Consider the following 72,089-nt stretch of genomic DNA (forward strand, 5'->3'; position numbering starts at 1 on the left):
CGGGCAGAAGATACAAAAACGTGAAAGCACATGCAATCAGGCTCAAGGACAACTTCTACCCCCTGTTATTAGGCTGTAACATAATACAGGGGTTCCCAACATGGGGTATATGGACCCTTGCTTAATAGTATTGGCCCCTGGCATAGTGTTACAAGCTGAACCCTTAACCTCACAATCTACCTGTTCTGACCTTTCACTTTTCTGTCTGCCTGCACTGCACTTTCTCTGTAACTGTAACACTTTATTCTGCATTCTCTTATTGTTTTACTGACTTATCTTAATCATATTTATGACCTGATGCGGGCAATATTCCAGACCACAACGTGCGAAGTTCCTCACGCAACCAATCAGCGACGAGATTTCCACCCTACATCACAACTGAGTTTCTGTAACGACGGCCAATCAGCTGATTGAAACGTATTGAGAGGCCAAGCATCTGGAGGACACATCACTGTCAACAGTGCACTGACGATGTCTCCTCGGACAGTAGCAAAGTAAATTGTCAAGATCGGAGAACAGCACAACCCAACCATCAACCACCTGAGCTACACATTTTCCGAATTAACACACACTCCAGCCTCTTTCCTCTTCTTACCTGCCTATCACCTCCCCTGGGTCCCCTCCTTCCCCTTCTCCTATGCTCCACTCTTGACTATTGAATACTCTCCTTTGCACAAGGACCTGAATGAAGAGAGCTTTAAAGGGGAGAGTTTATTTATTAGTAAAACTAAACTCAAAACTCACACACCTCTCCTATCAGATCCCTTCCTCTCCAGCCCTTTACCTTTCCCACCCACCTGGCTTCACCTATCTCCCTCTGACTATCCACCTTCCTCTCCCCCACCTTTCTATTCTGGTGTCGTCCCCCCCACCCCCACCCTCTTCATTCTCAGTCCTGATGAAGGGTCTCAGCCCAAAACGTCAACTGTTCACTCTTTTCCACAGATGCTGCCTGACCTGCTGAGTTCCTCCAGCATTTCCTGTGAGTTGCTTTGGATTTCCAGCATCGACAGGCTTTCTCATACCATTGTACTATGTCTCCCAGCCTTTGTTATGTCATGGACCAATACCATTCAGCAAGGGATCCGTGGACCCCAGGTTGGGAACGCGAGCTCTAGAGACCATTGTGTATGAAAATGCCATTGGATCAGCAGTTTCTGAGATACTCAAACCACCCCATCTGGCACCAGCAGTCATTCCACTTGAATTACATTTCTTCCCCTTTCTGATATTTGGTCTGAAGAACAACTGAACCTCTTGACCGTGTCGGCATGCTTTTTTTCCCATCAAGTTTCTGCCACATGATTGGCTGATTAGATATTTGCATTAACAAGCGGGTGTACCGGTGTATCTAATAATGTGTCACTGGGCGAATGTTCACAACTGTCTTCTACAACGGTAGCCCATCCACTTCAAGGTTCGACATGTTTCGCATTCAGAGATGTTCTTCCACACACTTTCTATGCCCGCTAATATTTAGGGTTTCCACCCTAGGGGAGAAAGATGGCTCTGTACCCTATATAAACCTGTATCAGGTCTCTCTTCAGTCCCTCAACACTCCAGAGGGAGTAACCCTTGCTGGGATTTGATCTGAGTTTCTACAGTGGCAAATCTCATTGCAAATTTATATGCTGGGGGCAAATTAATTAAGAGGCGAGGTTTCATAATACCAGACTGCTCAGCGTCCGCCTCCATACCACATTGTTAAAGTGGAAAAGCTCATTGTCAGTGGGTTGCCGTGGCAACCAGAGGCCTTGCTGTTGCCACAGAGACCCTCGCTGAGCACCGGATTAGAAGGCCCCGTGCTGTGTACTTTTGTTCAGAAGAAGCAAGCTGCTGAAGGCTCCTGTGCGCTCGGGAAGGGGCTTACAATCACAGTCTTAAATAAGCCCCCTCGCAAATTCAGTGAGCCCTTGTGGCAGAGACAGCGAACCCTGAGCTTGTCCCAGCTCTCTCACCCTGGTTCAAAATCCGACCAACCACTATCCAGGCATCCCAGCGGGACACCAGGTGATGTTTGCTGTAGCCCCCGTCCCTCCCACTGGAACACTAGTTCCCACAATCCCTTTAAACTTCCTTGACCCACTAGAAAATCCAAACAACAAAAAGCCAACACATGCTGGAGTAACTTCCAGTAGTCTGGACAATCTCCCAGTCTGGCACCAACAGCACCTCACACATTCCGTGGTTCAGTCTAGTATCAGAGAACGTATACAATGTACAACCTGAAATTCGTACTCTTCACAGAGATCCAATCAAACAGAAATTAAACAAAGAATGAATGACAGAAAACGTCAGAACCCCAAAGCCCCCCCTCCACCTCCCACTCACAATCAGCAAAAGCATCAACCCTCCTCCCCACTTGCTCTAGCACAAACAACTACCCCCCACCACCACCCATCACAATGCAACAGCAAAGGCCCCAAAGAGACCATGAGCTAAAGTCCATCAGAAAAAGCTACTGTCCATCCCAACAGTTCGACGACCCACAGGCTCGCTCTCTCTCTCTCTCTCTTGCGAGGGAGAGAAAGAGAGTTGTCTGTCCTGTCAAAATGAGAGGGGAGACCATCAGCTCGCTGTTTCAGTCTTAGAATCTGCTGCATGGCTTCTCCGAGTTCCCCAACTCGAGGACCAACAGGCTTCCACTCATCATCAAGAGAGAGGGAAATCACTTGAGTGCAGGGGCTTTCCAACACTCGCCATCTCGATGCTTCAATCTCCTGCGACTCTTCAGTCGGTGATACCTGCGAGGAATCGTATCGTCCACAGGGCCACACCCCGAAGTCTCTTTGTAAAGCGGTCTCGTGGTGCCTTCTGTCTAAACTTGCTAAGTAGACTCAGGGAATCCATGTTACTTGTATGATTCAGGTGGATGTCTGATTAGCGCTAATTGCGGAGAGAATGTTACTTGTTGTGCTGTTGTTTGGCCAAGCCACCTGTATTCTTTGGAATAAATGAATAAACCCTCATTGCCATCTCTACATCAGAGTCTGTCTTTCTCCGGACTTGGGTTCCACTTGTGGGAAGGGTTAAGACGATCTTGGAGCAGATTAGAATTTTGGCACGTTTGTGGGCCTGATAGCCTGTTCTGTTCTACTTTCTATGTTCACAGATAGCGAGGATGCAGAAAAGATTCACGAGGTTGTTTCCAGGTCTGGAGGGCATGGGGTTACAAGGAGAGACTGGATAGATTGCAGGCACAAAGCATCGTCCCAACCTGAAATATCGACCATACATCTCCCTCCACAGATGCTGCCCGGCCCACTGAGGCAATTTGTTTCTCTCTGGTACATGGACAGTCTGAAACTGTTCTCCCTGGAGTGAGAGAATCCGTGGGGTGACTGTATGGAGCTTCATAAAATCACAAGGGGCATAGATAATACTGTCAGTCACAGTGATTTTCCCAGGGTAGGAGACTCTAAAGCTAGAGGTTTAAGGGGAGAGAGAAAACAGTTAAAGGGAATTAAAAGAGAAATTTAATTAAAAGAGAAAGGAAATTAAGAGGCCACACTCAGGTTGGAGGTGCAACACCTTATATTCCGTCTGGGTAGCCTCCAACCTGATGGCATGAATGTTGATTTCTCTAACTACTGGTAGTAGCACTCCTTCTCCCCCCACTTCACCATTCCCCATTCCTGTTTCCCTCCCTCACCTTATCTGATTACTTGCCCATCATCTCTCTCTGGGAGCTCCTTCCCCTTTCCTTTCTTCCATGTTCTTCTGCCCTTTCCAATCAGATTCCCCTTTCCAACCCTCTATCTCTTTCACCAATCAACTTCCCAGTTCTTCACTCCCTCCTGCTCTCCCAGTTTCACCTATCACCCACCACCTTGCACTTCCTCCCCTCCCGCCACATTCTTACTCTGACATCTTTCTCTCTCTTTCCCGTCCTGATGAAGGGTCTTGGCACAAAATGTCCTGTGGGCCAACATTGTGGGCCGAAGGGCCTGTAATATGCTGTGGGTTTCTATGATCTATGTCCATTTCCCTTCTCAGCCCCAGTCTCCAACCTTCAACCCGTATCCCATCATACCCTGACTGATCAAGAATCGATCAGCCTCTGTCTTCAATATACACGACTTGGCCTCCACAGGCACCTGTGGCAACAAATTCCAGATTAATTCCTCTCTAACTTTAGCAATTCTTCCTCATCTTTGTTCTTAAAGAACATCCCTCCATTCTGAGGCTGTGTCCTTTGCTCTCAGACCTCCCTACCATAAGAAACATTCTCTCCAAATCCACCCTGTCAAGGCCTTTCAACATTCAATAGGTTTCATGGAGACTCACCTCACTCATTCTTCTGAATTCCAGTGAGTAGAGACTCAGAGACATCAAGCTCGCTTCATAAATAACGTATAATTTATGTAATTCCAGGCTACAGTCACTCATGTTTGTCATGTTTACAATGCACAATCTGGCTGCTGCAAACGAGGTAGTTTTCTTGCCATCTATACCCTGGGAATGTTTGCTTCTGTCGTAGGCAACAGAGACAAAGTGTATCCTCGGTAGTGGTTAAGAAATTGTACAAGCTTCAATAAGTTGGCTCCTCAGTCTTCAAAACTCCCGCAGACACTAACTTCAAAGTTCAAAGTAAACTTTATCATCAAAGTACACACATGTCACCACATACAACCCTGAGATTCATTTTCCTGTGGGCATACTCAGCAAATCTATAGAATAGTAACTAACAGGATCAATGAAAGATCAACCAGATTGCAGAAGACAACAAACTGTGCAAATGTAAATATAAATAAATAGCAATAAATAATGTGAAAATGAGATAATGAGATAAAGAGTTCTTAAAGTGAGATAATTGGCTGTGGGAACATCTCAATGGATGGGCAAGTTATCCTCTTTGCTCAAGAGCACTTTATTGTTACCCGTCTTTATCTATGAAATGGGCGACTCCTCTCTGTCCCTTGTTGGTGAGAGCGAGACTGTGGCATGTTGCTTTATCAATTTGTTTATGTCAGTGATGATAAACCTGATTCTGACTCTGCAGAGAGTGTTGCGGACAGCCCAGCGCATCTGTAGATGTGAACTTCCCACTATAAAGACAGATGTCTAAAAAGGGCCCGAAGGATCGTTGGGGCCCAAGTGACCCCAAGCACAATCTGTTCCAGCTGCTACCATCTGGGAAGCGGTACCGCAGCCAGGACAGCTTCTTCCATCAGGCCATCAGACTGATTAACTCATGCTGACAAACTGTATTTCTATGTTATATTGACGGTCCTGGTGTACATAATATTTATTATAAATGATTAAAATTGCACATTGCACAATTAGACGGAGATGCAATGTAAATTTTTACTCACGTATATGAAGGCTGTACGTAATAAAGTCAATTCAATTCAATTCAACCTCCTGAAAATGTGTGTGTGTGTGTGTGTGTGTCTGTGTGTCTGTGTGTGTGTGTGTGTGTCTGTGTCTGTGTCTGTGTGTAAGGTGTGTGTGAGTGTGTGTATGTGTGTGTGTGTGTGTGTGTGTGTGTGTGTGTATGTGTGTGTCTGTGTGTCTGTGTCTGTGTATAAGGTGTGTGTGAGTGTGTGTATGTGTGTGTGTCTGTGTCTGTGTGTATCTGAAAGAGGTGTGTGTGTGTCTGTGTGTGAGTGTGTGTCTATGTCTGAGTGTGTGTGTGTGTCTGTGTGTGTGTGTGTGTGTGTGTATCTGAGTGTAAGGTGTGTGTGTGAGTGTGTCTGTGTCTGTGTGTATCTGAGTGTAAGGTGTGTGTGTGTGTGTGTGTGTGTGTGTGTGTGTGTGTGTGTGTGTGTGTCTGTGTGTATCTGAGTGTAAGGTGTGTGTCTGTGTGAGTGTGCGTGTGTGTGTGTATCTGAGTGTAAGGTGTGTGTGTGTGTGTCTGTGTGTGTGTGTGTGTGTGTATCTGAGTGTAAGGTGTGTGTGTGTGTGTGTCTGTGTCTGTGTATATCTGAGTGTAAGGTGTGTGTGTGTGTGTCTGTGTCTGTGTGTATCTGAGTGTAAGATGTGTGTGTGAGTGTGTGTGTGTCTGTCTGAATGTATCTGACTGTGAGCGTGTGAGTGTTTGGGTGAGTGGGAGTGTGTGTGTCTGTGTTGGTGTATCTTTTAGCATTTGACAGGCCTCTGGGTTTCGTATCATTTGCCTGAGGTGGAGGGAGGAGTGGATGGGGTGGGGGTTAAAGGAGAATGTCTGGGATGGGACGGGTCCTTGATTATGTTGGCTGATTTCCTGAGGCAGTGAGAAGTGTAGACGGAGTCCTTGGAGAGGGGGCCTGTGCGAGTGTGACTGAAGCCTGAAGCGTATGATGTGTGTGAGATATGAGTGTGAGTGTGTGAGGCAAGAGGTGTGTGTGGTGTGAGTTTGTGAATTGTATGAGGTATGAGTGCATGAGTGTGAGAGTGTGTGTGAAATGTGAGTGTGTGGTGTGAGTGTGTGAGTGTAAGTGAGGTGTGTGTGTGTGTGAGAGAGAGTGTGAGTCACCTGAACCTGTTTCACAGGAATCTGACATTTAAAATACAGGCTTGGGGTGTACAGCATAGCCGCGGGTCAGAACACAAACAACACCAACTTCAGATTCAGAATCAGAGAGGAAAAAGTAGTGAGGTGGTGTTCATGTGTTCAATGTCCTTTCAGGAATCGGATGGCAGAGGGGAAGAAGCTGTTCCGGAATCACTGAGTGTGTGTCTTCAGGCTCCTGTACCTCCTCCCTGATGGTAGCAATGAGAAGAGGGCATGTCCTGGGTGATGGGGGTCCTTAATAATGGACGGCTCCTTTTGGAGACATTGCTCCTTGAAGTGCCCATGGTGGAGCTGACTGAGTTTACAACTCTCTGCAGCTTACTGTGATCCTGTACAGTAGACCACCATGACCCCCCCCCCATACCAGACGGTGACGCAGTCAGTTAGAACGCTCTCAGAGTACATCCGTTCATCCTTGCTTACATTGATCGATTGAGATACAGTGCGGAATAGGCAACAACCCGTTTATTTAACCTGAGCCTAATCACAGGATAATTTACATTGACCAATTAAAGTACCAAGCAGTAGATCTTTGGACTGCGGGAGGAAACCACAGGGAAAGGGCATAAACAGACAACAGTGGGAATTGAAAGCGGGTCGCTGGTACTGTAAAGTGTCGTGCTAACCATGACACCACTGTGCAAGTCTCCTCAATCTCCTAATGCACGACAACCACTGCTGTGCCTTCCTCACTTTGCCACCAAGTCCTCCAAGATCATCTTCCGATCGAGGGTCCGAACCGTGGAGCAGGACGAGACGTGCTCACGATTCTTCTTCCAAAAGGTGCACAGGGGGAGCTCTGTGATCCACAACCTTAAGGAAGGGGACGGCTCAGTCGCATCCTCGCAGACAGACATACTGAGGATCTGCAGGTCCTTCTATGCCGGTCTGTACGGAGAAAAGGCCACAGACTCCACAGCCTCCCGCAGCTTCCTGTCGTCTATCACGCAGGTCTTAGACGACAGCAAGCGGGAGAGTCTAGAGCAGCCACTGACCCTGAACGAGCTGACTGGCTCCATCCATTCCTTTGAGTCGGGTAAGACTCCCGGAAGCGACGGCTTACCGGTCGAGTTGTATTCGGCTCTGTGGAACCGGATGGGCCCCGACCTGCTGGAAGTGTACAACGCTACGCTCCTGGCAGGCAGCATGTCAGAATCCATGAGGAAGGGCATCATCACCCTCACCTACAAGCAGAAGGGGGAGAGGGAAGACATTAGAAATTGGAGGCCCATCTCACTCCTGAATGTGGACTGCAAGATCCTGTCCAAGGCTATCGCCAACAGGGTCAAGTCTGCACTGGAGCAGGTGATCCACCCAGACCAAACCTATTCTGTACCGGGCAGGAAGATCTCAGACAGCCTCGCGCTGCTGAGGGACACCATCGCCTACGTGCAGGACAGGGGGGTGGACGCCTGCCTGGTCAGCTTGGACCAGGAGAAAGCCTTCAACAGGATATCGCACACGTACATGGCGGATGGACTCTCCAAAATGGGATTTGGGGAGGGAATCCGGAATTGGATCAAACTGCTCTACATGGACATCTGTAGCGCAGTCCAGGTCAGCTGGTGGGAAACAGACAGCTTCCCCATCAGGTCTGGAGTCAGGCAGGGCTGCCCTCTCTCCCCTGTCTTGTTCGTGTGCTGCATAGAACCCTTTGCCGAAGCCATCAGGAGGGATGAGGGCATAAGAGGGGTGACACTGCCAGGCAGTGGAGGGATCCAAGTGAAAACCTCCCTGTACATGGACGACGTCACTGTCTTCTGCTCCGATCCGAGGTCAGTTCACAGGCTGATCAGCATCTGCGAACAGTTCAAGCAGGTGTCGGGGGCCAGGGTCAACCGCACGAAGAGCGAAGCCATGCTCTTCGGCAACTGGCCCAACCGATCCAGCGTCCCCTTCACCATCAGGGCTGATCACGTGAAGGAGTTGGGGATTTGGTTCGGAGGGGCCGAGGCGTGCAACAAGAACTGGCAGGAGCGGACTGCGAAGGTCAAACAGAAACTGGGGCTGTGGGGAGGGCGCTCCCTATCGATAACGGGCAAGAACCTGGTCATCAGGTGTGAGGTGCTCTCAGGGCTGCTGTACTTGGCACAGGTGTGGCCAGCCCCCCGCTCCTTCAACTTGGAAATCACCCGAGCTGTCTTCAGATTCGTCTGGAGATCCAAGATGGAGCGGGTCAGATGGACCACCATGCACAAGTCCCTGGACAACGGGGGCAAAAACGTCCCCAATGTCGCCCTCACCCTGATGGCCAGCTTCGTGTGTGGCTGCATCAGGTTGTGTGTGGATCCCAGGTATGTGGGCACCAACTACCACTACGTGCCCGGGTTCTACCTGTCGCCCTGGCTACGAAGGATGGGTCTGGCCCCTTTACTGCACAACATCCCTGTCAGCTGATTGTTGCCGCCATACCTGTCCTTCATAGAGAAGTTCTTTCAGGTCAACGCCTTTGATCACAGGGCCATCAGGCAGTGGTCAGCACGTAAGGTCCTGCAGGCACTGCAGGAGAAGGACATGATGGACACAGTGGGGTGGTTCCCTGAGCAGACCGTCCAGTTCATCTGGCAAAATGCCTCATCGCCAGACCTCAACAACAGGCACCAAGACCTCGCCTGGCTGGTGGTGAGAGGGGCCTTCCCAGTCCGATCTCTTCTGTACGCCCGGAACGTCGTCTCCACACCCCTCTGCCCACGGAAGGACTGTAGTGAGGGGGAGTCGGTGACCCACCTCTTTGCACATTGTGGGTTTGCGGAGGAGGTGTGGAGGAGGATGGAAGGGTCCTCCCCAGCAGCTGCGTAACAGAGGACTCTCTGATCTACGGGCTGTTTCCGGGGACGCACACGGAGACCAACACCCGGTGCTGCTGGCAGATCATCAACTCGGTTAAAGACGCTCTTTGGTCAGCCCGAAACTTGATGGTCTACCAGCACACGGAGATGTCCGTGAGGGAATGCTGCCGACTGGCACGTTCTCGGCTGCAGGAGTACGTGCTGAGGGACGCACTCAAACTCGGTGCAGCCACCGCAAGGGCCCGGTGGGGAGGACCACAGTTTAGGGTCCTTCTCTGGTGGGAGTTGAGGGGTAAGGGGGTGGGGTGTATGCCCCTCAACAAGGGGATGTAAATATGGAATAACAGAGTGCCAATTGGGTGGGTAAAAGTGTGGAAATGTAAAGACAGCAATGGAAACAATTGTAAAGGATTGAGAGTCATTGAATGGTTTATTGTATATAATTTTATTTCTGAATAAAGTATATTTTGTTTTTAAAAAAACTGCATCGGTATGTTGGGCCCAGGATAGACCTTCAGGGGTGTTGACTCCCAGGAACTTTGAACTGCTCTCCCTTGTCTTACCCTTTCTGAAGTCCACAATCGGTCTTACTGACGTTGAGTGCAAGATCACTGTTGTGACACCACTGAAACAGCCGGTCCATCTCACTCCTGAAACCCTGACAAACTTCTATAGATGTGTGGTGGAAAGTGTATTGACTGGCTGCATCACAGCCCGGTCTGGAAACACCAAAGCCTTTGAACAGAAAATCCTACAAAGAGTAGTGGATACGGCTCAGTCGATCAGGGGTAAAGCCTGCCCCACCACCGAGCACATCTACATGAAACCCTGTCGCAGCAAAGCATCATCCATCATCTGGGACCCCCACCACCCAGGCCGTGCTCTCTTCTCACTGCTGCCATCAGGAAGGAAGGTACAGGAGCCTCAGGGCTCTCACCACCAGGTTCAGAAACAGTTATTACCCCTCTTGAACCAGAGGGCATAACTTCACTCACCCCATCACTGAACTGTTCCCACACCTATGGACTCGCTTTCAAAGATTCTTCATCTCATGTTCTCGATATTTATTGCTTACTTATTTATTACTGTTATTTCTTTTTTACCTTTTGCATTGGCACAGTTTGTTGTCTTTTGCACACTGATTGTCTGTCCTGTTGGGCAGTGTATTGCAAACTCCCCAAGGGAAAAATTTTCCCTTCGGTTCCCTCCAAACATCGAACATAGAACAGTACAGCTCAGTACTGGCTCTTTGACCCACAATGTTGTGACAGCCATTTAATCTACACCATGATCAACCTAACCCTTCCCTCCCACATAACCCCCCAATTTTTGTTCATCCATGTGACTCTCTAAGAGCCTCTGAAATGCCCCTAATGTACCTGTCTCTACCACTCACTCCTCACTGTATATAGAAAACTACCTGATATACCCTCTGTCTATAGAAACCTACCTCTGATATACCCTCTGTCTATAGAAACCTACCTGATATACCCTCTGTCTATAGAAACCTCCCTGATATACCCTCTGTCTATAGAAATGTGCCTCTGATATACCCTCTGTCTATAGAAACGTGCCTCTAATATACCCTCTGTCTATAGAAACCTACCTGATATACCCTCTGTCTATAGAAACCCACCTGATATACCCTCTGTCTATAGAAACGTGCCTCTAATATACCCTCTGTCTATAGAAACCTACCTGATATACCCTCTGTCTATAGAAACCCACCTGATATACCCTCTGTCTATAGAAACCCACCTGATATACCCTCAGCACTTCCCTCCAATCACCTTAAAAACACGTCCTCTCATGTTATCAGATTCAGAATCCAGTGAATATCACCGACTTGCATCGAGAAATTTGTTGTTTGGCGGCGACAGTACAATGCCACACGTAATAATTTCAGACTTGTGAACTACAGTAAATATATACATTAATAGTTAAATTAAGTAAGTTGTGCAAAAATAGAAATAATAAAGTAGTGAGGGAGTGTTCATGGGTTCAATGTCCATTCAGAAATCAGATGGCAGAGGGGAAGAAGCTGTTCCTGAATCACTGAGTGTGTGTCTTCATGTTCCTGTACCTCCTCCTTGATGGTAGCTGTTGGGTTCTTTATATTAATACATACTGTGGGTTTCTAATAATGAACCATATTCTGGGAGAAATAGAACTTTGATTTAACAACAACAACCATACGTGTCTTACAGTGCCATGCTTCCAGATCTTGCTATCATTTCTGCGCATGCTCAGAACTCTCTCCAATCACGTTCTCACACATGACATCACCACATCTTCCTTTCCTTAAAAAGAAAAACAATTAGCAACATTGACCATAGCAAATGCATAATTTAACATGTCTCTATGAGTCTCTCTGTGGGTTTATGAACACGAGTAGACCTTCTCAGTGGTTCACACAGTTCTTGTGTTTCGTTGGTATTGTCCGGTCAGAATCAGTTAATTGAAACTGAAGTTGGCTCTTTCTTGAGCTCTTTGCGATTTCTTCTTCACACTGCTCCTCCTTCTGTTTGGACCATGTACAATCTGCATTGTACATCTTCAAGTACTGTAGCTTTCTTAATTCCTTCCACTTCCATTTGTAATGAAATACAAATCTTCTTTTCTTCATCTAATTCATTCATTAACTGTGTAATCTCTTTTTTAAGCTGAGACTTCATCATTTCAATAAAACTTCTCAATTCCTTCACCTGTGCTTTCACTTCTTCAATTGGATCCTGATTCCTGTCACTCTTTGGCTTCAGATCAGTGTTGTACTGTACCGGCAAGTTTGGCCTCTGTCCTCCTGCAGAGGTGAGATTGCGATGGAATGCATGGCCCATTGATGCACGTGCGTTACTTCCAGGGGGCAAAATTGCAACTCCTGGTTTTGGTGACAATGCTTTGTCAGATGCTGGTAACAAAGGGATGGGTCTGGGAGCTTTCTTTATGACTTCTAACCGTTCCATTCTGTCAAGCTCTGTTTTCAGTTGATGAAGTAATGCAAAAGGTACTTCTCTACATGGATGTACTATGGGTGGCCCTGTGTTGTCAATTTTAATCATGTGCTCTCCTGGAAGACAACCAAGCCCTTTGAACGAGTCCTCATACTCTTTCATCAAGTCACTGTATTCTGACTCTGTGTCACTGTCCAGGACTAAGAGTCTTTTCACCGAATTCAATCTCTCACAGGCAGATAAACCCAATATTTACTGTACATTCCCTGGCACCACCACAAATGAAAGTGTGTGCACAATATTTTTGTGTGATACTTTTGCCACACATGTTCCTTTAACTGGAATGTCTGCACCAGAATACCCGGTCACTTTTATATTTGTCTGATGTAACTTTGCTCTTGGCTTTAATGCATTAAACTCAGATTCTGCAAGAACATTTACTTGTGCTCCAGTATCCAGTTTAAACAGAATATTGTTTTGGCTCTTTTGCAATGGAATAGTCCAGTCATTCTTATTTTGTTTTCACAAAGCATGTCTATGTAAAACTCCTCACGTTCATTTTCAAGCACTGCATTTACTTATTTTATTTTCTTTCTACTTCTGCAACAGTGTGAAAAATGATTACTCTTACCGCAGTCGTTGCACATTTTCCCACACGCTGGACATTGTTTTGGCCGATGCTGCTGCCCACAGTGATCACATAGTTTTTCTCTCTCAGATGACGTCTTGCTCTCTGCCCGTTTTGTTGTCACTTTATTATTTTGTCTAATATGTTGTCGCTTTCTCACAGCGTCTACGTTGCAGTTCTCAATGAACAGTTCTTTAGCCTGTGACGTCACAGTTTCCAAACCTTTGCAGAGCGTCAAAGCTTTTTCCAAGTCTAAGTCTTGTTCTCTTAACAGTCTTTCTCTCAGACCATCATCCAGAATGCCACAAACAATTCTGTCTTTAATGAGAGAGTCTGTCAGTTCTCCAGACTCACCTGTTTTACTGTGGTGTCTCAATTCAATAACATATTGATCAATAGTTTCACTAGCTCTCTGCTTGCATGTAAAAAATTTGTACCGCATATATGTCACATTATGCTTCGGTATACAGAATGCTTCAAATTTGTCCATTATCGATTTTAGATTTAAATTATCTGCATTTTCAAAAGTAGGATGGTTATATACCTCAACTGCGTCATCACCTATTATATGGAGTAGAAGCGCAGCTTTCATTTTCTCTGGTTTTTGATCCGCATCAATCGCCGATAAATAAATTTCCAAAAGTTGCTTAAATTTTCTTCAGTTCTCAGCTACGTTCCCAGACAATTGAAGTGTCGGTGAAGGTTGCAGCCCTTCCATTTGTAAAACTGTTAGCAACACCAAAACAGTTCGAACTCTTTTCAGTTATCTTCGATTCTCCTGTGTTAGGTAACATATTATTCTCCCAGACCGCCTTCTGATGCCATGTTGTGTTCTTTATATTAATACGTACTGTGGGTTTCTACTAACGAACCATATTCTGGGAGAAATAGAACTTTGATTTAACAACAACAACCATACGTGTCTTACAGTGCCATGATTCCAGATCTTTCTATCATTTCTGCGCATGCTCAGAACTCTCTCCAATCACGTTCTCACACATGACATCACCACAGTAGGAATGAGAACTTAGTCACCCTGGGGAGAAGGTGCTGGTTGCCTATCTATTCCTCTAGCCGTTTTGTACACATCTATTACGTCACCTCTCATCCTCTTTTGATCCAACGAGAAACACTCGCTCAACCTTGCCTAATAAGATGTATTCTCTTATCAAAACAACGTCATGACGAACCTCCTCTCCAGCCTCTCAAAGCCTACCACGTCCTTCCTTTAATGAGGTGACCAGAACTAAACACAAATTTTCCACCTTGCACCTCAAATCCTCTCTCTCCCATCCTTGATACTCCTGGCCTTGGAAAGGAGGATGATTTCACTCCAGTCTATTTCTCTGCACCCTCACCAGATCAATCTCACCACACTACGCCCCCCAACCCAGAGAAAACAACCCCACCCATAGAAAACAGTTCCAGCCTCCTCGGTCTCTCCTTATAATTGTAAGACTGCCGTCCCACAGAAGGCTCTCTGCAGGTCAGGGTCTGCCATGGCTATTACACCCTAGATGTCTACATAATACCCAGACCGGGGCAGTACAATATGGAGAGCAAGCTGTTGCCCACAAAGCACGCTTCCTCCCTCCTCACAGCTGATGAACCCAGAGGAACGGCAGAGACCAATACTGTCTGGCACCAGCAGCATCGCAAGACTCACTAGTCAGCGTTGAACTCAACATGAGACTGCTTTGGGACCCCAGCTCTGGGTTTACTCCTGAATGCCTCCCCATGGGTGGGTACGGTCACAAGGCAGTAATGGTTTGAGATCAGGCCTTTTGGGCAGATGCGGTTCGTCAGCCATGGTTGGAGGGAACCTCCAATCTCAGTGCTACAATGTCCTGGTGAATCTCCTCAGAGGTGGCTGTGGCTTGGGCAGTGTTCATTAATGCAACGGGGGCATTCTGCAGTTGAATCTGACTCAGTGTGTGAATGACTAGGAATGGCTGAAGCTGAGAATGGAGCCAAATCAGGACACTTCCATCTGGAGGGAGAAGTGAGCCATGGTGTTGGTGAACAATGGAGATATCACTATGGAAGGCACTGGGCTACAGGGAGGCTGCTTTCTTCTATAAGTCTGTAAGTTTGTTGAGGGCTGTTTGTTAAATCATCCAGTAGATCTAATTGCTTCATTCTTTAGTGACCACATTGAGGATGTGACAGAGGATATTCTTTCTCTCTCTCTCTCTCTCCCCCCACCCCCCCTCTCCCTCTCCCTCTCTCTCTCTCTATCCGTCCTCCCTCCAGATGCCTGGCCTTTTCAATCAGCTGACTGGAATCCGATGAGCCAGCTGAACGGCCGAGCGTTCGGGGGACACACCGCAATCAACAGCGCACTGACAATGCCTCCTCACATGGCGACAAAACGTTTGTCAGTAGTTTGCCAAGGTCAGGGAACGGCTCAAGTGTACACTTCTTACTGTCATTTACAGTTTTTATTATGTATTGCAACGTACTGCTGCCGCAGAGACGACAAACTTCACCGCATTTGCCGGTGATATTAAACCTGATTCTGATTTGGAAATTTAGACCCACCCTCGGCAACAGCGAAGAATTGACTTCAGTGGACTTAAAGAAAGAGAAATTGGGAAATCGCAATGTCCGTATTGGTACGGAGAGCACCAAGTGGTCAACGCCACACACGCAGAAAGCCGGAGTCGGGTCAGGCGGCACCAATGGTCGGTAGACATTCTGGCCCATAATTCTTCATCAGAGCTGGTCTTGACCCAAAACATCAACCGTTTGCCAGGGGTGATTGATAAGTCCGTGGCCTACGATAGAAGGAGATGTTATTAACTTCAAAACTTTCTGCATAATCACTCAGAGTTGACCTGCATGTGCATGTAACGAGAGCTGCATAACTCATCTCCTTCTACCTTGGGCCACGAACGTATCCATCACCCCTCGTATTTCCCTGTACAGATGCTGCCCGACCTGGTGAATTCCTTCATCATTGAATAGAATTTAACTTAATTGTCATTGCTCAAGACAATAAGATTGTGGTACTTCTCCAGTCTGTGCAAAAACAGATGCTTACAATACATGTGGTAGAGCTAATTTTTTAAAAATCCCATATTTACAGGCAACAAGTGACTTTATAGTCCATAACACTCGAAGGCCATTGGCAAGCCGGGGTGTAACATTATTCAGCTGCACCATGGCCCTCGGAAGGAGCTGTTTTTCAGTCTTGGTGTCTTGGCTAAAATGTTTGTGTATCTCCTACCAGGTGGCAGGAGATTGAACAGACGGTGAACGGGTTGGGATGGGTCTTCAGTGATGTAACGAGTGTGCCATAGGCATCGAGAGTTGTAGATTGTCTCCAGGTTTGGTTGAGTCCCAATGATGTGCTGATCTGTCCTAATCACCTGTTGGATTACCTTGTGATCTGGGTTGCTACAGCCAGAGTACCACACTGTCAGGATGCTCTCCATTGCATATCAATAAAAGTTGGCCAGCAATGTTTAGGGTAGATTAACTCTCACATGCCATGTGTGTATTGTTCAAGATTTCCAGCATCTACAGAATCCGTTGTGTCTCTGAACGTGGTCATAGTATTTCTAAATTAGGGTTGCATCAGCATACTTGTGCAAATGACAATAACTTGACTTTGACATTTTGGGATGAAGCGGTGGGAAGTTGGTTGGACAGCTGCAGAATGGTGTTGAGCCACAGGGTGGCAGTACGACCCAACAGTCAATCCTTCCGGTGATGTTGCCCAGAGACCAGCAGAGGGCGACAGAGACTGGGATCAAAATGGATTGAACAAACACCAGGAAATCTGCAGATGCTGGAAATTCAGACAGCACACACAAAATGCTGGTGGAACACAGCAGGCCAGGCAGCATCTATAGGGAGAAGCACAGTTGACGTTTTGAGCTGAGACACTTCGTCAGGACTAACTGAAAGGAGAGGACTGTCAAGATGAAACCACACTCAGATTGGAGGAACAACACCTTATATTCCAGCTGGGTAGCCTCCAACCTGATTGCATGAACATTGACTTCTCTAACTTCCATTAATGCCTCTCCTCCCCTTCTTACCCCATCCCTGACATATTTAGTTTCGTTTTTTTTCTCTCTCTCTCTGCCCATCACCCTGCCTGTTCTCCATCTCCCTGTGGTGCTCCCCCCTCCCCCTTTCTTTCTCTCGCGGCCTCCCGTCCCAAGATCCTTTCCCTTCTCCAGCTCTGTATCACTTTCGCCAATCACATTTCCAGCTCTTACCTTCATCCGACCCCCTCCGGTCTTCTCCTATCATTCCGCATTTCCCCCTCCCCCTCCCGCTTTCAAATCTCTTAGTATCTCTCCTTTCAGTTAGTCCTGACGAAGGGTCTCAGCCCAAAACGTCAACAGTGCTTCTCCTTATAGATACCGCCTGGCCTGCTGTGTTCCACCAGCATTTTATGTGTGTTCCTGAATCATTGAGTGTGTGCCTTCAGGCTTCTGTACCTCCTACCTGATGGTAGCAATGAGACAAGGGCATGTCCAGGGCAATTGGGGCAGGGGAGGGTGTCAATGATGGAAACAACCATTTTTGAGGCATCACTCCATGAAGATATCCTGGATACTACAGAGGCCAGTGTCCATGGTGGAACTGACTGAGTTCACAATTCTCTGCGGCTTATTTTGATCCTTGTCAGTACACTCCACCCCCTCCCCCCATGATGCAGCCAGTTAGAATGCTCTCCACGGTACGTCTGCAGACATTTGCTATGGTGACATACCCAACCTCCTCAAACTCCGGATGAAATATAGCCGCTGTCTTTGTTGACCCAGGTTAGATCCTCAGAGATGTTGACACTCAGGAACTTGAAATTGCTCACTCTCTCCACTTCTGAGTCAGGTTTATTATCACTGAGCTTTATGAGGAGAATTTTGTTGTTCTGTAGCCGCGGACGTAAATAGACATAAAATTCTGAGAAACAAAAAAATAAATAAGTGAATAGTGTGAAAGAGGAACCCAGTGAGGTGGTGTTCATGGGTTCAATGTCCATTCAGAAATCGGATGACAGAGGGGAAGAAGCTGTTCCTGAATTGCTGAGTGTGTGTCTTCAGGCTTCTGGACCTTCCCCTTGGTGGTAGCAATGAGAAGAGGGCATGTCCTGGATGTTGAGGGTTTTTAACAATAGATGCCTCCTTCTTGAGGCAACAGAATGTCATTAGGGGACAGGAGGCTGGACCCAAGTGCAGGACGCAGGCACTGAAGTACTAGGGGCAGGACAGGAACAACTAAACGACAGACAAGATGTGGTGACCGTGGTGTGCGTGAGGGACGTGATGTTCAAGGTGATTCTGGGGTTCCGGGAGAGACTTAGAGTTCAGGCAAGGCAGGATCCCAGAGTTCAGGTAAAGCAGGATCCCAGAGTTCAGGCAAGGCAGGCAGATCCCAGAGTTCTGGCAAGGCAGGCAGATCCCAGAGTTCACTGAGTGGGCCACATAACTCCTAGGCAAGGCCAGGATACCCCAGGCAGGAACATGGGGGCCTGGGCAGGTCACAGGGCACAACCCGTCAACAACGAGAGATAGGTAGGGGCAGAGACCTCTGGGTGGGCCACATAACTCCTAGGCAGGGCCCAGATCTCCCAGGCAGGAACATGGGGGCCTGGGCAGGTTGCAGGGCACCTGGGTAGGTTGTGCAGCACAACCCATCAGCAGCAAGGGATGGAAAGGGGCAGAGTCCCCCGCCAGGCAACAGCAGTCTAGCCAGGCTTGCCCAAAAGAGGCAAGGGATAGGAAGGGAACTAGGTCCAGGGTGACTGCCAGACTCACTCAAAGAACTCATCTTTAACAAGGGGAATTCCAAGCCAGGGCAACAGAAGGACCAGGACCAGGAACAGAAGGAGAAGGACCAGGAACAGAAGGAGAAGGACCAGGACCAGGACCAGAAGGAGAAGGACCAGGAACAGAAGGACCAGGACCAGGAACAGAAGGAGAAGGACCAGGAACAGAAGGAGAAGGACCAGGAACAGAAGGACCAGGACCAGGAACAGAAGGACCAGGACCAGGAACAGAAGGACCAGGACCAGGAACAGAGGGAGAAGGACCAGGAACAGAAGGACCAGGACCAGGAACAGAAGGACCAGGACCAGGAACAGAAGGACCAGGACCAGGAACAGAAGGACCAGCACCAGGAACAGAAGGAGAAGGACCAGGAACAGAAGGAGAAGGACCAGGAACAGAAGGAGAAGGACCAGGAACAGAAGGACCAGGACCAGGAACAGAAGGACCAGGACCAGGAACAGAAGGACCAGGACCAGGAACAGAAGGAGAAGGACCAGGAACAGGACCAGGACAAGGAACAGAAGGAGAAGGACCAGGAACAGGACCAGGAACAGAAGGACCAGGACCAGGAACAGAAGGACCAGGACCAGGAACAGAAGGACCAGGACCAGGAACAGAAGGAGAAGGACCAGGAACAGAAGGAGAAGGACCAGGAACAGAAGGAGAAGGACCAGGAACAGAAGGACCAGGACCAGGAACAGAAGGAGAAGGACCAGGAACAGAAGGACCAGGACCAGGAACAGAAGGACCAGGACCAGGAACAGAAGGACCAGGACCAGGAACAGGACCAGGACCAGGACCAGGACCAGGAACAGAAGGACCAGGACCAGGAACAGAAGGACCAGGACCAGGAACAGAAGGAGAAGGACCAGGAACAGGACCAGGACCAGGACCAGGACCAGGAACAGAAGGACCAGGAACAGAAGGACAAGGACCAGGAACAGAAGGAGAAGGACCAGGAACAGAAGGAGAAGGACCAGGAACAGAAGGAGAAGGACCAGGAACAGAAGGAGAAGGACCAGGAACAGAAGGACCAGGACCAGGACCAGGACCAGGACCAGGAACAGAAGGACCAGGACCAGGAACAGAAGGAGAAGGACCAGGAACAGGACCAGGACCAGGACCAGGAACAGAAGGACAAGGACCAGGAACAGAAGGAGAAGGACCAGGAACAGAAGGAGAAGGACCAGGAACAGAAGGACCAGGACCAGGAACAGAAGGAGAAGGACCAGGAACAGGACCAGGACCAGGAACAGAAGGAGAAGGACCAGGACCAGGACCAGGAACAGAAGGACCAGGACCAGGACCAGGACCAGGACCAGGAACAGAAGGACCAGGACCAGGAACAGAAGGAGAAGGACCAGGAACAGAAGGAGAAGGACCAGGAACAGAAGGACAAGGACCAGGAACAGAAGGAGAAGGACCAGGAACAGAAGGACCAGGACCAGGAACAGAAGGAGAAGGACCAGGAACAGAAGGAGAAGGACCAGGAACAGAAGGACCAGGACCAGGAACAGAAGGAGAAGGACCAGGAACAGAAGGACCAGGACCAGGAACAGAAGGACCAGGACCAGGAACAGAAGGAGAAGGACCAGGAACAGGACCAGGACCAGGAACAGAAGGAGAAGGACCAGGACCAGGACCAGGAACAGAAGGACCAGGACCAGGACCAGGACCAGGACCAGAAACAGAAGGACCAGGACCAGGACCAGGACCAGGACCAGGAACAGAAGGACCAGGACCAGGAACAGAAGGAGAAGGACCAGGAACAGAAGGAGAAGGACCAGGAACAGAAGGACCAGGACCAGGAACAGAAGGACCAGGACCAGGAACAGAAGGAGAAGGACCAGGAACAGAAGGAGAAGGACCAGGAACAGAAGGAGAAGGACCAGGAACAGAAGGACCAGGACCAGGAACAGAAGGACCAGGAACAGAAGGACCAGGACCAGGAACAGAAGGACCAGGACCAGGAACAGAAGGAGAAGGACCAGGAACAGGACCAGGACCAGGACCAGGACCAGGAACAGAAGGACAAGGACCAGGACCAGGACCAGGACCAGAAGGAGAAGGACCAGGAACAGAAGGACCAGGGCCAGGAACAGAAGGAGAAGGACCAGGAACAGAAGGACCAGGACCAGGAACAGAAGGACCAGGACCAGGAACAGAGGGAGAAGGACCAGGAACAGAAGGACCAGGACCAGGAACAGAAGGACCAGGACCAGGAACAGAAGGAGAAGGACCAGGAACAGAAGGAGAAGGACCAGGAACAGAAGGAGAAGGACCAGGAACAGAAGGACCAGGACCAGGAACAGAAGGAGAAGGACCAGGAACAGAAGGACCAGGACCAGGAACAGAAGGACCAGGACCAGGACCAGGAACAGAAGGAGAAGGACCAGGAACAGAAGGACCAGGACCAGGAACAGAAGGAGAAGGACCAGGAACAGAAGGACCAGGACCAGGAACAGAAGGACCAGGACCAGGAACAGAAGGAGAAGGACCAGGAACAGAAGGACCAGGACCAGGAACAGAAGGACCAGGACCAGGAACAGAAGGAGAAGGACCAGGAACAGAAGGAGAAGGACCAGGAACAGAAGGAGAAGGACCAGGAACAGGAGGACTAGGACCAGGAACAGAAGGACCAGGACCAGGAACAGAAGGACCAGGACCAGGAACAGAAGGAGAAGGACCAGGAACAGAAGGAGAAGGACCAGGAACAGAAGGAGAAGGACCAGGACCAGGACCAGGACCAGGAACAGAAGGACCAGGACCAGGAACAGAAGGACCAGGACCAGGAACAGAGGGAGAAGGACCAGGAACAGAAGGACCAGGACCAGGAACAGAAGGACCAGGACCAGGAACAGAAGGAGAAGGACCAGGAACAGAAGGACCAGGACCAGGAACAGAAGGAGAAGGACCAGGAACAGAAGGACCAGGACCAGGAACAGAAGGACCATGACCAGGAACAGAAGGAGAAGGACCAGGAACAGAAGGAGAAGGACCAGGAACAGGAACAGAAGGACCAGGACCAGGAACAGAAGGAGAAGGACCAGGAACAGAAGGAGAAGGACCAGGAACAGAAGGACCAGGACCAGGAACAGAAGGAGAAGGACCAGGAACAGAAGGAGAAGGACCAGGAACAGAAGGACCAGGACCAGGAACAGAAGGACCAGGACCAGGAACAGAAGGAGAAGGACCAGGAACAGAAGGAGAAGGACCAGGAACAGGAACAGAAGGAGAAGGACCAGGAACAGAAGGAGAAGGACCAGGAACAGAAGGACTAGGACCAGGAACAGAAGGAGAAGGACCAGGAACAGAAGGGGAAGGACCAGGAACAGAAGGAGAAGGACCAGGAACAGAAGGACCAGGACCAGGAACAGAAGGAGAAGGACCAGGAACAGGAGGACCAGGACCAGGAACAGAAGGACCAGGACCAGGAACAGAAGGACCAGGACCAGGAACAGAAGGAGAAGGACCAGGAACAGAAGGACCAGGACCAGGAACAGAAGGACCAGGACCAGGAACAGAAGGAGAAGGACCAGGAACAGGACCAGGACCAGGACCAGGAACAGAAGGAGAAGGACCAGGAACAGAAGGACCAGGAACAGAAGGAGAAGGACCAGGAACAGAAGGACCAGGAACAGAAGGACCAGGACCAGGACCAGGACCAGGACCAGGACCAGGACCAGGACCAGGACCTCCTCCCCCCTCCACTCAGTCCCAGAGCCCCCTATATACACCGCCAGCCGATGGGCATCAGGTGCGCCTCCTTGAGCCCCAGCAAGCCACGATGATCCACAGGTGTGACTAATTGGGCTCAAGGGTGAAACAAGGGACGGTTACAAGACCCGGAGTCCGGAGTCCACGGACCGGATCAAGAACCGGAATGTGGTCTCCGGACCGGACCATAACACAACCTCCTCAAACTCCGGATGAAATATAGCCGCTGTCTTTGTTGACCCAGGTTAGATCCTCAGAGATGTTGACACTCAGGAACTTGAAATTGCTCACTCTCTCCACTTCTGAGTCAGGTTTATTATCACTGAGCTTTATGAGGAGAATTTTGTTGTTCTGTAGCCGCGGACGTAAATAGACATAAAATTCTGAGAAACAAAAAAATAAATAAGTGAATAGTGTGAAAGAGGAACCCAGTGAGGTGGTGTTCATGGGTTCAATGTCCGTTCAGAAATCGGATGACAGAGGGGAAGAAGCCGTTCCTGAATTGCTGAGTGCGTGTCTTCAGGCTTCTGTACCTTCCCCTTGGTGGTAGCAATGAGAAGAGGGCATGTCCTGGATGTTGAGGGTTTTTAAAAATAGATGCCTCCTTCTTGAGGCAACAGAATCGTCAATGATGGGGAGGGATGTGCTCACATTGAAGCTGGTTGAGTCTACAAACCTCTCACTATCCAGTGCAGTGCCCCCCCCCCCCCACATACCGATGGTCAGAATGGTCTCCATGGTAGTTCTGCAGAAGTTGGGATCTCCTCAAGCTCCTAATGTAGTGGATTTTGTGTGCCTTCTTCGTGACTGCGTCGAGGTGTTGGGCCCAGGGCAGATCCTCCAAGACGTTGACACCCAGTATCCGGGGGAAGAGAAATTGCAGGTTGAGTCAGCGGTGAGGAAGGCAAATGTGATGTTAGCATTCATTTCCACGTTCTAGAATATAAAAGCAAGGAAGTAATGTCGACACTCTGGTGAGGTCTCATTGGAGTATCGTGAGCAGTTTTGGGCCCCTTATCTAAGAAAGGATTTGTTGACATTGGAGAGGGTTCAAAGGAGGTTCATGAAAATGATTCTGGGATTGAAAGGCTCGTCATATGAGGAGCGTTTGAAGGCTCCGGGCCTGTACTCACTGGAATTTAGAAGAATGAAGGGTGACCTCATTGAAAGCTATGAAATGGTGAAAGGCCTCTCCTGGCGAGACGCTTGATCCTCCTTAGATGGAGAGATGTTGCCCCGCCCACTCATGCGCAATGGCTTAACGACATTATGGCCTGCTTGGACCTCGAAAAAATTCATTATTCAGTTCTTAATTCGGATCTAAAGTTCCATAAGATCTGGGGGCCTTTTATCGAGTACTTTCATAACCTTCCTCCTGACTAGGGTTTTTTTTTTCTTCTTTTCGGTCCCTTGCTTTCAGCTCCCTTTTTTTTCTGGTAGTAGGCATTATTGTCCTCTGTTGCTAAGTGTATTCACAGTCTGGGAGTTTGACTGTCCGGACTTATACTCTTTATACTGTGTGGTGGTTGGTCTGGAGTTGTTGTTGTTTTTTTCTTGTGTTGTGGGGCTTGGGGAGGACGCTAAGCTCACTTGTCTTTAATTTAGGTGCTTTTTTTGTTAAATTCTCTTCCTTTGTAGCATATTGTTATTGTATGCTTAACCTTGCTCTGTATTAATGCTCCTCATTGGGATTTGGGGTTTTTAATTTTGTAAATGTTTTGAAAAACCAATTTTAAAAAAATTTTTATTAAAAAAAATGGTGAAAAGCCTGAATAGGGTGGATGTGAAGTGGACGTTTCCTACAGTGGGAGATGAGGAGGAATTTCTTTAGCCAGAGAGTGGAAAATCTGTGGAATTTGTTGGCACAGGTGGCTGTGGAGGCCAAGTCACTGGGTATATTTAAGAAAGAGGTTGATAGAATCATGATTAGTCAGGAAATGAAGGGATATGTGGAGAAGGCAGGGGATTGGGTCTGAGAGGGAAATGGATCAGCCATGATGAGATGGCGAAGCAGATGATGGGCCAAATGGCCTAAACCTGCTCCTATTTCTCGTGGCCGTATGGTCTTAGATGCTGCTCAACACATTGACTTCCACCAGCAGTGGGTTCACTGCTCCGGATTCCAGCTTCTGCAGTTTCTGGTGTCTTTGAAATGTATCCCAGTCGGAACTCGATAGCTCGGAAGACAAAGGAGGTCAGAGAAGGCAAATCAAAGCCTTAGTAGGTGCGAAGACCTGGAATTTTTCAGGAAACATCGGCAAGAAGCTACAAAGTTAGTAATGAGGGAACAAATGGATTAGGAGGTACACATCTCACTGGGTCAGGCTGCGTTTGCGGAAGAAGTTGGGCAGTCGATATCTTGGGTTGAGACCCCTCCTCTGGACTGAAAGGTAGAGCAAAGATTGTCAGGATAAAGAGATGGAGGAGAGGTGGAGTCGGAACCAGGAGGTGATGGGTGGATCGAGGTGAGGAGGGGAGAGAGGGAATAGTGACAGAGGCTGGGAGGTGATGGGTGGATCCAGGTGAGGAGGGGAGAGAGGGAACAGTGACAGAGGCTGGGAGATGATGGGTGGATCCAGGTGAGGAGGGGAGAGAGGGAATAGTGACAGAGGCTGGGAGGTGATGGGTGGATCCAGGTGAGGAGGGGAGATGAGCAGACGGAGGAGGGGAGAGAGGGAATAGTGACAGAGGCTGGGAGGTGATGGGTGGATCCAGGTGAGGAGGGGAGAGAGGGAATAGTGACAGAGGCTGGGAGGTGATGGGTGGATCGAGGTGAGGAGGGGAGAGAGGGAATAGTGACAGAGGCTGGGAGGTGATGGGTGGATCGAGGTGAGGAGGGGAGAGAGGGAATAGTGACAGAGGCTGGGAGGTGATGTGTGGATCGAGGTGAGGAGGGGAGAGAGGGAATAGTGAGAGAGGCTGGGAGGTGATGGGTGGATCCAGGGGAGAGAGGGAATAGTGACAGGCTGGGAGGTGATGGGTGGATCGAGGTGAGGAGGGGAGAGAGGGAATAGTGACAGAGGCTGGGAGGTGATGGGTGGATCCAGGTGAGGAGGGGAGAGAGGGAATAGTGAGAGAGGCTGGGAGGTGATGGGTGGATCGAGGTGAGGAGGGGAGAGAGGGAATAGTGACAGAGGCTGGGAGGTGATGGGTGGATCCAGGTGAGGAGGGGAGAGAGGGAATAGTGACAGAGGCTGGGAGGTGATGGGTGGATCGAGGTGAGGAGGGGAGAGAGGGAATAGTGAGAGAGGCTGGGAGGTGATGGGTGGATCCAGGGGAGAGAGGGAATAGTGACAGGCTGGGAGGTGATGGGTGGATCGAGGTGAGGAGGGGAGAGAGGGAATAGTGACAGAGGCTGGGAGGTGATGGGTGGATCCAGGTGAGGAGGGGAGAGAGGGAATAGTGAGAGAGGCTGGGAGGTGATGGGTGGATCCAGGTGAGGAGGGGAGAGAGGGAACAGTGACAGAGGCTGGGAGGTGATGGGTGGATCCAGGTGAGGAGGGGAGAGAGGGAACAGTGACAGAGGCTGGGAGATGATGGGTGGATCGAGGTGAGGGGGGGAGATGAGCAGACGGAGGAGGGGAGAGAGGGAATAGTGACAGAGGCTGGAGGTGATGGGTGGATCCAGGTGAGGAGGGGTGAGAGGGAATAGTGACAGAGGCTGGGAGGTGATGGGTGGATTGAGGAGGGGAGAGAGGGAATAGTGACAGAGGCTGGGAGGTGTTCGGTGGATCCAGGTGAGGAGGGGAGAGAGGGGACAGTGACAGAGGCTGGGAGGTGATGGGTGGATCCAGGTGAGGAGGGGAGAGAGGGAATAGTGACAGAGGCTGGGAGGTGATGGGTGGATCCAGGTGAGGAGGGGAGAGAGGGAATAGTGACAGAGGCTGGGAGGTGATGGGTGGATCCAGGTGAGGAGGGGAGAGAGGGAATAGTGACAGAGGCTGGGAGGTGATGGGTGAATGGAGGAGGGGAGAGAGGGAACAGTGACAGAGGCTGGGAGGTGATGGGTGGATCGATGAGGGGAGAGAGGGGATAGTGACAGAGGCTGGGAAGTGATGGGTGGATCCAGGTGAGGAGGGGAGAGAGGGAATAGTGACAGAGGCTGGGAGGTGATGGGTGGATCCAGATGAGGTGGGGAGATGAGCAAACGGAGGGGGGGAGAGAGGGAATAGTGACAGAGGCTGGGAGGTGTTTGGTGGATCCAGGTGAGGAGGGGTGATGCATCATGTTGCCTCCAACCTATCTCTTCTTTTCTCTCTGCTCTTGATCCTCTCTTTCTCCCCTTTCCTTCCCTCTTATTTTTTTTCTCTCTCTTTCTTCACTCATTTTCTCCTTCCCTCCATCTCCTCCCTCTCTTTCCACTGCCTTCCTTCATCCCCCCTTCCTCTCATTCCTTCTCCCCGCCTCCTTCCTCCTGCCCCCGACTGGGTCGGTGTAGTGTAGAAAGGTCGAGCAGCTCTGGGAAAAGGACGTACAACCGGAGGCGAAGGTTCATGGTGGGTCCTGTCCGAGTTGTCCGGCACCAGAGCCATCACTAGCGTCCGCAGAGTTTATTACACTGGACACAGAGGAGACTCGGCGCCCCCCAGGCGCAGGGAGACTCTCTCAGCAGAGCCCGTTCTTGTGGATAACTCTGCGGTCAGAGACACAATGAGAGAAGTGAGACGGTTTCTGATGGGGCTCCAGTGCCCACGGGAATGATAAACCTTTCCCGTCAGAGGCCGCCTGGGCACCAGAGGAGGTAAATCCGGTGTGTGTTCAATGCCAGATTCCTGCGGGAACTCGTTTCTTCTAAATGCTTCAGTGGGTGTGGTGCTGAGCCGAACTTTAGCAATGCATTTCTAAAGATAAAGATACCGGCTGGCTTTACCTGTCAGGTGTACTTTGAAACATACACGTCTGTGTCTGATCAGAGAGGGAGCGTTGTGCCGGGGGTGGGGTGCAGTCTGCAAGTGTCATCACATTCCCAACACCTACATGGCTTGACAGCAAGGCACCAGGTCTAACGCTGACATGATGTGGGAGGAAACCCATGCGGTCACGGTGCAAACTCCTACCGAACAGTGACAGGAGCCCAGCCTCCAATCTCCCGGCTGATACTGTGAACCATGCTACTGTGCCGTCCCAGGTACATGTTCAGTATTTGTATACGAGCACTCTCCGTCCCGTCCTTGGACATGTCCACTGCCGCCTTCCCACAAACCGATGGGGTTGGCACTCCTCCTGCTAGAGGTACTTCCCAGCTCCCACACGGACCTGAAATCCCAATCATTGTTTGGGAGTTTTTCCGCCTGATGTTCAAGGAGCAAACCATGCTGGGTCTGTGATGGGACAGGGTCACTCTCTGTCTGACCCTGGAGTGTGTGATGGGACAGTGTAGAGGGAGCTTCACTCTGTGTCTGACCCTGGGAGTGTGTGATGGGACAGTGTAGAGGGAGCTTCACTCTGTGTCTGACCCCGGGAGTGTGTGATGGGACAGTGTAGAGGGAACTTCACTCTGTGTCTGACTCTGGGAGTGTGTGATGGGACAGTGTAGAGGGAGCTCCACTCTGTGTCTGACCCTGGGAGTGTGTGATGGGACAGTGTAGAGGGAGTTTCACTCTGTGTCTGACCCCGGGAGTGTGTGATGGGACAGTGTAGAGGGAGCTCCACTCTGTGTCTGACCCTGGGAGTGTGTGATGGGACAGTGTAGAGGGAACTTCACTCTGTGTCTGACTCTGGGAGTGTGTGATGGGACAGTGTGGAGGGAGTTTCACTCTGTGTCTGACCCTGGGAGTGTGTGATGGGACAGTGTGGAGGGAGCTTCACTCTGTGTCTGACCCTGGGAGTGTGTGATGGGACGGTGTAGAGGGAGTTTCACTCTGTGTCTGACCCTGGGAGAGTGTGGTGGGGCAGTGTAGAGGGAGCTTCACTCTGTGTCTGACTCTGGGAGTCTGTGATGGGACAGTGTGGAGGGAGTGTGTGATGGGACGGTGTAGAGGGAGCTTCACTCTGTGTCTGACCCTGGGAGTGTGTGGTGGGAAAGTGTAGAGGGAGCTTCACTCTGTGTCTGACTCTGGGAGTGTGTGATGGGACGGTGTAGAGGGAGCTTCACTCTGTGTCTGACCCCGGGAGTGTGTGGTGGGACAGTGTAGAGGGAGCTTCACTCTGTGTCTGACCCTGGGAGCGTGTGCTGGGATGGTGTAGAGGGAGCTTCACTCTGTGTCTGACCCTGGGAGTGTGTGATGGGACGGTGTAGAGGGAGTTTCACTCTGTGTCTGACCCTGGGAGTGTGTGATGGGACAGTGTAGAGGGAGCTTCACTCTGTGTCTGACTCTGGGAGTGTGTGATGGGACAGTGTAGAGGGAGCTTCACTCTGTGTCTGACCCTGGGAGTGTGTGATGGGACAGTGTAGAGGGAGTTTCACTCTGTGTCTGACCCTGGGAGTGTGTGATGGGACAGTGTAGAGGGAGCTTCACTCTGTGTCTGACCCCGGGAGTGTGTGGTGGGACAGTGTAGAGGGAGCTTCACTCTGTGTCTGACCATGGGAGCGTGTGCTGGGATTGTGTAGAGGGAGCTTCACTCTGTGTCTGACTCTGGGAGTGTGTGATAGGACAGTGTAGAGGGAGTTTCACTCTGTGTCTGACCCTGGGAGTGTGTGATGGGACAGTGTAGAGGGAGCTTCACTCTGTGTCTGACTCTGGGAGTGTGTGATGGGACAGTGTAGAGGGAGCTTCACTCTGTGACTGACCCTGGGAGTGTGTGATGGGACAGTGTAGAGGGAGTTTCACTCTGTGTCTGACCCTGGGAGTGTGTGATGGGACGGTGTAGCGGGAGCTTCACTCTGTGTCTGACCCTGGGAGTGTGTGATGGGACAGTGTAGAGGGAGCTTCACTCTGTGTCTGACCCTGGGAGTGTGTGATGGGACGGTGTAGAGGGAGCTTCACTCTGTGTCTGACCCCGGGAGCGTGTGCTGGGACAGTGTAGAGGGAGCTTCACTCTGTGTCTGACCCTGGGAGTGTGTGATGGGACAGTGTGGAGGGAGTTTCACTCTGTGTCTGACCCCGGGAGTGTGTGATGGGACAGTGTAGAGGGAGCTTCACTCTGTGTCTGACCCTGGGAGTGTGTGATGGGACAGTGTAGAGGGAGTTTCACTCTGTGTCTGACCCCGGGAGTGTGTGATGGGACAGTGTAGAGGGAGCTTCACTCTGTGTCTGACCCTGGGAGTGTGTGATGGGACAGTGTGGAGGGAGCTTCACTCTGTGTCTGACCCTGGGAGTGTGTGATGGGACAGTGTAGAGGGAGCTTCACTCTGTGTCTGACCCTGGGAGTGTGTGATGGGACAGTGTAGAGGGAGCTTCACTCTGTGTCTGACCGTGGGAGTGAGTGATGGGACAGTGTAGAGGGAGCTTCACTCTGTGTCTGACCCTGGGAGTGTGTGATGGGACAGTGTAGAGGGAGATTCACTCTGCGCCTGACCCTGGGAGTGTGTGATGGGACGGTGTAGAGGGAGCTTCACTCTGTGTCTGACCCTGGGAGTGTGTGATGGGACGGTGTAGAGGGAGCTTCACTCTGTGTCTGACCCCGGGAGTGTGTGATGGGACAGTGTAGAGGGAGCTTCACTCTGTGTCTGACCCTGGGAGTGTGTGATGGGACAGTGTAGAGGGAGCTTCACTCTGTGTCTGACTCTGGGAGTGTGTGATGGGACAGTGTAGAGGGAGCTTCACTCTGTGTCTGACCCTGGGAGTGTGTGATGGGACGGTGTAGAGGGAGCTTCACTCTGTGTCTGACCCTGGGAGTGTGTGATGGGATAATGTAGATGATTCATCAGGACCTTAGCATAGCATGGAACCCAGTCTGTACCTACCATCTTTCTTGCCCATTGGTCCTGATCTCATTTAACCCTTGATGTTTCAAGTGCTGGACTATATACTCACTGTTGTGAGCATCTGTCTCCACCACCCCCTCAGGCAGAGGGTTACAGATTCCGCCGCCTTCTCTGCAGGAAAATAGGTTTACAGTACTGTACAAAAGTCTTAGGCACATATATGGTGCCTATAAAAAGCATTCAATTCACCCTCCCCCCCACCCGAAGTGTTCATATTTTATTGTTTCACAGCATTGAATCAGTGAGTTTAATTTGGCTTTTTTTTAACATTCATCAACGGACACTTTTGTGTCAAAGTGAAAACAGAGCTCTACAAAGTGATCTAAATTAATTACAGATATAAAACACAAAATAATCGATTGCATAAGTATTCACCCCCATTTAATATGACACACCAAATCATTACTGGTCCAGCCAATTGGTTTTAGAAGTCACATAATTAGTTAAATAGAGATCTTTTTCTGGAGACCTGTGTGCAGTCAAGGTGTTTCAACTGACTGTATTAAAAATACACCTGTATCTGGAAGGTCCAACTGCTGATGAGTCAGTATCCTGGCAAAAACTACACCATGAAGATAAAAGAACACTCGAAGCAACTCGGTGAAAAGTTTATTGAAAAGCACAAGTTAGGAGATGGATACAAGAACATTTTCAAGTCACTGAATATCCCTGAGATACAGTTAAGTCAATCATCAGGAAATGGAAAAAAAATGACACAGCTGTAAACCTACCTAGAGCAGGTCGTCCTCAAAAACTGAGTAAGAGAGGCCACCAATAGGCCTATGACAACTCTGGAGGAGTCGCACACTTCAGTGGCTGAGATGGGAGAGACTGCACGTTCAACAATTGTTGCCCGGGTGTTTCACCAGTCACAGCTTTATGGGAGAGTGGCAAAGAGAAAGCCACTGTTGAAAAAAAACTCTCATGAAATCTCTGCTAGAGTTTGCCAGAAGGTGTGTGGGAGACTCTGAAGTCAGCTAGAAGACGGTTCTGTGGTCTGATGAAACTAAAATTGAACTTTTTGGCCATCAGACTAAACAGTTTATTTGGCTTAAGTTAAACACTACACATAATCAAAAACACACCATCCCTACCGTGAAGCATGGTGGTGGCTGCATCATGCTGTGGGGATGCTTCACTGCAGCAGGCCCTGAAATGCTTGTGAAGGTAGAGGGTAAAGTGAATGCAGCAAATTACAGGGAAATCCTGGAGGAAAACCTGATGCAGTCTGCAAGAGAACTGTGACTTGGGAGATTTGTTTTCCAGCAAGACAATGACCCCGAGCATAAAGCCAAAGCTAACAGGAATTGTTTAAAAACAACAAAGTTAATGTCCTGGAGTGGCCAAGTCAGAGTCAAGATCTCAATCCAATTCTGAACTTGTGGCTGGATTTGAAAAGGGCTGTTCACTCAAGATCCCCATGCAATCTGACAGAGCTTGAGCAGTTTTGTAAAGAATGGGGAGAATTCAGTGTCCAGATGTGCACAGCTGATAGAGACCTATCCACACAGACTCAAGGCTGTAATTGCTGCCAAAGGTGCATCTACTAAATACTAACTTGAAGGGGGTGAATACTTATGCAATCAATTATTTTGTGTTTACCAATTGTAATAAATTTAGATCAATTTGTAGAAATTTATTTTCTCTTTGACATGGAAGAGTCTTTTCTGTTGATCAGTGTCAAAAAAGCCAAATTAAATCCACTGTGATTCAATGTTGTAAAACAATAAAACATGAAAACTTCCAAGGGGGCTGAATACTTTTTATAGCTAGGGTGCCTAAGACTTTTGCAGAGTACTATATTCATCAATGTGGAGAGTGAGTTTGTAAATCTGGTGGGAGCAAAGGACGTTGGGAATGGCAAGGGTGGAGAGCCACAGGAGGGGTGTGGGACAGGTGGCAGAGAAGGAGTGCCAGGGTCGGGGATTGGTGTAGGTAGACACACCCAGCCCTGAGACTGCAGGCAAGGTCATTTGATTCCAAACAATTGGCTTTGGATCATTACAGAATTCCCACTCACTCCCCTCTCCATTCCCCTTTTCCCAACCATGATTCCCCTCTCCCTGCCCCCCTCCCACTCTCAATCCACAACAGAGACCCAGATCAGAATCAGGTTTATCATCACTCACACATGTCATGAAATTTTTTTTTTGCAACAGCAGCAGTACAGTGCAATACATAAAATTGTTATAGTACTGTGCAATAATCTTAGTCACCCTAGCTATAGATCTGTGCCCAAGACTTTTGCACAGTCCTGTATATATTCTCACTTTTGAATTCCTTTGCCTGAAAAAAGACTGTGGGCAGATTCATCCTATCTGTATCTCAGAATTGTAGACCAGTCTCCCGTCAGTCTACCATGCTCTAGGATTAAAGACCCAGCCAGTCTGAACTCTCCTTATCTCAGACCCTCGAGTCACGGCAACATTCCCGTAACTCGTCTCCGCGCTCCTTCCAATTTATTTACTCGGTGCCCCTCTTTGGAATAAGGGCTGCACATTCAGTGCCTGTGCCAGGCTATGTAACTGTCCCACCTTCCACCTGGTGTCACCAGCCAATTCACTGAAAGAAATACACGTGAGAGACTCTTCTGAGGCTGGGATTCCAGATCACACACACCAAATGCTAGAGGAACTGAGCAGGCCAGGCAGCATCTGTGGAGGGAAATGAACGGTCGAAATTTCCATAAGGCCATAAGATATAGGAGCAGAATTAGGCCATTTGGCCCATCGAGTCTGTTCCACCATTTCATCATAGCTGATCCATTTTCCCTCCCAGCCCCAAATTCCTGCCTTCTCCCCAAACATCCTGACTAGTCAAGAATCTGTCATCCTCTGCCTCAAATATACCCAATGACTTGGCTTCCACAGCTGCCTGTGGCAACGAAGTCCACAGATTCACCACCCTCTGGCTAAAAAATTCCTCCTCATCTCCATTCCAAAAGGACACCCCTCTATTCTGAGGCTGTGCCCTCTGACCTTAGACTCCCCTACCATAGGGAACATCCACTCCATATCCGCGCTGTCAAGGCCTTTCAACATTCAATAGGTTTCAATAAGATGCCTCTTTCTTCTGCATTTCAGTGAGTACAGGCCCATTGCTATCATATGACAAGCCTTTAAATCCCAGAATCATTTTCGTGAATCTCCTCTGAACCCTCTCCAATGTCAGCACATCCTTTCTTAGATAAGGGACCCAGAACTGCTCACAATACTCCAAATGAGGCCCCACTAGTGCTTTATAAAGCCTCAACTTTACACTTCTGCTTTTATTTTGTTTTGGATCCAGTATTATATTTTGGGTCCAATGTTGTTTGTCATATACATTAATGATCTAGATGATGGGGTGGTAAATTGGATTAATAAGTATGCAGATGATACTAAGGTAGGTGGCGTTGTGGATAATGAAGTAGGTTTTCAAAGCTTGCAGAGAGATTTAGGCCAGTTAGAAGAGTGGGCTGAACGATGGCAGATGGAGTTTAATGCTGATAAGTGTGAGGTGATACATTTTGGTAGGAATAATCCAAATAGGACATACATAGTAAATAGTAGGGCATTGAAGAATGCAATAGAACAGAGTGATCTAGGAATAATGGTGCATAGTTCCCTGAAGGTGGAATCTCATGTGGATAGGGTGGTGAAGAAAGCTTTTGGTATGTTGGCCTTTATAAATCAGAGCATTGAGTATAGGAATTGGGACGTAATGTTAAAATTGTACAAGGCATTGGTAAAGCTGAATTTGGAGTATTGTGTGCAGTTCTGGTCACTGAATTATAGGAAAGATGGCAACAAAATAGAGAGAGTACAGAGAAGATTTACTAGAATGTTACTTGGGTTTCAGCACCTAAGTTACAGGGAAAGATTGAACAAGTTAGGTCTTTATTCTTTGGAGCGTAGAAGGTTGAGGGGGGCCTTGATAGAGGTATTTAAAATTATGAGGGGGATAGATAGAGTTGACGTGGATAGGCTTTTTCCATTGAGAGTAGGGGAGATTCAAACAAGAGGGCATGAGTTGAGAGTTAGGGGGCAAAAGTTTAAGGATAACACAAGAGGGAACTTCTTTACTCAGGGAGTGGTAGCTGTGTGGAACGAGCTTCCAGTAGAAGTGGTAGGGGCCAGTTTGTTATTGTCATTTAAAGTAAAATTGGATAGGTATATGGACAGGAAAGGAATGGAGGGTTATGGGCTGAGTGCAGGTCGGTGGGACTAGGTGACAGTAAGCGTTCGGCACGGACTAGAAGGGCCGAGATGGCCTGTTTCCGTGCTGTAATTGTTATATGGTTATATTCTCGTCCTCTCAAAATGGATCCTTACATTGCATTGGCTTTCCTCACCACCGACTCAACTGGTAAATTAATCTTCAGGGAATCCTGCACGAGGGCTCCCAACTCCCTTTGCTTCACTGCCCTGATCGGGGTTGGGGGTGGGGAGGGCTAGTCAGGTGCTGCTCCATGCCCAAGGCATTTTGTTGTCAAGTGTGTTGCTCTGGATTTCCAGCATCTGTGAATCTCTTGTGTTACTGCATTCTGGCATGGTTTTCTCTTGGTCTACCTCAATGCATTGTCCCGATGTGATCTGTATGACGGGACAGGTGTTCCCCTGTACTCAGTACACGTGGCAATAATAGACCAGCCAGTGCAAGAGCAGCAGGTATGGCGCCCGGTTGGGACTGCTCAGTGCTATGGCCTTGGTCTCCAGCCTCTCCTTCCTGGTGCCCACCTGCTGCCTGGCCGTCCTCCATAGCCTGATCAGACGCAAGCTGTGGAGGCGGCGCAAATCCCGCCGGGACAGGAGTAACAGGCGCACCGTCAAGGTGCTGGGTGGGTACGCAGGAAAGCCGGAGTGGGAGTCGGCCAGTCAGCCCCTCAAATCTGCCCTCTCTCCTCCCCTTCCCGTTCTATACAATCAATTCCTCTTCTGTGCCGGTTCCCCATTTCCTCAATCTGTCTACACCCTGAACGTGTCTAATACAACACACCTCCTTCTACAGTACTGTGCAAAGGTTTGGGACACTTGTATACTGTATAGCCAGGGTGCCGAACACCTGTTCACAGTTCTGTATTTGTCAACATGGAGTGGAGACCGAATTCGTAAATCTGACGGGAGAAACGGATTTTGAGAATGGTGAGGGTGGAGTGCCACGGGACGGGTGTGGGACAGGTGGCAAGGGGCCAGGGGGTTCCAGACACACCCAGCCCTGAGACACCAGGCGAGGTCATTCGATTCCAAACAACTGGTATATTGATCGTTACAGGAGGTGTCTCTGGTGCTTCCCACTCCTTCCCCTTTTCCCAACCATGATCCCTTCTCCCTGCCCCTTTCCCACTCCCAGTCTGTGATAGAGATCCATATCAGAATCAGGTTTTTCATCCCTCACAAATGTCATGAAATCTGTTTTTCTTTTGTGGCAGCAGTACATAAAATTACTACAACGCTGTGCAAAAGTCTTAGACACCCTAGCTATGTAAATGTGTCTAATACACTTGCACAGAACTGTGCTTTCCTCCAGTCAAATTACGCTCTCCTGTACTAGCCATCTCCACTCTGGGAATAAGACGATGGTTGTCCACTCTATCAATGCCCTATCATCTTCTACACCTCTCATCGTCCTTTGCTCGAAAGGAAAAAAGCTCTGTCTCACTCGATCTTTCCTCATAAGGCATTTATTCAATTATTCAGATACAGAACGGAATAAGCCCATCCAACCCTTCCAGCCTCACCACTCAGCAACCCCTGATTTAATCCTATCCTAATCACGGGACAAGTTACAGTGACCAATTAACCCACTGACCGGTACGCCTTTGGACTGTGGGAGGAAACCGGAGCACCCGGAGGAAACACACACGGTCACAGGGAGAACGTACAAACTCCTGACAGGCAACAGCGGGAATTGAACCTGGGTTGCCTCTACTGTAAAGAGTTGTGCTAACCACTGTGCTACCACTCCTGCTGTGATATGCACACATCATCCCGGTAAATCTCTTCTGCATCCGCTCTGAAGTTTCCACATCCTTCCCATAACGAGGCGGCCAGAAATGAGCACGGTACTCCAAGCCTGGTCTGACCAGAGACTGATAGAGCTGCTCTTGAACTCAACGCCCTGACTATTGATGGAGTGTAGAGCAGTGCAGTTAAGGAACAGGTCCTTCATCACACCACATCCTTCTTACAAATAATCCCTGTCCCTCCATTCCCTGCGTACTCACATGTCTAACAGCCTTGTAAACACGATTATCACATCTGCACCCTCCAGCAACCATGGCACCCAGTTCCAATCACCCTCCACTCTATAAATGAAAAACTCACCCCTCATGTCTCCTTAAAACTTACCCTCTCTCACCTAATGTGAATGTCTTCTAGTAGTTGACATTTAGAGTCATAGAATCATGGTAAAGTACAGCATAGAAACAGTCCCTTCGGCCCATCTAGTCCATGCTGAACTGCCTACCCCCATCAACCTGCACCGGGACTGTATCCTCCATACTCCTACCATCCACGTACCTGTCCAAGCTTCTCTTAAACTTTGAAATTGAGCTTGCATACACCACTTGTGCTGCCAGCTCGTTCCACACTCTCGTGACCCTCTGAGTGAAGAAGTTTGCCCTGATGTTCCTCTTAAACTTTTCACCTTTCACCCTTAACCCATGACCTCTGGTTGTAGCCCCACCCAACCTCAGTGGAAAAAGCCTGCTTGCAATTCCCCTATCTAGATCTCTCATAGTTTTGTATACCTCTATCAAATCTCCTCTCAATTTCCACATTCCAAGGAATAAAGTCCTAACCTATTCAATCTTTCCTTATAACTCAGGTCCTCCAGACCCGGCAACATCCTTGTAAATTTTCTCTGAACTCTTTAAACCTTATTTACATCTTTCCTGTAGGTCGGTGACCAAAACTGCACACAATACTCCAAATTAGGCCTCACCAAAGTCTTACACACCTTCAACATAACCATCCCATCTCCTGTACTCAGTACTTTGATATATGAAGGCCAATGTGCCAAAAGCTTTCTTTATGACCCTATCTACCTGTGATGCAACTTACAATAAGTTATTCGTACAACAAGCTGAAGGAACTCAGCAGGTCGGGCAGCATCCGTGGAAACGAGCGGTCAATGCTTCGGGCCGAGACCCTTTGTCAGGACAGGTCTCGGCCCGAAACATTGACTGCTTGTTTCCACGGATGCTGCCCGACCTGCTGAGTTCCTCCAGCGTGTTGTATGTGTTGCTTTGACCCCAGCATCTGCAGTGTACTTTGTGCTTTCAATAAATTATTGGCCAGTATTCCCAGCTCCCTTTGTTCTTCCACACTCCTCAGTGCCCTGCCATTCACTGTGTCTGACCTACCCTGGCTGGTCCTCCCGAAGTGCGACATGTCGCACTGCCTGCATTAAATTCCATCTGGCAATTTTTCAGGCTGGTCCAGATCCTGTGGCAAGCCCTACTAGTCCTCCTCACTGTCTACTAGTCTGGTACAAAGATTCTGACTGTCTACTCTGTCTATGATCCTCAACATTTTATCAACTTCTATCTGGTCTCCCCTCAGCCTCTGGCGCTCCAGAGAAAACAGCCCAGGTTTGTCCAACTTCTTTGTTTAGGTCAGACCCTCTAATCCAGGCAGCATTCTGGTGAAGCTCTTCTGCACATTCCCCAAAGCCTCCTCATCCCTCCTGTAATGGGACGAGCAGAACTGCACACGATACCAAAGTTTTACACAACCACACCCTTGACACTTCACATGCTCAGTACCCTGACCGATGAAGGGGAGCTGTTTGTACAACTTCTTCGCCATCCTATCTACTTGAATTGAATTGACTTTATTTCTTACATCCTTCATACACATGAGGAGTAAAAATCTTTACGTTACGTCTCCGTCTAAATGTGCAATGTGCAATTTATAGTAATTTGTAATGAACAGTGTGTACAGCAGGACAGTCAATATAACATAGAAATACAGTTGTATCAGCGTGATTTAATCAGTCTGACGGCCTGGTGGAAGAGGCTGTCCGGGAGCCTGTTGGTCCTGGCTTTTATGCTGTGGTACCATTTCCCAGATGGTAGCAGCTGGAACAGATTGTGGTTGGGGTGACTCGGGTCCCCAATGATCCTTCGGGCCCTTTTTAAGCACCTGCCTCTGTAAATGTCCTGAATAGTGGGGAGATCACATCTACAAACGTGCTGGGCTGTCCGCACCACTCTCCGCAGAGTGGACTCGGACCCCAAGGTCCCTCTACACATCAGCGTTGCCACCGACTGTGTACTTTCCACTTACATTTGATCTCCGCACCCACCTTCGGGGGAGCAGAAAAGTCCCGCGATTCAACCCCTCGGAGAGAAGGAGTTCCTCAAGGTCAAACAACCGGCCCCTTAGTTCTGCGATGATGTCCACTCTCCCACCGGTGGAGACATCTGTGTTGCTCCCATTGTCCCTTCACAGGAAGAATGAGGAGGGTGTGGAGGAGGTTCGGCAGGATGATGACTGCATTAGAGGGGCATGAGCTGCACGGGGAGGTTGGACTAACTTGGGTTGCTCCCTGTGTGCTGTGATTCTAGGACTCTGCCAGTGGGAGGCGCCAGTTGCTGCTGAGGGAGTGGTAGCCCCCTCTGTTTTCTCAGGAGTGGGACTCTTTCTCGTGGCCTCCTGGCTCAGGGGGGCAAGGCTGCCTGCGGTTCTATATGCGTGGACACCCTAGGCACCTTCATACCCTTCCTTATCACGGCGGTGCAGTGGGTAGAGACGGTGTCTCTAAGTGCCAGAGACCTGGGTTCAAACCCAACCTCCGGCACTGTGTGCGCATGCAGAAGCGGAACGGGGAGACGGTGTGGAGTGAAGTGGAGGTCACGTGTCTCTCCACAGCTGTCATCGTCCTGGTGTTCAGATTGTGCTGGCTGCCCGTCCACATCGAGAGGAACCACCTCCTGCCGACAGCCGGCAGCGCGGGGACGTACACGGTCGGCCGCTGCTTCCAGGCCTTCTCCTTCACGGTCTCTTACCTCAGCGCCCCCATCAACCCCGTCCTCTACAACCTCATGTCGGCAAGGTACAGAGCTGCTGCTGGGCCTGCACGCGGCTGGGGGCAGGAGGAGAGGTTGGAGGAGGAAGGGGATGTCACAGTCTCTTCCACAATGTAGTGAGAGTGACCATTGTTACCCAGGATCAGGAAGTGTTGTCTAAAAAACATCCTGAAAGAACAAACAAATTACTGCTGACAAGATACTTCCGTCCAGATTAAAGTTACTTATTCTGTTCCTGCTGAGTTTGTAGTGCTTTATTTCAATGCTTTGGTGTTTGAGGTGTGCCCAGGGCCAGCCGAGCCTACAAAAGTGGTGGTTAGAAGCTCTCCCCATCATCTGCCACAGAAAACAGCAGCATCCATCCACAAGGACATGCTCTCTTCTCGCTGCTGCCATCGGGAAGGAGGCACAGGAGCCTTAGGTCCCACACCTCCAGGTCCAGGAACAATTATTACCCAACAACCATCAGGCTCCTGAACCAGCGGCCTCTCGGCTGCTGACTCACTTCCAATGACTCTGCTACTCGTTCTGAGTATTAGTTATTTGTTTATTTACTTGCACGCTTCTTTTGAATATCTGCTGTGTGTCAGTCTTTGTCCATCATGTCCGACAACGTGCAGGTGAGTTTCCTAAAGTGGGACCGTTCCACTCTCTTGATCTCCGAAGTCTGAGTCCAGTGGTACAAGCAAGTGTCACAAACTGGGCTCCTCCTGGGTTGCTGTGGATGGCCGTGGCCTTGTCGTGCCCTTCGCTCTCCGTGAAACCTTGCAGAACCACCTTCCTGGTCATTGGATCTCACTGTCAATCTCATCCACTGGAGATAACTTCGCATGCTGGGACAGGAAGAGGGACATTTATGTAGAGTATTGTGTAAAATTCTATTTTATTTTTTCCTTATAAATGCCTGCAAGAAAATGAATCTCAGGGCAGCTTACGATAACATAGATGTACTTTGATAATAAATGTACTTTGAAATTTGCCTCAGAAATTATTGTGGTAAAGGATGCGATAATCATTCAGGCCACTTCGTACTAAATCCATGAAACCTGGAACCGTACACCATAAGACCTGGGCCTTTGGCCCATGAGGTTGTATCAGACTAATTAATCTAGTAATTAAATGGTTAACGAAACTAGACCCAGCCTATGAGTCTCACTCTGATCTTTCCCCGCCCTCTTGACATAGAACATAGATCAGTTTGTTTGTTCATTATGTTCCATGTCATGTGACATGTGTGATCATGGTTTTTACCTGACCATGATTATTCCTGGTAAATTTTTTTACAGAAGTTGTTGCCCATTGCCTTCGTTACTTGGGCAGTGTCTTTACAAGACTGGGGCCCCAGCCATTACCAACGCTCTCCAGAGATTGTCTACCTGGCATCAGTGGTCACATAGCCAGCACTTGTGATGTGCACCGGCTGCTCGTACAACCGTCGATCACCTGCTCCCATGAGTTCACGTGACCCTGATTGGGGTGAGGGGGTGCTAAACAGGCGCTACAGCTTGCCCAAGGGAGGGAAGGAGTGCCTTACACCTCCTTTGGTCGAGACGTATCCCCACCCCACCACCCAACCTATTTTACAGCTGTAAAACTGTTATTTCCTAATAGTTATTGACGGAGGAATTCATCCAGTCTATGTACTGAACAAAATCAGCGCAGACCCCTAATGCCCGTGTCTGACACTAGTGAGAAACTGTCTCCTGTCCCAATGAAGAGGCTTAGTGTCCCAAATAAACAAAGGGAATTCTTACTATCTTCTCGATTCATTTTTGTTCTGACTGGGAACAACGCTCAACAATTATAAAGACTAACTCTGAATAACAATTTTTTAAAAGTGTTTTTTGTTTATGATACACCACTTGAAGCTGAACACAAATATCATTTTTAGACCATTTATTTCATGTAGGAATTTGTACAAGCAAGAAATTACCTTTTATTGACTTTAATGTGTTTAATTATATAACAGTGCAGACACTTTGCAATAGTTCAACTAAGCTAAAACTGTTTTGTTGACTATTTTTGTTTGTACTCAGTGTCTGAGGCTTCTCACTTAAGTGTCCAACAATAATCAGCCAGCATTGATGGATTCCAGTTGCCCTGATACCGTTTCTCCATGACTGCAATGTCCTGGTGAAACCTTTCACCGTGCTCGTCACTGACAGTGCCAAGATTTGCAGGAACGAAGTGTAAATGGGAATGCGGAAAATGAATCTTTAGTGACGTGTTGCACTTCACGGTTTTGTGTGCTTGAAACATGTTGTCAACCAGCTGCACGTAGTTTGGTGCTCTTTAGTCGCCAAGAAAATTTTCAATAACACTCTTGAATGCCTTCCATGTGATTTTCTCCAGTCCCACTAGAAGTTCTTTGAATTGCCTGTCATTGATGACCTGTTTGATTTGTGCACCAACACAAAAGCCTTCCTTAATCTTGGCATCAGTTACTCTAACTTGAATTATGAATTGAAATAACAAATATTAGCATTTTTTTTAGAAAATGATGAGTGATTTCATGGTGATTTTCATGATCAGCAGCCCAAAATCCATAAGATACATCCAAAAGTATTCAGGAAGCAAGATCTTTGTTGTGCTGCATTAGAGAATGCAGAATAAAGTGTTACAGTAACAGGGAAAGTTCAGTGCAGGTAGAAAATAAAGTCCCATAGCGAGGTAGACTGCGAGGTCAAGAGTCTATCCTATCAAACTGGTCTGTCCATAAACTGGGTGTGAGTAACTGGGGAGATCCTGTACTGCAATTAACCTGTGTTACACTGAACCTACCTCCAGGAGGACCATAATCTTGGCATTGAGTTTGGAGGCTTGTGTTCCTCTATAACCCAGAGAGCTGTGTTGGCTGGAGTCAGGGTTTTATGCTTTGGCTCTTGGTAGGGTCACCCATGCCAAACAGGTCAAAGGGCAGAGGCCAGACAGAGAGTTGCCCACCAGTTCAGTTTAGAGCTAACAACCCTGGCTGATAAAACAAAACTGTTATGGAAACAGCAATGAAGAATCTTTCTACATCTGAGTGTGACGGCATTCCTGTGTCTCCACTTGGAACATGCATAACTGACAGTAGTGAAAACCGAGAGGAAGCTGACACGATGAAGGAAGCTGTGAACTCTGCCCGAGAGTCACTGGGAGAATGGGAAACTCTATACACATGAACGTGCACACACACACACACACACACACACACACACACACACACACACACACACACACACACACACACACACACACACACACACACACACACACACAGTCTCTGGAACTGTGAGGCGGTGTCTCAACCTGTTGCACCGCTCTGTACATCCGCCTCTGGAGTCTTTATTCTTCCACACTGCATTTTGGAGGAGCTTTTGAACAGATTATGATCATTTATTACGTAACAGTGGGATTGAGCTCTATTTCATGGCTGAGAGATTATTCACTCACACAGAGCAAACAAACTCTGTCAGCGCTGATGATAAATCACACAAGTGCGTTCTCTTGGCATTACTTGCATTTAAACTCAATCTCACAGCATGACCAGGTCACTTGCTGATTCCCCCTTAGCACAACTCTGGGGTGTGAAACTCTCTCAGGGAGAAATGGATATTCCTGAGAAAAAACTGCTTAGCACATCCTGCAGTACATCTTGCATGACCTTGTTCTCAATTACTACTCAACTGCCTCAGGAGTCCATGAAGGAAGGTGTGATTGGATCTGGCTGACAGTGTTGAGGTACAGTCAGATCTTGGGGTCCAAGTTCATACTCCCTTGAGAGCTGTGTACGAGTATTAAGGTGGAAAAGAAAGCATATGGTATGCTTGCCTTTATAAGTTGAGACACTGGAGTTCAAAGTGAAAGTGCAAGTCGATTTATTATCAAAGTACATATGTGGCACAATATACAACCCTGAGATTCATCTTCTTGCAGGCAGACTCAATAAATCCGAACCAGAATAACAGAGTCAATGAAAGACTGCCCAACTTGGATGTTCAACCAATGTGCAAAAGGCAGCAAACTGTACAGATTTTTAATAAAATTAATAAATAGTGAGACATGAGAAAGTCTGCCAATGCTGGAAATCCAAAACAATGCCGCCTAATCACAAGCTAACAAGTAACTACTCGAATCAGAGTCAAAACTCCAAGGATACGCAATTGGACACCTGCAAAGTCTCGGAGAATTAATTGGAAGTAATCAAGGACAACTGCAACTTAAATGTAAACTACAGAAGACCAAACAAAAACACATAAAAAACCCGAAATGCAACAATACAGAAAATTAATTAATACAAAAAATTCAACAGCAAAAAAATCCGAGGCCTTGAAAACACTCTACCAACGAAATGTCATGAAATTTTTTTTTGTAGCAGCAGTACAGTGCAATGCATGAAATTACTACAGTACTAGGCATCCCATCTATATCAATGTGCCTGAGACGTTTGCACAGGACAATGGACACAGCCTCTTCCAGCCCAGCGGCGTACCAGCTCAGAAACTTACAGCAGGGAACTGCTCCATGTAACATCCTGAACCCCAGGTCCCCAACGCAGAAAACGGGACTCCAGCCCCACCCTGTGTTGTTGGTGCTCACGGGAGAAACCCCCTTGCTGCTAGAGTCAACCTTGCAGGCTGAGACCTTTCACCAGACCGTAGCAGTCCGTTTTTAAAAATTATTTATTGAGATAATGCACGGAACAGACCTTTCCGCCCTTTGAGCCGCATCGCTCAGCCTAATTTACAATGATCAATTAGCCAAACGTTACGTCTTTGGACTGTGGGAGGAAACCAGGGCACCCAGAGGAAACGCACGCAGCGGCGGGAATTGAACCCAGGTCGCTGGGACTGTAAAGCGTCGTGCAAACCGCGACACTGCCATGCAGCGTCTTTTCCACGGGTTAGAGGAGTCCAAAATTAAAAAGCATAGGTTTGGGGTGAGTGGGTACCGATTTAAAGGGGGCTTAAGGGGCAACGTTTGCACGCACAGGGTTATGGGCACATGAACCAAGTTGCCACAGAAAAGGGTTGAGACAGGTACAAATAACATCAGTAAAGAAGCATTTGGATCGGTACATAGGGGGGTGGGGGGAGCTGAGTTTGCAGGGATTTAGGCCGAGGCAGGAAATTGGGGCAAGCAGGTTGGGCACCATGCCAGCATGGACTCGCTAGGCTAAAGGACCTGTATCTGTGCCGGAAAGCTCTATGACACAAAGGGGTAAGAGGTGAACGATGTTTGCTCAGTTCAGTACGTGTGTCTGGAGAGAGTAACCAATTACCAAGCAGTTGTTATCCACACGGGCATCACTCCAGTACCAGATGCTTCACTAAAATCGAATCATCGCATTGCAACAGATAACCAATGGCTTTTAAGATCGCACATTTGGTGAGTGAGTGGATGAAATCAAAATTTACTCGTCAATAAAACAATACACAATCATGATCTGCCAGTTTTGGCAATCGCTGTCTCTGCGGCTAATCTACATTCCGAATCAAACAGCGTTCAGTGGAGATGCAAAGAGACAGCATTGCCGGAATCCAATCAACACGTGTGATGGGACGGTGTAGAAGGAGCTTCACTCTGTGTCTGACCCTGGGAGTGTGTGATGGGACGGTGTAGAGGGAGCTTCACTCAGTATCTGACCCTGGGACTGTGTGATGGGACAGTGTAGAGGGAGCTTCACTCTGTGTCTGACCCTGGGAGTGTGTGATGGGACAGTGTAGAGGGAGCTTCACTCTGTGTCTGACCCCGGGAGTGTGTGATGGGACAGTGTAGAGGGAGCTTCACTCTGTGTCTGACCCTGGGAGTGTGTGATGGGACAGTGTAGAGGGAGCTTCACTCTGTGTCTGACCCTGGGAGTGTGTGATGGGACAGTGTGGAGGGAGCTTCACTCTGTGTCTGACCCTGGGAGTGTGTGGATGGGACGGTGTGGAGGGAGCTTCACTCTGTGTCTGACCCTGGGAGTGTGTGATGGGACAGTGTAGAGGGAGCTTCACTCTGTGTCTGACCCTGGGAGTGTGTGATGGGACGGTATGGAGGGAGCTTCACTCTGTGTCTGACCCTGGGAGTGTGTGATGGGACAGTGTAGAGGGAGCTTCACTCTGTGTCTGACCCTGGGAGTGTGTGAGTGGACAGTGTGGAGGGAGCTTCACTCTGTGTCTGACCCTGGGAGTGTGTGATGGGACAGTGTGGAGGGAGCTTCACTCTGTGTCTGACCCTGGGAGTGTGTGATGGGACGGTATGGAGGGAGCTTCACTCTGTGTCTGACCCTGGGAGTGTGTGATGGGACAGTGTAGAGGGAGCTTCACTCTGTGTCTGACCCTGGGAGTGTGTGATGGGACAGTGTAGAGGGAGTTTCACTCTGTGTCTGACCCTTTTTTTTAACAAAATCCTTTATTACAAATATCGGTGCTATACAATATATACAAATCAGTGGCAAACACAGTTACTTCACTACAAATAGACAATAGACATTACACCAAAATGTTGCCATCTCTATCCACGATGGCATTTACACCCCGCGGAGCCCAACGGTCTCGAAACTCCTCTAAGGTCGCCGTGGACAGCGCGTGTTCTTTTTCAATATTTACCCAGGCATGAACATACCCTCTAAACATTGCCAGGCAGTCTGCCCGGGGAGATCCTCCCGCCACCCGTTTCCAAGACCCTCGGATGGCGGATTTCGCCAGCCCCAGGAGCAAGTTGACTAGGACATCCTCATCCCTCCATGCCCCCTTCCTTACTGGATGACCATATATAAATAGGGTGGGGTTAAAATGCAGCCAGAAGGTGAGAAGCAGCCCACGCAAATACGCAAAAAGAGGCTGCAGCCTCGCACACTCCATGTACATGTGGTACACGGTCTCCTCCAGCCCGCAGAAGTGGCATGCAGGTGGGAGATCCGTGTACAAACTAAAGAACTTATTGCAGGGCACCACTCTATGCAGCACCCTCCAGCCGAGATCCCCAGGTGCATGGGAAGAACCCCCTCGTAAAGGGACTTCCAGTGGGGACCCGCCTCACCTCCGGGTGGAAAGACCGACCGCCATGGCGTGTCGCGACGGTGGACAAGGGCAAGGAAGTGGAGGGTGTGGAGCAGCAGCCCATACAAATACCTCTTACTTGCATCCCTGAATGGGACTGTGGGTATCGATGAGAGACGGCTCAAGTTGTGTGGACACGGCTCCCGGAGAAGATTGCGGGGTCTGGGCCCAACAAGCAGCTCGGCCTGAGTCGGTCCACACAACTGAGCCGTACTGACATCCACTGAGGTAGGGCAAGGGTCGGCCAGGACCCCGCCCTCCGCCTGAGGAGGGGATTCCCGGCCTGAGGCGACCATGTTCCAGACTCTCAGTAGGTCCTGATAGAAGCCGGGCAGACTCCGCAAAGCAGTACGGCTGATGCCTGCCGGTGGTAGCCCCATGTCTTCGTGAAGACAGCAGCCCCTCCGGAGGAAGAAAGTCGCCAACACGTGCCACCTGGGAGGGTGCTCGGCGTACAGGAATCTCTGCAGAGTCCTGAGGCGGAGAGCCGCCAGTCACGTTCGAACGCACACCAGCGACTGTCCGCCCTCTCCCTCTGGGAGACTCAAGACCGCTGCAGAGACCCAGTGTTTCCTGTTGCCCCAGAAGAAGTCCACTAACTTCCTCTGCATTCTCGCAACAAATGGGGCAGGAGGGGCCAAGGTGACCATCCGATACCACAACATGGAGGCCACCAGCTGGTTTATGACCACCACCCTGCCTCGATTGGAAAGCACCCTGAGAAGGCCTGACCAGCGTCCCAGCCGGGCCATGACTTTCGTCTCCAGGTCCTGCTAGTTCGCCAGCCAGGTCTCCCCAGAAGGACTCAGGTAGACTCCCAGATAGAGGAGACGTTTAGTGCTCCACTCAAAAGCTCTCATCTCCTCCGGCAGGGAGTCCACCTGCCACTGACCCACTAAGAGTCCGGAACATTTCGCCCAGTTGATCCTAGCGGAGGATGCCGCCGAGAAAACTTCTTGGCACTCGTGCATCCTCCGCAGGTCATTGGGATCTGTCATCATGAGGAGTACATCATCGGCGTAGGCCGACAGGACGACCTCCATGTCCGGTTCACACAGAACCAGACCCGTCAGCCTTCGCCGTAGGAGGCTTAGGAATGGCTCGACACAGATCGTGTACAATTGACCGGACATGGGGCATCCCTGACGTATTCCTCTCCTGAAGGGAATGGGCGCTGCCAGTGATCCATTGACCTTAACAAGGCACTCCGCGGCAGAGTATAGGAGCCAAACTCGGGCCACAAAATGTGGTCCGAGTCCAAAGGCCTGCAGAGTGCCCACCAGGAAACTGTGGTCTACCCGGTCAAACGCCTTCTCCTGGTCAAGAGAGAGAAACGCTGCCCGGGACCCAGTCTCCTGATGCAGGTGGATCAGGTCCTGTACTAGGTGGACATTGTCCTGGATGGAGCGGCCCAGGACCGTGTAAGATTGGTCAGGATGAATCACCTGTCTCAGTACTGAACCAAGACGGTTGGCCATTGTCCGGGCGAAGATCTTGTAGTCCACGCACAAGAGGGAGACCGGGCGCCAGTTCTTTAGCAGGCGAAGGTCTCCCTTCTTGGGCAGCAGGACCACAACAGCTCTCCGCCATGAGAGGGGCATTTCCCTGGTGGCTAGGCTCTCCCCTAGAACAAGGCTGTAATCGACCCCCAGGACATCCCAAAAAGCCTGATAAAACTCTACACTCAGACCATCTAAGCCAGGGGATTTACCCCTCCGGAGTTGCCGAAGGGCAGTAGACAGCTCCTCCCGAGTCAGGGGAGCATCCAGACGCGCTGCGTCTTCTGGGCTGACCTTTGCTAAATCCTCCCAGACCTCACTGCACGCCCCCGCATTTGACGGATCTGGTGAGAATAAGGACCGATAGAAAGTGCGGACTTCTTTGATAATTTCCTCAGGATCCGTGATGGAGGAGCCATCAGCAGCCAGTAGCTCCACCAGCTGCTTTCGAACTCCCCGCCACTTCTCCAACGAGTAGAAGAAGGGTGAGCCGCTGTCCAAATCCTGCAGCATTTGGATCCGCGACCTCACATATGCACCTTGGGACTGCTGAAGCTGCAGATTCCTTAGTGCGCCCTTCTTCTCCTGGTATTCCTGCCACATTTGATGGTCTCCACCGGTCGGACCAAGACGGGACTCTAGGTCAAGCAACGCTCTCTCTAGCCGCTCAATCTCAGAGCCCCGCCTCTTTGTCGACCCCCTAATGTACTCCCAACATAAAAACCGGATGTGGGCTTTGCCCACATCCCACCACAGCCGTAGGGAGCTGAACTCTCTCCGTCTCTCTCTCCAGGTGGCCCAGAACGCTCGGAATGAATCCCGGAATCGGCTCTCCTCCAGCAGCCGGTTGTTAAAGTGCCAATACCCGGATCCCACCCGAGGGTGCAGAGGAGTAAATTCCATCCACACAAGGTGATGATCCGAGCACGACACCGGCCGCATGGAGGATGCCGACACGCAGGAGACATAAGCCCGAGAGATATACAGGCGGTCTATCCGGGAACCCCCCCTCTAGATCTTCTGGAGAAGGCGCTAGAGTCGGGGTGAAGATTCCGCCAGCTGTCCACCAAGTCAAAGGAGCCGACTAGCTCCTTTAACCTTTTCGCCGATGCCGGGTCGCGTTGGAGGCCCGAGCGGTCCTCCACCTCGAGGGTACAGTTGAAGTCTCCCCCGAGGATGACGCAGTCCCCAGGATCGATGGAACTCAGCAAGGTGGACAGCTGACAGAATAGGCGCATCTGCATCACCCCGCGCCTCGGAGCATACACGTTGATAAAATGCAGCGGTACTCCATCCAGGCGCACAGCCAGGTGGAACAGACGGCCTGGCACAACATCTTGGACTCCTACGATTTCTGGCCGGAAGGTTGGGGCCAACAGGATCGCCACCCCGTTTGAGATGGAGCTAAGGTGACTCATGTAGACCCCGCCCTGCCACTCCAGGAGCCAAGCGGACTCGTCCCCCGGGGTGGTATGGGTTTCCTGCAGGAAACTCACCGCCTATCTCCCATCCCTGAGGACTGAGAGATTGTTATATCTGCGGAGAGAGCCCCTGCTACCATTTACATTAAGACTAGCTATGGTAAGTTTCATGTCGGGAGCACACTAGGCCTCAGCACCAGTCCCCTTCCCACTGAGAGCAGTGGCGCCCTCAGCCGCACTATCCCGAAGAAAACCAAGAATATTCTTTGCTTTCCGGGCCCGACTGCTACCATCGCTACCCTGTGACCCACCATCTCCCGAAGGAGTGAGGCTGCTTTCCACCCTGATGTCCCTCACCAGGTCATCCAGAAAGGATTTCAGCTGCCGTCTGTCATTCCCCGACACAGCATTCCTCTTCCCCTTCCCCTTCCCCTTCTGTCTGAGGATGACTCGCAGGGACTTCACCAGCCTCGGCACGCTAGGCCAGCGAAGCGAGGCGAGTTTAGGCCGATGCTTTGCACCCACGGAGGAGTGAATAAACTCTCTGATCTTCTCCACAGGTATCAATGGGGTTTTTTCAGGAGGGGTGAGGATGTCCATTGTCTCACTATCAATAGAATCTCCCTCCAACCCCTGACTGCAGATAGATCCCCCATCTTCCTCCTCGTGTGGTGTATAAGGTGGCTGCCCCTGTAACCCACACTGCACAGCGGGTACCTCCCTCATACCTTCCCGCTCCACCGTCGCATCATTCTTATCCACAGTTACGACGATGGAGGGAAAATCCCCAGGGACTCCCTGCAGGCCATTAGTTGATGGGGTCGGCATGCAGGTTATATCACCCTCCCCAGGAGACAGGCATGAAGGGGACCCCAGCAGCTCTGGTCCAATGGATTCACCGGCTGCCTGATGCTGACAGTGAGAGAGCTTGGTCTCCTCTCCGCTTGTCCTATTTGATACATTTGCCTCCAGGGAGGCACTTACTGCTAAGTCCTGGGTGGAGGGCTCCAGGTCTGTTTTAGTTGTGCAAACAGGCCCAGCACTAGCTTCCTGCACAACTACACCACCCACCACAGGACTGGTGGCTACATCCGGGGATTCAGGGTTAGACACAACTTCCACCCGGATTCCCACCCCTTTCTGGGACTCTCCCGCATCTACATTCCCTGCCCTCTTGGGGGAACATTCCCTTCTCCTCTTCAAGCCGGAGGAGCACACAGGTGCGGGATTCACGATGGAGTGTTCCTCTCCGCTTCCATCACCCCGTCCGACTGTGCACTTCCCCGAGCCTCCCATTCCACTTCAGAGCAAATGGGCGTGAGCTCTGCGGTCTCGGGGGCCGACTTCTTCATGTGTTTCGATTTCTTCCTCACTTTCCTTCCCCGCACAGGCTCCACCCCGTCCCTCGCCTGAACCTCCCTGCACGTAGCCTCAGGATCACTCGCCTGAACCACAGGGGTAGGAGCAGAGGCTGGAACAGACGTAGGAATAGGGGCAGGGTCAGGGGCAGGAGCAGGGGCCGGCACAGGTGTAGGAGCAGGAATGGGATCGGGGCAGAGGTAGCTGGGGCACTAGTTCCCGAAGTGGACTCCCTGGGTTTTCAGGTGTTAGGACAGTCCCTCCGAAAGTGCCCCACCTCCCCGCACGCGTGGCACCGTGGGCGCTCAGAGCTCCAATACACCTGATAATCTACCCCCTCGTGCCGGACAGTAAACCGGCCCTCAACTTCATCCTCCCTTTCCAGCTTCATGAATACCTGTCGCCGGAAAGAGATTACGGTACGGAGGGTGCGTCTCCTGAATTTGTGCCTGATGGCAGTTATTTCTGACCGTACTTGCCCCAAACGTGCTAGTGCGGGAAGCAGGTCCTCGTTGGGGATGAAAGGCTTTACATGACCGAGGACGATGCGTTGTGTGGGAGCTGTCACTAGCTCCATCTGTAAAAAGATGTTCTCCACCGTGATCCCTCTACTGAGGGCCCGATGCACCAACTCAGCATTCCTCAGATAAAACACTGCCTTCCCGAACTCTTTCTCGGTGGCCAAAACACCATCTTTCCCCAACAAGTCCTCCATAGCCTCCGCGCACTTTTCCAGGGTAGTTCCAGTTCGCAAAATACATTGCACCCCGCGTTCAACTTTCACCGTCCGAAACAGGGCTTGTCCAAGGCTGGAGAGGCAGCCGCCTTGGCATAACTCCCCGAAGGCCTGCGACTCCCTGTAGACCGGTCCGGCATGTTACTTCTGTGTCCAAATCGAGAATGATACAGTGGTGGTGCTGGTTATAAAGTCCTGGAGCGAGTTGAGTAACTGGCTGGAAAAGTTTCTACTTGACAGTACCTTGCTGGCTCAGTGCCAGAAATTCCAACGCCGGAAAAGACTCCGTTAGACCTGCAGAACTTCCAGGCCGTGAGAGGTCGAGACGTCTCAAACGATGTTTTGGCTCCTACACCGAACGAGAATCCCGACGATAGAGATGGAAGGAGGTTGTCCCGATGTCAGTGGGGGAACAACAGCGTTTGTCTCCGGTTTTTGGAGCGACCCGGCTTCCTGGCGAGTTGCCAGCGGCCACAGCTGGGAGCTACGCAGTTCGCAGCCGTCAACGAACCCCGTCCAAACTGACAGAAAAACTCCAAACGAAGCTTCCACACTAAACCAGCCGCTCACTTAGATGTTCAAGAGACGTTTCAAACCAATTTCCAAGTAAATCACGACCTTCATAAAGCAGTTTTTCCTCGATTTCTCCCAGCGCAATCAGAACAGCTCCTCTCTGCGTCTGACCCCGGGAGTGTGTGATGGGACGGTGTAGAGGGAGCTTCACTCTGTGTCTGACCCCGGGAGTGTGTGATGGGACGGTGTGGAGGGAGCTTCACTCTGTGTCTGACCCCGGGAGTGTGTGATGGGACGGTGTGGAGGGAGCTTCACTCTGTGTCTGACCCTGGGAGTGTGTGATGGGACGGTGTGGAGGGAGCTTCACTCTGTGTCTGACCCCGGGAGTGTGTGATGGGACGGTGTGGAGGGAGCTTCACTCTGTGTCTGACCCCGGGAGTGTGTGATGGGACGGTGTGGAGGGAGCTTCACTCTGTGTCTGACCCCGGGAGTGTGTGATGGGACGGTGTAGAGGGAGCTTCACTCTGTGTCTGACCCTGGGAGTGTGTGATGGGATAGTGTAGAGGGAGCTTCACTCTGTGTCTGACCCTGGGAGTGTGTGATGGGACGGTGTAGAGGGAGATTCACTCTGTGTCTGACCCTGGGAGTGTGTGATGGAACAGTGTGGAGGGAGCTTCACTCTGTGTCTGACCCTGGGAGTGTGTGATGGGACGGTGTAGAGGGAGCTTCACTCTGTGTCTGACCCTGGGAGTGTGTGATGGGACAGTGTAGAGGGAGCTTCACTCTGTGTCTGACCCTGGGAGTGTGTGATGGGACGGTGTAGAGGGAGATTCACTCTGTGTCTGACCCTGGGAGTGTGTGATGGGACAGTGTGGAGGGAGCTTCACTCTGTGTCTGACCCTGGGAGTGTGTGATGGGACGGTGTAGAGGGAGCTTCACTCTGTGTCTGACCCTGGGAGTGTGTGATGGGACGGTGTAGAGGGAGATTCACTCTGTGTCTGACCCTGGGAGTGTGTGATGGGACAGTGTGGAGGGAGCTTCACTCTGTGTCTGACGCTGGGAGTGTGTGATGGGACGGTGTAGAGGGAGCTTCACTCTGTGTCTGACCCTGGGAGTGTGTGATGGGACAGTGTAGAGGGAGCTTCACTCTGTGTCTGACCCTGGGAGTGTGTGATGGGACAGTGTAGAGGGAGCTTCACTCTGTGTCTGACCCTGGGAGTGTGTGATGGGACGGTGTAGAGGGAGATTCACTCTGTGTCTGACCCTGGGAGTGTGTGATGGGACAGTGTGGAGGGAGCTTCACTCTGTGTCTGACCCTGGGAGTGTGTGATGGGACGGTGTAGAGGGAGCTTCACTCTGTGTCTGACCCTGGGAGTGTGTGATGGGACGGTGTAGAGGGAGCTTCACTCTGTGTCTGACCCTGGGAGTGTGTGATGGGATAGTGTGGAGGGAGCTTCACTCTGTGTCTGACCCTGGGAGTGTGTGATGGGACGGTGTAGAGGGAGCTTCACTCTGTGTCTGACCCTGGGAGTGTGTGATGGGACAGTGTAGAGGGAGCTTCACTCTGTGTCTGACCCTGGGAGTGTGTGATGGGACGGTGTAGAGGGAGCTTCACTCTGTGTCTGACCCTGGGAGTGTGTGATGGGACGGTGTAGAGGGAGCTTCACTCTGTGTCTGACCCTGGAGTGTGTGATGGGACAGTGTGGAGGGAGCTTCACTCTGATGCCCCAGCTTCGGGAGACTTTGATGGGATAGTGCAGGAACAGTTTAGGTGTTAGCATAACGCTTGCAATGACAGTGCCAGCTGTCTGAGTGGGTGTTCAATTCCCACTGATGTCTGACAGCAGTTTGTACGTTCTTCCCGTGGACCACCTGGCTTTCCTTCTCTTGCTCCTGTTTGCTTCCAATTACGGTTATGTTCAGTAACTTGTGGGCATCCTCATATGGTGTCAGAGGCACTGTGATAATTGCAGTCCCAGCCCATCCTTGCTGTTTTGATTGACGCAAGCGATGCTTTTCCCTGTATGTTTTGAGGTACTTGTGACAAATAAATCTAGTCTTTGGCATCTTTAACCTTTAAATCTACAGATGCTTTAGATGAAAGCTTGCTGAATTATTGCTGGTGGCAGCCCAACCTTGAGCTGGATTCCTAGAATGCACTACCCCAGAACCCTGTCCAAGTATTGTGTGGCCAATGTCCAACTGAGCAGAATCTGTTGCTGTGTAGTCATCTTTCCAGATCGTTGACTCCAAGTGGAACAATGAGCACCATAAAATTCAGTCTTCCGAAGCAGAGCGTCACTAATTGATGCCTGGCTCCTGGACATGAATGGGAACTGAGTAGTGAGCCAGGCGGATGATTCGAATGGATGGTGGGATGCAAGCTGCCAAAAGACGATGATACAATCTTGGCTCCATCCATCCTTCAAAGACGTTCTTTGGAAAGCGTCAGTGCATTAATAAATACGAAACGCCAGCCGAGTGACAGAGCTCAGAATCGGGATCTTTGGTCCAGCCTGCCTATGAGAACCATCATGCTCCCCTCTCTACATCAAAAGTAGCTTGTCCTGGTCCAACCATGTAAGAAAGCACTTCAATGGTTTAATTGAATTTTGGAGAATTTATACAGTATACAACTTGAAACTCTTGCACTTCACAGACATCCATGAAACAGGAGATAAACCCCAAAGAAGGAATGAGAAAAAAACTTTAGGACCCCAATGCCTCTGCTCACCCCTCCCACGTGGAGGCAGCAACAAAAACATCCACCTTTCCCCCCACTGCTCCAGCTAAAAGCATCAGCCCCCACCACCCACCATGCAAGCAGAGACCATCAAAAATGAACAGCTGTCCATCCCGCAGGCTCACCTCTCTCACTAGTGAGGGAGAGAGATATCACTCCTGCAACAGCAGGAGGGGAGGGTAACAGCTGGCTGTTTCGACGTAATAGCAGCAGACACTGCGTTCTTGATGTTTCAGTCTCCTACGATGCTTCTATCCGTGACACCGGCAAGATATTGGGTCATCCACAGAGCTGCACCCAAAGGCACGTGACTTCTTGGCTGCTCCTAGTGATATTGAAAACGCTAGGCTGCTCGGCGGGCTCTGGGAGAGAGAGCCCATCGCCCATGAAGAACAGTAGTTTGAGTGTAGCTGACTCTGACGGGACCATCAGCCGTCTCAAAGAGGAAAGAAAAGAGAAGTTAACCTGTTTTGCAGATGAACCGGAAGGCTGAGGAAAATCGACTTGTTCCCATTGTCTCTTACCAATTTTTACAGAGGCCGTCCGATCTGGATGTATCACGGCTTTACCTGGACCACAAGAAACTGCAGAGAGTTGTGAACACTTCATCAGCCTCCCCTCTGCAGACTCTGCCTACACCCTGCAGCCTCAGAAAAGCAGCTAATACAATCAAAGAACTCCCACCACCCTGGACATTCTCTCTGCTCCCCTCCCCCATCTGGCAGAAGACAGAAAATGAAAGGGACTGGTAGCTTGGGTTGGCGGCTTGTTTGTAGAGCTGTTCAGCAAGCCTAAACGCTGGGGCACACACATATCATTGCCAGCTGAGTTGACAACATCATTGCTCAACTGAGTGTCGTTTCTGGTGAGTCGTCGTGTTTATATTAGTCCAACCAGAACCACGGGTCAGACCTTTTCTGTCCCGAAGAAGGATCTTGTGCCGAAACATTGACTGTTTGTTCATGTCCATCGATGCTGCCTGACCTGCTGAGTTCCTCCAGCATTCTGCGTGTGTTGTTTTGGATTTCCAGCGTCTGCAGCATGTTTTTTGATGTGTAGAATGCCCTCGTTTCCCCCATACTCTTGTGGTCATACAAATGATTGGAAGCATTTTAACTACTGTCTGAAACCAGACAGGGGTGTTCAGGATATGCGAATATCCTTGGCTGGAGTAGCTGTATTAAGTTACATTACCATCTGATCAAATAATTCACGCTTGTGTCACAAAACTAAGCAAATAGACACTGATGTGAAGGAAGGTGTCGGAAGATAAGCAATTTCAATTTGCATCCAGCCTTATCACCGCTTAATCCCCTGTGGACAAGCTGCCAGCTCCACTTTCAGTCTCTACTTAGACTTGTGATTTCAAATATGTTCATCATTCTTCTTAGACTTAGACTTCAGGTTTCCAATTGAAATAGCAGAGAGCAGGGACGGATGCACGGCCTTGGTCATAGCTAGGACTAGGCCTCAAGCCACAGTGTCGCCTGTTTACAGCCACCAGGAGTGAGGTGCAGAGACAGCGTGCTCCACCAGGGGCAGTGTGGTGTGGCACCCGGGCTGGAGTCGGTGCTGCCCTCCAGTGTTCGCTCGGCAGAGGACAGGCTGTATTACAGTTGACTGCAGATTTCAGTGGCGTTTATGGACTCGAGGTCTGGACTGTTTTTTTGTGTGGCTGTAATTTACTGATATCTTACATGTGCTTGCTATCTTGTTTGTGCTTTGTGTACTTTGTCGTGTGTGTGAATGTTGGTACTGTGTTTTGCACCTTGGCCCCAGAGTAATACTGGTTCATGGGTATTTATGAATGGTTGAATGATAACTAAACTTGAACTTGAAACATTGCTACCTATTGCCCTGACGGTGCCTTCCCCACAACAGATTTATCAACTCCCCAACACTTAACATTAACAGTCTCAGACAACCTTATTTACTATTTTATTGAGATACAGTGTTGAATAGACCGTTCCAGCCCTTCGAGCCCTGCCACCCAGCAACCTCCGACTTAACCCTAGCCTAGCCAATGGGAACATTTATAATGATCAATAAACCTACCAACTGGTATGAATTTGGACTGTGGGAGGAAACCAGAGCACCTGGAGAAAACCCATGTGGTCACGGGGAGAATGTTAGAACTCCTAACAGGCAGCGGGAATTGAAACAGATCATTCACAGGGTAAAGCATTGTGCTAACCACTACGCTACTGGTCCGCCCGACCAGGAAGATGGCCAAGTATAATGCTGATGTATTTTCTGAGATACATCAGGGAGTAGGCTCATCTGATGCTTCGAGCCATGCCACCCAGCAATCCCCCAATTTGATCCTAACACAACCTTGGGGCAACTTCCAGTGAACATTTAACCTACCAACCGGTATGAATTTGGACATAATTCTCTTTTAATTTTTATTGCTTTAAACTTTTAATTTATTGATTTCATTTTTAAAATTTTAAATTAATTTACTTTGTTTTTATTTTCTTTTGTTATCTCTTTATTTTTTTCATTATTAACTAATTTTCATTTTAAATTTTGATATTTTGATTTTTTTATATTTTTATTTTATGGTCCAGTAACTATTTTATTTGAATTTTAAGTCCTTGATTCTTTAATTAAATAAATTATCTTCAATTTTTAAAAATTTTTGTATTTAAATTATTTAATTGGAAGTATTTATTCAAATCAATTATAAAGTGCTAATTGATTCCTAAATGTTTATGAATAAATTATAAACATTATTATTCAGTGCAGGACGAGTTGCCAGCACAACTGGTGCACACGAGCTCGATTTCAATGCTTAAGAGGGGTCTGAGTATATACATGCAGCTTGGACGTATGGAGGGTGTGGTCCTGATGCAGGTCGATGGGAGTACGCAGTTTAAATGGTTCAGCATGGACTAGATGGGCCGAAGAGCCTGTTTCTGTGCAGCAATTCTCTATGACTCTATAAATTAATTCATTAATTAACATGTTTTAAGTTAGTTGATTTATAAGTATTTTTAAAATAAATGATGTGTAAATCAATCAATTAATTAAAACACTTTAATTCTCTATCCGACTTCCATTTCAACCTACCATACTAAAGGCTAAAATCATTAAAGTACAAAATTTTATTTTCTCTCACACGGTGTCCCCATCATCACAGTGTCCCATTAACACAGTGTCCCCATCATCACAGTGTCCCATTAACACAGTGTCCCCTTTAATACAGTGTCCCATTAACACAGAGTCCCGTTAATACAGTGTCCCATTAACACAGTCCCATTAACACAGTCCCATTAACACAGTGTCCCATTAACACAGTGTCCCCATCATCACAGTGTCCCATTAACACAGTGTCCCCTTTAATACAGTGTCCCATTAACACAGAGTCCCGTTAATACAGTGTCCCATTAACACAGTCCCATTAACACAGTGTCCTATTAACACAGTGTCCCCTTTAACAGTGTCCGATTAACACAGTGTCCCCATTAACACAGTGTCCCATTAACACAGTGATCCCTTTAAGACAGTGTCCCATTAACACAGTGTCCCATTAACACAGAGTCCCGTTAATACAGTGTCCCATTAACACAGTCCCATTAACACAGTGTCCCATTAACACAGTGTCCCATTAACAGTGTCCCCATTAACACAGTGTCCCGTTAATACAGTGTCCCATTAACACAGTGTCCCGTTAACACAGTGTCCCATTAACAGTGTCCCCATTAACACAGTGTCCCGTTAATACAGTGTCCCATTAACACAGTGTCCCCATTAACACAGTGTCCCATTAACACAATGACCCATTAATACAGCGTCCCCGTTAACACAATGACCCATTAAGACAGTGTCCCCATTAACACGGTGTCCTACTAACACAATGACCCCATTAATACAGTGTCCCATTAACACAGTGTCCCATTAACAGTGTCCCCATTAACACAGTGTCCCGTTAATACAGTGTCCCATTAACACAGTGTCCCCATTAACACAGTGTCCCATTAACACAGTGTCCCGTTAACACAGTGTCCCATTAACACAATGACCCTTTAACACAGTGTCCCGTTAACACAGTGTCCCATTAACAGTGTCCCCATTAACACAGTGTCCCATTAATACAGTGTCCCATTAACACAGTGTCCCCATTAACACAGTGTCCCATTAACACAATGACCCATTAATACAGCGTCCCCGTTAACACAATGACCCATTAAGACAGTGTCCCCATTAACACGGTGTCCTACTAACACAATGACCCCATTAATACAGTGTCCCATCAACAGAGTGTCCCATTTAGACAGAGTCTCCATTAACAGAGTGTCCCATTTAGACAGAGTCTCCATTAACACAGTCATCCATGATTAGAAGAGTGTTGTGCTTCACAAAGCTGTTTGAAGTTGAGCCTGTGTGTCTGGAGGTTTGATGCACCTGCTTTACCCACCACTCTAGCATGCATCCTACACTAAGAGGAACAAGACTGCCTGGGTTGGCATCTTGCCTGGTGCTGGGAAACATCTCAGACACTCTATGCCACAATGAGCTGTCATACGCTAATGCTAAGTGGTCACATTTCTCTAATTAGTCAAATCCCTCGATGAAGTGAAGTTCAAGTGTAATACTCCCACTGTGTGTGTAAGTGTGAGTGTTTCTGTATATGTGTGAGTCTGTGTGTGTGGGTGGAGTGTTTGCTCACCGGGGTGTGTGTGAAGCGTCTAGTGCAGTAGTGTAGTAGTGTTTGTAGTTAGTGCATGTTGCATGCTGTATGCTGCATAGCGCTCTCTGCTTGCTACTCTCTGCTTACAGCTATTGCCGCTGGGAAGCCTTCTCTACAGAGGGTGAAAAGAGGAGCCGAGTGTGTAAGCCTCCTCCTGCCAGTACAGAGCCTCTCCACCACCAAGACTCCTGCAGTGCCTCCTCGGGACCACACACAGAAACTGGGTATCTTACGGTCCCAGGCTAAACTGCAAGGGATCTCGGAGTAGCAGTGGGCCCCAGAGACGTGGTGTACAGACCCACCATTGTGTGGACACGCCCTGGCGCCTGTCAACCACTGTCCCGGCTATGGGTAAGTAGCCCCACTGCCTTGTGGTAAGTCTGTTGAGACAAGGCTAAGGGAGCACACCCTGACAGAAAAGCAATGCGCTGGCAGCACGCATTAGGTAGGCCTTAACAGACCAAGGACCCAGCAGTCTCCTGCAGCCAAGACGTGGGACCGGTTGTCCTGGGTTCACCCTTGCCACCGGGATTTACCTCACCATGGTGAAGATAGTGCTACTGGGAATGGCGCACCCCCTGTGGCACTTTAATATCTTCCATGCGCAGGTCTCCATCTCTGACCACAGTGAACAATACCTGGTCCTTACATATGGTTGAAGTCTGACGGCGATGGGATGTCTGGCAACAGGAGCAGGTACAAATGGACTGGGAGGTCCTAGTCAGAACCCTGAACGGCAGTGGCACAGGGTATTTGGTCGCTAGCAGCTGGGACTGAGTGGCAGCTGTTTTCGGCAGACCCCTGTGCGACTGAGCAGCCCTATTTAGGGACCGCATTGCTCACCCCAATTGGGGAAGGGCCTAGAAAAGGTGGCCTAAAAATTGCCGATTCAATCACTCACAGACCTCCATTGTAACCTCTGCCCCCCCTTACCCCATCCCTATCTATAATTTTAGTCTGGTTCTTTTTCTCTCTCTTTTTCCCCCCCTCACTATAATCTCCCCTCAGCCCTACCTTTCTTTCTCTTTTATTTCCCATAATTCTCCACCTTCATCCTAGCCCATTTCCCTTCAGCCTATCATTTCCCAGCTCTCTACTTCATCCCTCTCCCCACTTCTTATCCCCCCTCGACCATCCCATGTTATTTCACTCCCGATGAAGGGTTTCGGCCCGAAACGTCGTCACTACCTCCTCTCATAGATGCTGTCTGGCCTGCTGAGTTCTGCCAGCATTTTGTGTTTTTATTTATTTCCAGCATCTGCAGATTCACTCGTGTTGCCTTTGCAATCACTCACCTGGATAGGTTACCGCGCCTATCGGGCTATTCCACTACTACGGTCGAAATAAGAAACAATACAACCTAAAACTGGCAACATGGAATGTAAGGACTCTCCTGGACTCGTATGGCATCTCTGACAGACCTCACCGGAGAACAGCCTTGATCGCTGCTGAGCTGAGGTGCTACAACATCGACATTGCTGCCCTGAGTGAGACCAGGCTCCTGGATGAAGGCTCTTTAACAGAGGAAGGGATGGGTTACACCTTCTTCTAGAACAGTTTCCCCCCAGGTGGACAACATCTCCACGGAGTAGGATTGGCCATCAAGAACACCTTTCTACCAAGTCTCACAGAAACACCTGTTGGCATTAGTGAAAGACCAATGACCTTCCGTATCCCCCTGGCAAAGAAACGTTATGCCAGGCTTCTCAGTGCCTATGCACCAACTTTGCCATCTGAGAATGAGGCCAAGGAATGCTTTTATCATACATTGGATGAAGCTCTTTGCCGGATCCCTAAGAATGATAAGATCCCTTTGCTTGGGGACTTCAACGCTAGGGTGGGACAGAACAACAGGATATGGAGTGGAGTGCTCGGTAGGCATGGTATTGGCAAGGTGAATGCAAATGGCATGAGGCTACTTACTCTTTGCTCTGAGCATAACCTCACCATAACCAACACCATCTTCCAGCAGAAAGCAAAATATAAGACTTTGTGGATGCACCCTCGCTCTAAACATTGGCACATGATCGACTTCATCATTGTGAGACGTAGTGACATCAAGGATGTTCTCATCACCCGTGCCATGAGAGGTGCAGAGTGCTTTACTGACCATCGTATGATTGAGGCCAAGCTCCATATTAAAGTGCGTCCCCCCTTGCAGCTGCAAAAACCCAATAAAAAGCAGCTAAATTGCAACCGCCTGAGAAAAACAGAAGCAAGAAGTGAGTTTTGACGCATCCTAGCTGAGAAACTAAGGGAGCTGGAACCTTGTCTGAGTTCAGAAAATACCAGGAACAACAGTGGACCTATATCAGCTCTGCGCTCTATGAGGCAGCAGCCCAATCCATCGGCCATAAGAGCAGAAACCACCAAGACTAGTTTGACGATAACTCAGATACCATCCACAACTTGCTTAAGGACATGCACAAAGCACACTGGGCAACTTTAGACAACCCTTCATCCATCAGCATCAGACAGCATTGGCAGGCAGCTCGGTGGAAAGTGCAAAAGGCAATACGGGCCATACAAAATGAGTGATGAACTGAAAAGGCACATGAAATCCAGTCCTTTGCCGATAATAATGACATGTATCATTTTTACAATGCTTTCAAAACCATCTACAGCCCAATAAATCAATGCGTTACTGCCCTGAAAACAGCAGATGGTCCAACACTTCTGAAGAATCAGAATACCATTCTGCTGAGGTGGGCCGAGCATTTTAACATTCTGCTTAATCAGTATTCTGACGCAGACCCCACCATCCTGGGTGAACTGCCTAAACTTCCTCCTATCCATGACCTCAGTCTACCACCAACCTTCCAGGAGGTTCTATCAGCTGTCCATTCGCTTAAGAACAACAAGTCCCCCGGCAATGACAATATCCCTGCTGAGTTACTGAAGAACGGAGGGTACAAGTGTATGTGCTCCCTCTACCAGTACATTACCCAGGCCTGGACTGACGAGAACATCCCACAGCAATGGAGAAATGCAAACATCGTTGTCATTTATAAGAACAAGGGTGACAAGGCCATCTGCGGCAATAGTAGAGGCATATCACTCCTTTCTGTTGCTGGAAAGGTCCTGGCTAAGGTGATGCTTCAGAGGCTCATCAGCAACATCACCGAGTCAACGCTGCCTGAATCGCAGTGTGGATTTAGGAAGAACAGGAGCATGATCGACATGATCTTCATGGTTCGGCAGCTTCAGGAAAAGTGCCAGGAGCAACATCAGGACCTGTTTATGGCCTTTGTCGACCTCTCCAAAGCATTCGACAATGTGCAAAGAGAGCTCTTATGGGATGTTCTCCTCAGGTTTGGCTGTCCCAATAAATTTGTTAACATCCTCTGCCAGTTCCATGATGGGATGGCTGCTCGGGTGACCATAGGAGGACAAGAGTCCGAGCCCTTCCTTGTACGCACAGGGGTGAGGCAGGGGTGTGTGCTAGCGCCAGTGCCCTTTAACATCTTCCTCCCGTGTGTTACCAAGCTTCTCCACAACGAGATTGAAGATAGCAGCGGTGTGGCGGTGGACGTCAGATTAGATGGCAACCTCTTTAACATCAGGAGGCTCCACGCAACCACCAAACCCCGTAGAGAGGGGGTCCTGGAGCTGCAGTATGCAGATGACTGTGCTCTTGTGGCCCACACTCCGGAGGATCTTCAGACTGTCCTTGCTGTGGCAGTGAGAGCGTACAGCAGGATGGGGCTGACTGTCAATACCACCAAGACAGAAGTAGTTTGCCAATGGAGTGCCAATGCCCCACCCACCCTACCTGCCTTCACTGTTGGTGATGAAAAGCTGTCAGTAGTGCCATCTTTCAAATATCTGGGGAGCATTCTCTCTGTGGACAGTGGCATTGACAACGGCATCCAGAGCCGCATTAAACAGGCGTCAGCTGCCTTTGGGAGACTTCGGTGTAGAGTCTTTCAGAACAGGAGCTTTCGTCCCTCCACAAAGGTCTCTGTATACCAAGCGGTCTGTGTCACCACCCTCCTTTATAGCTGTGAAGCTTGGGTAACTGACAGCTGTCACATCAAGTCCTTGGAGCGCTTCCACATAAGCTGCCTCCAGCGCATCCTGGGAATTACTTGGTGTGAGTGGGTGCCTCACACTGAAATACTTGTAAAGACCAACTGCAGAAGTATTGAGGCCATGATCACCCAGTTTCAGCTGCAGTGGCTGGGGCACGTGATAAGGATGCTCCCATGTCGGCTACCCCGCGGAGTGTTATACGGCCAGCTACATCATGGTCGACGTTCAGCTGTAGGGCCGAAGAAACGCTATAAGGATCAGATGAAGAATGCTTTAAGGAAGAGCAAGATCAGACCTGAGGACCTGGAGGATGTTGCTGCTGACCGTACCACTTGGTGATAGCTGTGTAGGGATGGGGTTTGTATTCCGGAGATGGAAAGAACAACCAGAAGACAGCAGAAGAGAGCCAGGAGAAATGCAGCCATGGTTGCCATCACTACCACCACTACCACATATACATGTCCCATCTGCAATAGAGCTTGTGGGTCCGGGATAGGACTATATAGTCATCAAAGATCTCAGCGTTAAAGGAGTGGACGTCGTCATCGGATTCTGAAGGACAACTGAAGAAGAAGAAAAAGATGAAGATGTGTGAGTCTGTGATTGTGTGAATGTCCGTGTGTGTGTGTGTGTGTGTGTGTGTGTGTGTGTGTTGGGTGTGCACGTAGGTGTCTGTGTGTTTGTGTGTCTGTGCTTGCATGAGTGTGTGTTTCTCTGTCAGTATGTGTGTTACTTCTGTGCGGGTGTGTCTGTGTGCGTGTGGCTCATGTGAGTGTGAGTGTGAGTGTTGAGTGCATGTGTGTGTGCATCTGTCTCTGTATGTGTGTATGTATGTGTTTATGTGCATGTAACATGTGTGTGAGTGTGTATGTGTGTCTGTGTGTGAATGTGTTTGTCTGTCTTTGTATGAGTATGTGTGTCTAGGTGTGTCTCTGTGTGTGTTTGTGTATGTGTCTGTCTGTGTGACTGTGTGTGTGTCTGTCTGTCTGTCTGTCTCTGTGTGTGTTTGTGTATGTGTCTGTGTGACTGTGTGTGTGCGTGTATGTGTGTGTGTGTATATCTGTCTGTGTGTGTGTATGTGTGTGTGTGTGTATGTGTGTATGTGTGTGACTGTGTGTGTGCGTGTATGTGTGTGCTTGTATGTGTGTGTGTGTGTGTATGTGTGTATGTGTGTGACTGTGTGTGTGCGTGTATGTGTGTGCTTGTGTGTGTGTGTGTGACTGTGTGTGTGCGTGTATGTGTGTGCTTGTATGTGTGTGTGTGTATGTGTGTGTGTATGTGTGTGTGTGTGCTTGTGTGTGTGTGTGTGTATGTGTGTATGTGTGTGAGTGTGTGTGTGTGTGTGTGTGTGTGTGGTGTGTGTGTGACTGTGTGTGTGTGTGTGCTTGTATGTGTGTGTGTGTGTATGTGTGTGTGTGTGTATGTGTGTGACTGTGTGTGTGTGTGTGTGAGTGTGTGTGTGTGTGTGTGTGTGTGTGTGTGTGTGTGTCTGTCTATCTGTGGATTTTATATGGATCTCCCTGAGACCGCATATCTGACGACATGTGGAACCAGTGGGTTAATTGCCCTCACCCCAGTGTATGGGTTCAGGGTAGAATCTGTAGGGAAGTTGATGGAAAAGAGGGGAGAACAAAATGGAATCGCTGTGAATGGTTGTTTGAATCTCAGCAAAGTTTTGATGGCGAGAAGGACCTGTTTCAGTGCTGGATCTTTCTAATGTAGGAGGCAGAAGCATAGGTTTGGGCGGGGAAACAATTCAGCCATAATCAAATGCTGGAGCAGAATTGATGGGTCGAATGGCCTAATTCTACTCCATTATCTTATTGTGCTCTGAACTCTATAATTCTAATTTCCTTCCACACGTTGATAGCTGGGCAAGATCACTTCTGGCAATAGAACACAGAACAGGCCCTTCGGTCCACAGTAATGTGCTGAATTATTCGTGCTTATGACAACTAACTAACCTGACTGCACAATGTCTCTCCATTCCCAGCACATTCATTTTCATATCTAAGGGCCTCTTAAACTTGAGAGTCCTCGTGCAAGATTAATTTCCAGGATGAGTTCATAGTGAGGAAGGTAAGTGCAACATTAGCATTCATTCCAAGAGGATTAGAATATAAAAACAAAGGAGTAAGGTTAGGGTTTTATGAGGCACCCGGGAGACCTCACTCAGAGTATCGTGAGTCCCTTATCTAAGAAGGGGTGCACCGACATTGGAGAGGGTTCAAAGGAGGTTCACAAAAATGATTTCCAGATTGAAAGGCCTGTCATATGAAGAGCGTTTGATGGCTCTGGGCCTGTACTCACTGGAATTCAGAAGGATGAGCAGGGATCTCATTCTATTGAATGTTGAAAAGTCTTGATAGAGTGGATGTGGAGAGGATGTTTCCTATGGTGGGAGAGTCTAAAACCAGAGAACACAGCCTCAGAATAGAGGAGCATCCATTAGAATGGAGATGAGGAGGGATTTCTTTAGCCAGAGAGTGGTGAATCTGTAAAATTCATTGCCACGGGTGGCTGCGGGGGCCAAGCCATTGGGTGTATTTCAGGCAGAGGTTGATAGATTTTTGATTAGTCAGGGCATGAAGGGATATAGGGAGAAGGCAAAAGACTGAGGTGGCAAGAGAAAATGGATGACCCATGATGAAATGACAGACCAGACTCGATGGGCCAAAGGGCTAATTCTGCTCCTATATCTCATGGTCTTATGGTCTTAAATGCCTCTATCCATATTTACTTCTAGTGCCACCCCTGGCCATGCATTCCACACACCCACCACCCTCTGCGTAATGTACTTGCCCTGCTCATCCCCTTGGAACCTTACCCCTCTCACATTAAATACATGCCCTCTGGTGTTAGACTTATCAACCATGGGGGAAAGATTTCGGATGTCTACTCTGTCCCCCTCAGCCTCCACTGCTCCAGAGAAGACAATTCAAGTTTGTTCAAGTTCTTCTTACGGCCCAAACCTTACTGGAACCATGTCAACATCCTTCCTGTAGTGCAACGTCATGATTTCAATTGAATGACCAGAATTTAATGGGTGGCTGGTCTGGGGGCTGGCGATAACCCAGAGATTAAGAAGAACAATATTCTCTCATCCCAAAGAATATCCCAGAATTGGAAAAACCACCCCAAAGTTCTCATTGGCAGAGCCCAGTGTCTGGTCCAAAAGTGACTGCTGGAGGGAAATAAATAATGAGGGCTGGTAACTGGTAAATAGCGTGTCGGGTGGAGATATGTCTCTACCAAAAGAGGTGTAAGGTGCTCTGCCCCTCCTCTGGCCTGCAGGTCACCCTTGGGCAAGGTGCACAGCTCCCCAATGAAGGTCACGTGAAGCCATGGGAGCAGGTGGTGGATGGGCATTGATGAGCCGGTGCAGATCACAAATCCTGGTTATGTGACCACTGACACCGGGCAGACAATCTCTGAAGAGTATTGAGAATGGTTGAAGTCACCTGTCTTGTAAAGACTCTGCCCAGAAGAAGTAAATGGCAAAACATCTCCGTAGAAAATTTGCCAAGAAAATTCACGGTTATGGAAAGACCATGATCTCACTTTAAGGACTCTTTATCTTGTTATTTTATGCTCGTTATTTATTGTTATTTACTTATATCGAGTTAATTGCCCATTAATCCTGTTTACAGTTACTGTTCTATAGAATTGCTAAGTATGCCCACAGGAAAAGGGATCTCAGGGTTGTATGTGGTGACATATATGTACTCTGATAATAATTTTTACTTTGAACTTTGAACCTTAAATTTTGGTCACCCATGTCATACGACATGGCACTTAAAGAACAACTGTTGTAGTGTTGTAGTTTGTGCTAGTGTGGTAACAGAACAGTAGACAAAATCGAGAAGTGGAGACATGGACTACAGCAGTGATGATCTCCAAGGTTCAGGAGTTTCATTAATTATGTTATAGTATGCACCCATTTGTTAAGTATTTAATATTTCAGTGACTTGTAAATATACTGTTTGATTATGCATTCTTTGTTTGCTTGAATAATTCATTATATGTAAAAGTATATGAATGGCATACGTCGTCATGCCAACATGTCAGAAGGGTGAATCTCACTTGAAGTTAAAAAAAATAAGCGCACACATCTCCCGGCTCGGTGTTTCAGTCTTTCAATTTGTTTTATATTTTGGAGTTACGAAACATAACAAAGGAGACGAGGAGGTTTTAAATCAAACCTGAGACAACTACCTGTCTGTTGAAGCTTCGCGAGATGTTCAAGTATTTAAAAAAAGTGCAGCATATGGTTGCTTTGGAAAAAGAAACATGAAGAAAAAGAGTTTAAAAAGGAAGAATAAGGATGATATTCATGGGATCATAAACTGTGAGTACCGGGTGATGATGATGATGATGATAATAATAAATAAGTAAATAAGTAAGTAAGTAAATAAATAAATAAATAAATAAATGGATAAGTAGACAGATAAACAAACAAATAAACAAATAAATAAGTAAGCAAGCAAGCAGAATTTGCTGGCGACATGACATGTTTGATTGCACAAATGATAACAGGATACTGTATACTGAGTGAATTGAGCAGTATTTTAAAGCAAACCAAATATCCAGGCTGAGAGCTAAAGTGTTGGAGGAGCGATATGCCAGTCATTTAGGCATGATGAAAATGAAAGCGTTGGCTCACAGTTTTGTCTGGTGGCCTGGGAGAGATCAGCAGATTGAGTTGCTTGTCATGCATTGTCCGGGATGCCACCACGTCCAGAAGATGCCAAAAATAGCACCTCTCCATCCCTGGGAATGGCCTGCATTGGCCTAGCAGACGACTCACGTAGATCTTGCTGGACCGTTCATGGGCACAAATCTCTGAGTATTAGTGGATGCAGCTACAAAGTCGGGAGTGTTCCCAATAGCCTCCACTACAGTCTCACACACTTGATGTGTTGAGAAGCCTCTTCTCAAGGACTGGTGTTCCAGAACACTTAGTCAGTGATAACATAGTCTGATGTATAACAGTTTCAACCACTCCTGAAAATGAATGAAATAAGACATATTGCATTTGCACCGTACCACACTGTTACAAATAACTTGGCAGAAAGATTTGTCCAGAGTCTAAAGAATGTGCTGCAAGTGATGTCAGAACACATGGCACTGACACTCACCAGGTGTGTGTGCTTGGTTTTGGATTCCTTTTAGTGAGGTGCACGCTCGCTTATGATGTGGTGATGTGATATGCCATTCTCGTGCTTTTACATATAACCCATAATGAATTGTTTAAACAAACAAAGAGTGTTTACTCAAATATAACTGAAGTATTAAACCCCCCTCTCTAGCTATAATCTCCAGTTTAATATAGAATGCATCCCAACTTGTATACACATATATAGTTGGCTGGCATCAGCCTGTCTCGGAGGACGATGGGTGATGATCATCGTTATCACAAGCCTGGGTGAAGGTATGGAGATCCTGAGATGCCCAGTCGTCAAGATCCCCCTTGCCCTCACCAGTGTAGCCCATAGGAAAGCTTATGAAGCAATACATTTGGCACCAGTTTGGCTACAGGAGCTGCCGGAACGATGTTCAATGACCCCAGCCGCCTTAGGGACTCCACTCCAGATTTGCTGAATGGGTTTAGTCCCATAGCCTTTGTCTCTCCAGGGGCTGCCCACAGGGCAGTGGGGCTATTTACTCATAGCTGGGGTTTTGGTTCATGAGCACCAGGGCGTGTCCACACACTGGTGGGCCTGTGTGCTACGTGCGCAGGGGCCAGGCCTCCTCCCCGCCCTCTGTGGTTCAGCCCAAGTCCAAAAGGAGTTCAGTTTCTGTGTGTCGCCAGTGAGGAGATACTACATGAGGCTTGCTGTTGGAGAGGCCGTGCACTGGCAGGGAGAGAGTCACACATTCACCTCTCCTTTTTGCAAGACTGCTAGCCACCACTGGAAACTGAAAGTGAGAGCGACAAGTGAAACCCGCTACACTACCGCACCAGACACGTCGCAACAACCATTTTGATGCGTCTCACTTATGTTACTAAATAAAACAACTACTAAATAGACATCTACAGCATTGTAAATCTTAAATTTTAAATTGTCCAATTCCCATTCAGGCCTAAAGATTTAATCACTGTGCAGGATTTCTTACTCTTGTGGGATAACATCATTCCTGACAAGGGGAGGGTCACTCTGCTGGGCAGGTGAGACTTGTGACTGTGAAACAATCTCAGGTTCTGGGGCCTCCACCATGCTGGTTGTAGGAGTTGACTCTGGGACTGCAGGAAGTGTTTCTGACAGCTCTGGACACCTTTCTTCTCTAACGATTGACTCTGCTCTCCTCGACTGATCGATGTGCCGTCTCCAGATGACATCAGAAGCAGTCTCCGCTGTGTAGGAGGGTGGTCCAGCTCTGTCCTTAATCCCTCTGAGTTCCCACATCTGATCTGTAGTCTCTCCCCAGGTCTGCTCGTCCAGGAGTGAAACATCCAACCTCCTTGTTTGAGGAGCCCTCACTGTTATAAGGGTCTTGCATGTAAATTTAGTATGATAAGAATGAGCTCTTGATCTCTCAATCTATGTCACCTTCCTTTTTCAAACCTTGCACCTTATTGTCAGCCAGCACTGCGTTTTCTCTGTAACCGTAACACTTCCTTCTGCATTTGCTTACTGTTTTCCCGCTATACCCGCTTGATGCAATTGCGTATGGAGAGATCTATCTGGATGGCACGCAAAACAGAAGCTTCTCACCCTTATTTCTGTTGGTGGCTGTCCATGTATCCGACAATGGCCAGAAACTGTGCGGGAGAGTTTTTAAAGTGGAAAAGCCATTGGCCTGAGGCAGTCCCACTCTCTCGACCTCAGAAAGCCCAGGTCCCGTGGTACATACAAGCATCGATAAACAGGGTCTACCTTGGTAGATGACCATGATGTCTTCTCTGTGTGTGTCATGCCCTTCGCTTCTCCACAGAGCATTGGAGAACCGTCTTCCTGGACATTGGATCTCACTGTAGATTTCATCCACCCAGTCCACCGGAGCAGACTGCACAAGCTTGGGTAGGCATGTCCCTGTCTCACCCGGGTTATCAGACCACCAGCTGCCCCCACCTGGTTTAGCCCACCTGTCGAAGCAGGGTACCGGGCATGGCCACTGTCACATACAAACAGCTACTTGTAGCCACACAGCCGAAGTGTTGGATGAACTCAGCAGGCCAGGCAGCATCTATGGAAGAGTACAGTCGATGTTTCAGGCCGAGATCTTTCGTCAGGACTGGACAGAAAGATGAGGTTAGAGCAAGAAGGTCGGGGGAGGGGGGAAGGTAAGGGAGGAAGGTGAGGGAGGATGAGGTACAAGATGGTAGGTGATAGGTGAAACCAGTAAAAACTGGAGAAGGGGGAATCTGATAGGAGAGAGTATTTAACTATGGGAAGAGGGAGGAGCACCAGAGGGAGGTGATGGGCAGGTAAGGGATGAGGTGAAAGAGGGAAATGTGAATGGGAATGATTGAGGTGGGAGGGCAATTACCAGAAGTTAGAGAAATCAATGTTAATGCCATCAGGTTGGAGGCTACCCGGACAGAATATAAAGTGTTCCTCCTCCACCCTCATTGCTGCAGTAGAGAAGGCATGTCGGAACGGGAATGGAAAGTGGGTGGCCACTGGGAGATCCCGCTTTTCCTGACGGATGGAGCGTAGGAGCTTGGCAAAGCCATCTCCCAATCTACTTTGGGTCTCACCCATATACAGCAGGCCACACCAGGAGCACCGGATACAGTAGATGACCCCAAACAGACTCATAGGTGAAGTGACATCCTCACCTGGAAGGACTGTTTGGAGCCCTGAATGGTAGTGAGGGACGAGGTGTAGGTGCAGGTTCTGCTTCCAAGGATAAGCACCAGGAAGGAGATCAGTGGGGAGGGATGAATGGACAAGGGAGTCGCGTAGGTGCGATCCCTGTGGAAAGTGGGGGGGGGGGGTGTTTAGTGGTGGGACCCCATTGGAGATGGTGGAAGTTACAGAGAATTATGTGCTGGACATGGAGGCTACCGGGGTGGTAGGCGAGGACAAGAGGAGCCCTATCTCTAGTGGGGTGGTGGAAGGATGGGGTGAGGGCTGACATGCACAAGATGGAAGAGATGCGGGTGAGGGCAGCATTGATGGTGGAGGAAGGATGGCCCCTTTCTTTGAACAAGTGGTACACCTGCCCCTACACCTCCTCCCTCACTACCATTCGGGGCCCCAAACAGTCGTTCCAGACGAGGCGAGGTTTCACCTGCGAGACTGTTGGGATCCTATCCAGTGTCCGGTGCTCCTGGTGTGGCCTCCTGCATATCAGTGAGATCCGACATGGATCGGGAGACTGCTTCACTGCACCAGAAAACGTAGGATCTCCCAGTGGCCACCCACTTTCCACTCCCATTCCGACACGTCGGTCCATGGCCTGCTCTACCGCTGCGATGAGGCAGGCCACACTCAGGTTGGAGGAGCAGAGCCTTATGTTCTCTCTGGGTATGATGCATGAGCATTGATTTCTCAAGCTTCCAGTAATGGCCCCAACTCTCCTTCATCATTCCCTATTTCCGACTCCCTCTCTCACCTTATCTCCTTACCTGCCCATCACCTCCCATGGTACTCCTCCTCTTTCCCTTATTTCCATGCTCTTCTGTCCTCTCCTCCCAGATTCCCCCTCCACCAGCCCTCTATCTCTTTCACAAAGCAACTTCCCAGCTCTTTACTTCACTCCTCCCCCTCTGCCAGTTTCACCCATCACCTGCCACCTTGAACTTCTTCCCCTTCCCCTTCTTGCTCTGACTTTTCATCTTTTTTTCCAGTCTTGATGAAGCGCGTCTTGG

The 72,089-nt window shown here is 49.1% G+C and overlaps 1 pseudogene; it reads left to right on the plus strand.

Moving 5' to 3' along the window:
- The first annotated feature begins 7,123 nt into the window (after positions 1 to 7,123).
- On the plus strand, positions 7,124 to 22,204 carry LOC140729803 (uncharacterized; annotated as a pseudogene).
- Positions 22,205 to 72,089: the final 49,885 nt, after the last annotated feature.

The sequence above is a fragment of the Hemitrygon akajei genome, chromosome 6 (genome assembly GCF_048418815.1).
Source record: "Hemitrygon akajei chromosome 6, sHemAka1.3, whole genome shotgun sequence".
Taxonomy (NCBI): Eukaryota; Metazoa; Chordata; class Chondrichthyes; order Myliobatiformes; family Dasyatidae; genus Hemitrygon; species Hemitrygon akajei.